General features: G+C 55.4%; 2 protein-coding genes across 6 annotated transcripts in view; both read left to right on the forward strand.

Annotated features, from left to right (window-relative positions):
- The first annotated feature begins 8,062 nt into the window (after positions 1-8,062).
- Aspg (asparaginase) lies at positions 8,063-29,240 on the forward strand. Of its 3 annotated transcripts, none has more exons than XM_050154739.1 (15): positions 8,066-8,345; positions 13,704-13,812; positions 14,563-14,674; positions 15,881-16,006; positions 17,442-17,525; positions 18,274-18,400; positions 21,792-21,904; positions 22,659-22,841; positions 22,953-23,066; positions 23,570-23,692; positions 24,812-24,907; positions 25,153-25,316; positions 26,660-26,746; positions 28,235-28,334; positions 28,576-29,240. In XM_050154739.1, exons 1-15 carry the CDS (start codon positions 8,264-8,266, stop codon positions 28,657-28,659), a joined length of 1,704 nt encoding a protein of 567 aa, XP_050010696.1. In that variant the 5' UTR covers positions 8,066-8,263; the 3' UTR covers positions 28,660-29,240. The 3 variants fall into 3 exon arrangements, with proteins under 3 accessions (XP_050010699.1, XP_050010696.1, XP_050010697.1); XM_050154740.1 differs by lacking the exon at positions 8,066-8,345 and adding an exon at positions 8,794-8,864; XM_050154742.1 differs by lacking the exon at positions 28,235-28,334 and having other exon boundaries at positions 8,063-8,345.
- A 17,186-nt stretch (positions 29,241-46,426) lies between these two features.
- The window catches only part of Kif26a (kinesin family member 26A), a 34,730-nt gene continuing 12,212 nt past the window's right edge, over positions 46,427-68,944 (forward strand). For 2 of the 3 annotated variants that reach the window (XM_050154776.1, XM_050154777.1), the window contains exons 1-4: positions 46,427-46,612; positions 46,924-47,166; positions 57,582-58,007; positions 63,685-63,875. In XM_050154776.1, coding sequence (XP_050010733.1) covers positions 46,571-46,612; positions 46,924-47,166; positions 57,582-58,007; positions 63,685-63,875 — 902 coding nt within the window. In that variant the 5' untranslated portion in view covers positions 46,427-46,570. Of the gene's footprint in view, positions 46,613-46,923; positions 47,167-52,621; positions 52,767-53,580; positions 53,735-57,581; positions 58,008-63,684; positions 63,876-68,944 lie in introns of those variants that run through there. The other variant, XM_050154779.1, reaches the window with a different exon arrangement.

Raw genomic sequence — 68,944 nt, forward strand, 5'->3', positions numbered from 1 at the left:
ACTTGAGGGCATTTTGGCCTTTTCTGATCTCATCTACTCATTTTTTTTTAAAATTGTGTGAGAAACTATACAACATAAAAGTTGCCACGGTAACTATTGTGGATGTGTGTGTGTGTTTGTGGTTTATACAGGTACATGTATGTGTGTGAAGGTGCACATGCTGTATGTAGGGACATGTGTGTGTGTGAAGGTGCACATGCCTGTGTATGTGTAGGTACATGTATGTGTGTGAAGGTGCACATGCCTGTGTGTGTGTGTTTGCAGGTACATGTGTGTTTGTGTGATTGTGGAAGTCAATGAACAATCGCAGGTGTCATTCCCCAGGTGCTACCCTTCTGGTTTCTTGAGACAAGGCTTCTCACTTCTGAACTTGCCTAGTTGGCTAGGCTGACGAGCCAGCAAACTCCAGGGACAGAAGCACACACTCACCACCCTTGGCTCTTATTTTGCACTGGTTGGGGACTGAACCGAGATTCTTGTGTTTACAAGTACTTTGTTGGCCAAGCTCTGCCCCCGGCCTGTATTCTGTCATTATTAAATATATACCTCAGTAGTGTTCAGCAAGTGTGCACATCCACGGGACTGCTGCGCGTGTTCTTGAGGACGTGAGTTCACTTGTCTGCATGTGTGTGTGGAGGCCGGAGATTGGCATCACCTGTCTTCCTCTGCTACATTCGTATTAGTTTTTGGGACACCGAGCCTGAAGCTCACGATTGGCTGGGCCTGCTAGCCAGTGTGGCCCTAGAATCCGCCTTTGTCCAGGTGACAGGCTCCTGATCCGCCCGGCTTTTCCTAGGTGCTGCCTCCTGTCCTCACACTGTGTGTCAGGTCAGGCATTTCCCCACTGAGCCATCTCTCTAGCCCCAGAACTTTCCCGTCTTTTGTATCTGAAATTCTGAGTCCATTTAACAACCTCTTCACCTCCCTCCTCCCAGCCTGGCAGCCTACATTCCACTTCCTGTCTCTATGGTCGTCAGCCTGTTTTGTGCAGTGTAGCAGGATTCCTGAGGCTGAATTATTTATTTATTTATTTATTCATTTTTAAGATTTATTTCTTATGTATACAACATTCTGCCTCCATGTATGCCCACACCCCAGAGGAGGGTGTTATATATTATTACATGGTGGTTTCTGGGAATTGAACTCAGGACCTCAGGAAGAGGAGCCAGTGTTCTTAACCACTGAGCCATCTTTCCAGCCCAGGTTGAATAATTTATAAAGAAGAAAGCTTACTTTCCTGAGACTGGAAGGTTCAAGGCCTGGTATTGTGTGAGGACCATGTCCCTCCATCCAAGATGGTGCCTTGCATACAGTGTCTTTGTGTGGCAAAGGAGCAAAGGAACCAGACTCCCCAGCAACGTTCTTGGGTGATGGCGCCAGTCTGTGTGTGAGTGTGGAGCCCTCCTTACACCTCTCAAAGGCCACGTGTGCCTGCACTGTTCACAGCAGATTCATTCTCCAGCGTTTCTGGGTGTCTCAAGGAATGGGCTCCTGTGTGTCTCCGTGACAGGTTTATTTCTCCTGACTCGGTCCTAGGAGTCCATTCATGTGCCACATGACAGGATCTCCTCCTTTCCTGTGGCCAGGCCACGGGAGCATGTGTCTGTGGTTGGCTATGTGGCCTCTTGCTCCAGCCCTTGCAATGGTGCTATATGGCTGTGTCCAGTTGTGCACCCACCCAGGCAGCCTCCCACAGAGCCCTCTGCTTTGCAGTTCCACTGATGATGCAGGGCGTCCCAAATTCCCACATCAGGCTTCCTTTCCTTTCCTTTTTTTTTTTGTTGTTGTTTGTTTGTTTGGTTTTTTGAGACAGGGTTTCACTGTAGATTTTAGAGCCTTGTAGATTTTAGAACTAGCTCTTGTAGACCAGGCTGGCCTTGAACTCACAGAGATCCATCTGCTTCAGCCTCTGCTGGGATTAAAGGCGTGCACCACCACCACCACCCGGCATCTTTTTTCTTTTCCCTCCCTTCCTTCCTTCCTTCCTTCCTTCCTTCCTTCCTTCCTTCCTTCCTTCCTTCCTTCCTTCCTTCCTTCCTTCCCTCCCTCCCTCCCTCCCTCCCTCCCTCCCTCCCCTCTCTCTCTCTCTCTCTCTCTCTCTCTCTCTCTCTCTCTCTCTCTCTCTTTCTTTTTTTTTAATGTTCTTGTTTCATTGTTTTATAGTACCTATCCTGGGGTGGGGTGGGGCGTGGTGGGGCGGGGCAGGCCGGAGGCGTTATTTCTTTGAGGTGGTTCATGCAGACATCAGTTCTTTTCTTCCATCTTTTCATGGGTTCTGGGGCTGGAACTCATATCCTGTTTGTATTAGCAGCTCAGGAATGATTTTAACGGTGCCGAGCCTTTCTCCATGAGCTTGCTGACATTTGTGTGGACTTTTGGAGACCTCTCTTTTTAAGTCGGGTTATCTGAGATTTAGATTCCGTGTGCCAGGATGGTCACACCTTAGCAGCCAGAGCCCCCATAGAACCTCCTTGCACTTGGTAAGCCACTTTTCTCCTCTGGTGACCTTTTAGCTGATGTTTTGGTATCAGGCCCAGGTTGGACATCGCCTCCAAGTCATGCTGATGGTCTTCTGTGCTCTCCCGAGAGCCTCTTCAGTTTAAATCTTGGACTTAGATCTTCAGTGTACTTTGAATTAGGTTTTGTATATGGCTAATTCATTTTTTTAAAAAGCTTTATCATACATATGTGTGTGTGCCCGAGTGTTTGCATGTGCACCATATGTATCCAGTGCTCACGGAGGCCAGAAGCGGGCACCAGATTCCTTAGAGCTGGAACTGGAGATGGTAGTGAGATACCTGAGTGGGTGCTGGGAACTGAACCCGGGGCCTCCGTGGGAGCAGCAAGTGCTCTTAGCCACCAAGCCATTTCTGCAGCCCCAGCCCCACACCCCTTCTTTCCTTCTGCCTGATTATATTTTAATGTGTTTGTGTATGTGTGTGTGTTTTCTTTTTCCCTTTTTAAAATTTGAGGTAGTTCCCTCCCTGGCCTAGATCTCATCATGTAGGCTGAGTGGTGTTTTAGCAAGTAGAAGCCTGGTGTTTTGATGGTTTGTTTTGTTGAGTTTGAATTTTTGTAGCTGGTGCCTAGAGTCGACTCACTAAGACAACAGGCCACAAACAAGCCCTTCTTTGTTTCCTTCTGGAAACTGTGTAACTTCAGTGCTTTCTCTTGGGTTTGTAAGCCCTTGTACTAGCATCTCTGTGGGAGCTGAGACCGGGGTTGTTTTTCCATGAGAATGTCTTTTATGGACTTCTGCTGGGAACTTCCTGCCTTGCCTCGACACCCCTGGGCCCCCAGAACTGTTGGGTTCTGCTGCTGCTGGGCTGTGGGACTAGGCCACAGTTGCTGTTTTCTCTGGACTGTTCATTGTTGAAGAGACAGCGACTCACAGAAGGCCACACTGACCTTCGGATGGAACCCACTCCTGACCCACCAGGATCAGTGGTTGTATATTGCCATACTTGATGTCTCAGGGTAGCCATGTCACAAGGGGCAGGCTCCAGCAAGTCAGTGGCCTCCTCCTGGTGAGTGGACCTTCCTCTACAGAGCTGTGCCTTCCTCATACTTCCAAAGGACCGGCTGAGGTCTGTGCTGCAGAGCTGGAAACCGACCTTCTTTCACCACGGCCCCTCCCCCACCCTCAGTGGATGCTCAGGTCTCTCTGGGCCCTAAGACCCTCCCTGCACCTAGTTCTCTCAGCACCCCCTTCCCTGTGCCTCAAGTGGCTCCCTCTTCTTTTGTACCACTCTCCTGTCAGCCACGTGTCCCTGCCTGTGTTCATGGCTCCACACGGTCTGTGTGCCTCTGACCCCTCACCTGCCCGGTAGGCACCGAGCATCTTCTTCAGCACCATCTCAAGGTCCATGGAGCAACATTCCTATGAGACTCGCGGAATACTTGACTCCTGGTAGTCAACACAGAGGCTGTCAGAATGGAAGGCAAGAGAGACAGCCGCAGCTTGGAGGGCCGTACATGTGACAGTGAGGTCTGTTCCGAGGCCTTCTCTCCACCGACAGCCGTGGAAGGCCACTGGCATGGTATGTGGTTATATACCTGTGGAGTCTTCCTTCATCTGTGTGGTACAGTTCACCACAGAGTGGGGCAGTGGCAGGGGCCTGCAGCACCCTCTGGATGAGACATTTCACAAGTTAGACAACAGCAGGGACCTGGCTGTGAGCCTGTAGCAGCTTTTGGTGGGCTCTGCTTGTGTCCCCGTATTTAGTCAGTCAGGACCCAACTCCATCCACCCGGCACCACCCAGCGCCCTACAAGTTTGAGTTTTGGTGTGCAGGGTGCATTAGAATTCCCGGAGGAGAAAGCAGCCCCTGAAGTACTTTCTGGACACACTGGAGAGAGGACCCTGGTGCTGAAGGCTGGAGCTCGCTTGCAGGCTTGACCAGTGTCTAAAGATGGAGTGTGCTCGTTCCTGCTGTGACCTCTGAGACATCACGCTTCCCTGTGGACAGAAATCATTCCTGTGGCAGCTTCCAGTCTCCAGACACAGAGACCACACATCACGTCAGAGGCCTGCCCCTGAAGTATGGGAGAGCTGGAACGCTTCTCAGCCCTGTGGGTTTGCTCTAAGAGAGCTGGCCCTTCGTTGGCACCAGTAGCCCTCTGAAAACTTTGGGTAGCACTTCCCAGAGCTACAGATCTGTTCTGCAATGGATATCTCCTGCTTGGCATCCCGAGGCCTCAGAGAACTTTGAGCTGCCATACTTCCAAGGGTTGAACCAGCTCTCAGCCAGCATCCTGCAGCTCAAACCTGTTTCATTTAATCCAGTGTAGCAATTTGTCCTACGCCATTTACAGTTTATTCCCACGGATTAAAAGCTTCTTCCATTTGTGGTTTTTTGTTTGTTTGTTTTTTCGCGACAGAGTTACTCAGTAGCTCTGGAGCCAGTCCTGGAACTCGCTCTGTAGGTCAGGCTGGCTTTGAACTCACAGAACTCTGCCTGCTTCTGCCTCTCAAGTGCTGGGATTAAAGGCATGCACCACCTCCGCCTCCCGGTACCTCCCATTTGTAATCTCTGTCTGCACACTGCATTCTTGGAGAAGGGTGAGACAAGAGCCCAGTTGGGGACAGGTTTTCTGCAGCTGCTTCACTGCTGGAAGGCCAGCAGCAATGTTCCTGGGACCTGGCTCACCCCTCCCAGTGGGCCTGGCTCTCCTGGGAAAGCAGGGTGGCAGCTTTTCCCTATGAGCCATTGTGTGCTAGCCCCTGGCTGACATAGTGGCTCTTCATCTTGGTTTGTGTCAACAGCCTCCGGAGGGTGTGCCACGGGGTAGGTTGTTGGGCTCCACCAGGAATTTCCACAAGCTCCCGGTATTTATGGCTGCTGGGTCAGGGCTGCAGTTTGAGGACTGTGCTCCAGAGAAATGAGTGTAAAACCAAGTGGGCAGGGACAGAGGGAGTGGGTGGGGCAGGCTGATGGCTTAGTCTCACTGCAGTGCAAGTATTCATTTGAGAGATGCCTGGATCCTGAGGATACTAACCTTGGGAATAAATGGCTCTATTTGTGGGTCCACAGGGATGGGTTTGGAAGAAGGGGCTTTATTATAGACCTCTAGGGTGGGATGTAGGGGTACAGCTCCATGACAGAGTGCTTATTCACTGTGTACATAGTGTGCCCCATACCGGTGCCACAGAAAACAAAAATCCCACACGTGCACTTGCTCTACCTCCAGTGCCCTGTGCCTCTCCCCTTTTGGGCCACGAGGATTTGAGCAGCTTTGTAGGCACAATGCCCCCTGTTGTGTTGTCCGGCCTATTTCAGTGGCTGACCATGGGCTGAAACCCTGGAAATCATGAGCCTAGACAAACATGTCCTCCTTTAAGGTGACTTCCTTGGGTGTTTTTACAGTGCCAGAGAATTAACTAACATGGGGCCATTAACTGCCTGAGTTTTCTCAACTTCGCAGCAAGCTTGTCTAGAGACTGCCTGGCTCAGAAGCTGGGAGCTGCAGCGTTAGTTAGCACCTGTGTTAATGACTTAGCTCTTGTCCCCAGAACTGTTGGGAGGTTGGGGAATAGTTCATTGCAAGGGTCAAGTGGGAGGGGTTTAATTGTTATGGGCGTGTCCTTGAGGGGGACATTGGGTCCTCAACCCCTGGAGTGTCTCTTATAGGCTGTCCTGAGGTGAGCAGACTCCTCTGTCAGGCGTCACACCATGATGTTCTGCCTGACACAGGCTGAAAGAAGGGCTCCCTAGCCAACCACAGACCAAAGCTTACGACACAGCCAGTCAAAACAACCCTTTCCTTCTGTGTTCCTCTTTCATTAAATTTTAATTCTTTTTTTTTTTTTTTTTTTGAGTCAGGGTCTCTCTGTATAGCAGTGACTCTCCTAGAACTCACTCTGTAGATCAGGCTGGCCTCGAACTCACAGATCTGCCTGCCTCTGCCTCCACATGGCCCCCAGTGCTGAGATTAAAGGCGTGCATATGCAACACCATGGCCGGTCTGGTTTTGTTGACAGGGTTGATCTTGAAGTTTGGTCTTCTTTCCTCAGCTTCCCGAGTGCTGGAGTCCCACCACACTGGAAGTTGATTTCCTTTATCTATTGCTCCAGAATGGACAACTGGCTAGCCGGAGACCCAGGGCTGATTCCTTCCTCACACGTTCCTGACACACACACTGCTCATGTCCCTCTCAGCTACAAAGGCTACTTGCAGTGACTTCATGAGAGCCCCCCACCCTCTCCTCACCCCTGCATCTGCCTCTCCAAACAGCAGCAGAGGTCAATCACACCAAGGATCTAGATTGTTCCCTAGTATCCCTCCTTAGCCAGTGACCCCACTTTGAGTCTTTCTGCCTCACTGGTATGGCCATTATGTGGACTTACCATGTGTCTTAGTTGGGGTTTCTTTTTCTTTTTTCTTTTTTTTTTCTCTCTTTTGTTTTTTTTTCAAGGCAGGGTTTCTTTGTAGCTTTGGAGCCTGTTCTGGAACTAGCTCTTGTAGACCAGGCTGACCTTGAAATCACAGATATCCCCTGCCTCTGCCCCCGAGTGTTGGGATAAAAGGCACAGCTTAGTTAAGGTTTATATTACTGTGATAAACATCATGGCCAAAAGTACCTAGGGAGAGAACGGTTTATTCTCTCCCTAGTCTGTCACCAAAGGAAGTCAGTGCAGGAAGGCCAGACAGGAACCTAGAGGCAGGAACTGAAGCAGGAGCCGTAGAGGGAAGCATTACCATCTTCCTTGTGTCTGTCCTCTTGTTTACAGCTGCCACTGTCCCCACCACAGCATTTTATCTGTTGCTATCCTGCCACTGGAGGGCAAACTCAAGAAGGATAAGAGCTATGTCCCCAGAACAGGAACTTAAAGACATCTGACCAAGTCAGAGAATGCCTCAACAGGAAACAGACAGAAGAGTAATGTCTGTAACAGTGAGTCACCCTGGCTCCTACGTGAGCTGGGACATCAGCAGAGATGGCCAGTGTGTTAACAGGGTGGGGCACATACTGGGTGACAAGTCAGTCTGTTGGGTCTCCAGGGGTGCCAAATTCATAAAAATACCAAAGGGCACAGGAAGAGGTCACGTCCCCCAAAGAGATTCCATGAGGATTCAAACCTGCTGCCACTGGGATCTTGAACTCTTCTAGGCAGCAGAATATATCCCATCATTTCACCTTGAGATAGCCTCACCTCCGCCTAAGGCAGTCTAGAGGACCGTCTCAGTTTCCTCTGACTGGCTGGGTGTGCACCGAGTCCCGCAGCGTGCGGTGGGTGGGCTGTCTCTGCATCACGGTTTCAATCAACTCTAGGGAGCCTGTAGCTGTAGTTCCGTCTCCTGGTACCTTTAGTGAGTGCCAGTCTCCGGTGAAATCGGCTAATTCAGCCTAGCCCTACTCAGAGGGTCTAGACCGCAATGCTGGGATCCCAGAGTTGTAGGGGCTGCCGGGGCAGGAAAATAGATAGCACTGATTGGGCATTCTGGAAGTCCTCGGCCTCTGCACTAGGTGAGGCAAACCCAGAAAGCCCGCCCCATTCATGACGCCCCACCCCCTATGGCTCCAGCCCCATCCCCATCCCCAGCAGACATCCTTCCTGCAGCACACTCTACAAGTGTCCCGCTCTCTACTTTGAAGGCGACTCCTCCTCCGCCCCGAGGTCCAGCCCCTACCTCGGATCTTCGGCCCGCACCAACCAGAAGAGCCCCAGGCCTCCAGCAAGCCCCACCCTGAAGGCCCCACCGCTTCCCAGTATTGCTTTGCCTTTGGCTCAGTTCCCACTGAGGAGTCCGCTGTCCTAGCAATGGCTCGCGCTACCGGACCTGAGCGGCGGCTGCTGGCCATCTACACTGGCGGCACCATCGGCATGAGGAGCGAGGGTGGGGGTGAGTCAGCGTACCCACGCCCCAGGCAGAGTGGCCTCAGGGCCTGGCCACTGGGCGGTCCAGGGCTCTCTCTTGCTGGGGGCGGGAACGCTTCCTCTGGTGGCTGGGAGTCTTGAAACCAGGTCCCTGGAAGGGGTGAGGGGCATGGTAACACTTAACGACCTGAAATGTCCCGAAGCCAAGGGACACAAGGACAGAGGAGGGAACTGGGAAAACTGCTCTATTCTGTGCCCAAGGCGTTGGGAAAGATGCTGGAACATTCCACACCTTCGAACCCTTAAAAGAAAGTCCTTGGGGTGTGCTTGCTTCCTTGGGGGGGGGGGAACACCAGCAGAGTAGCTTGCCTGCTCTCTCCCCTCAGAGAATCCTTAGTTTTCCCAAGGTAAGGGACAAGCTCGCCTGCCCTCTAGGAGCTTGGGCACTAGGGTCAAGGTCATCCAGACTGTTGGAAGGCCGTCCTCTGACAACATCCTGCTGCCTCTGGTTGGGACACCCCAGAGTGAATGCCCCCACTAGCAGGTAGGACCATGGCCAGTTTGCTTGGCCTTCACCTGAGTGATGGATAAAGCAATGACACCCATTAAGAAGCTGAAGCCTAGAGGGTCAGTTACTGCCCCTGGGTTTTGGGGTACAGTGGATGCGTTTGGGTTGTGTTGGGGCAGCTCTGAGCCAAATCCTTTGAGAACAGAGGCTCCTGGAAGGAGTGGCTGCTGGATCTAGGAGAAAGTGGGGCCAGACCAGGAGCAACAGTGCGAGGGAATGGGGAGGAGCCCAGGAGATGGCTCTGCGGCCAGGCCTGCTCCACCTCTTGTCGCTTCCCCTCTAGGCCTGACATGTGGGCACTTTCTGTCTTGTTGTGCTCAATCGGAATGTCCTACACTAAGGAACACATGAACTCTGACACAGTCCCACCTGTGGTGACACTGTGCCCCATACCCCCCTGGGCGTTCCCGTGGGCTCATCGTGTGTTAGGTTTCACTAAGAGGCAGCGAGGGCATGGTGGTCAGGAAAGCCAAAGATTCTGATGGCCCAAACCCTGGTGCAGTGGGGTGTGGGTTTTCAGATGGGGAAAGATCTTCTAGACCCTCAGAAGGCTGCTCCAGGCTCTGGAGTCTGCGAGGCCTTGGAAGAGGTAGTGACTGGCAGGCATCTACTCTGTGCTAGAAGCTCTTTCCTCGGAGTGGCGGACACTCCATCCAAGGAGCTCAGAGTGACCAGCAGTCTTCCCTGCAGAGGTGCAGGCAGCTCCCAGGTCAGCATCTTCTGGCTCTGAGGGCTCCCAGACCAGCTGCTTCCAGGCCTTCATGGGACCCCACATCCTGCAGCCGCTCACCCTTTCCCTCTTCAGAACAACTTTAGGGAGCCCTGGGCTCAGTCCGCAAGGACATGGGAGAACTAGAGAAGAGGTCTGGCCTTTGATGACAGGGACACAGGATCTGCACACGTGAATGAGTAGCCAGTGCTGGGACTTGGAGCCTTGGGGTCTGCCTCAGGTGTGGCCGAAGTCACCCCTTCTTCAGATACAAAGGGGTGAAGTGGCACCTTGATTTTCTCTGAAGGGAAAAGGTCTCCAGGAATCGGCGGAACCCAAGGCGTTGCAGGTTGAGGATAAACCTATGCCTGAAACCTGGGGCTCAGGCAGGTCCCAGCCCTTTGCGTGCCCTGCTGTTGAGGTTGCTGAACTGTGGGCTGCAGGCCCTGGATGGCCCCACTGCTATGAATGATTAACCAGCTTGGCCCTGCTTCTGTGGGCTCTGGCCCCTGGTGAGTGGGAGTGGTGCCTTTCGCTGCAGAGGAGCTGTGGAGATTGTCGCTGTTGGGACAGCTCGTGTGTCTGATGGTAAACAGTGCCTGACACTGTGTGACGAGCCCTGCCAGGGCAGGAGAGGGCAGGAGAGGGCAGAGGTACAACATGGCTCACCTCTTCACCGCCCCTTCCAGATGTCACAAGTCAAAAATCAACATGTGTCCAATGACCACAAGCCTGGACCCAGGCATGTGTGGGTGACACCTGGGCACTGTATTAGCTAGGGTCCCTCTTGCCTGCTGCCCTTGGGAGCCATTCATTGCAGCCACCACGGAGGGACAGCTAAGCTTCTGCACAGAATAGCCAAGATTGGGGGCTGGAGAGATGGCTCAGTGGTTAAGAGCATTGCCTGCTCTTCCAAAGGTTCTGAGTTCAATTCCCGGCAACCACATGGTGGCTCATAACCATCTGTAATGAGGTCTGGTGCCCTCTTCTGGTCTGCAGACATGCACATAGATAGAATATTGTATACATAATAAATAAATAAATATTTAAAAAAAATAGCCAAGGTTGCCTCCTGCCTAGTGGTCTCAGCTGGCCCCAACCATAGATGCCCAATACGGCAGCTGCACAGGCCACGAGGTTCCAGGAAGGGTGGGGTCAGCATCCCAGAGTTGTATGCTTTGGGGGTGCACTCTGTGGGAAAATAATGCAGCTTACAAAATAAGAGTTGGGGTGAAAGAAATCACAGCAAATTCTAATTTAAAACACTGTTGTAGAATCCAGAAAAATGGTCTCATTGGCAGCTCCTGGCCTTCTTGTCTGTTCCTTCACACTTTGCCCCCTCTTAGCACCTTGACACATGGTAACAAGTTTATGTTTCCTTTCCAGAAAGAAAAACATAGGAGAGTTTAGCTTTCTTTTGGCTGGTTTTGATGCTTCCCAGATGCCACCCTTCAAGGTGGGGCTCTCAGTCCGTAAGCCCTCAATCCAGTCCATTCTGACCTCACTAGTGTGCCATGTGTCCCCAGGAGCCATTGCCCATGGTCAGAGACAACGTGTCCATCATCCCCTAGCCTAAGCACCCATCTCACTTTCCCTGTAGGTGACTTTCAGGTTTCTATGGCTACTCCAGTGCCATCTGCTGTCAGGGGAGCTCACGTGGAGAGTGGAGGTCCAGGTGTCTTGAGGCTGCCAACCAACTAGCGTGGAACGCCTCAGGGACCGTCCCTCTTTCTGGAGACAAAGTTTAAAGTCTCAAGGCCTTGACAGAGAACTCTTCCTGCTCCTCCTCCTTCTGGTGGCTGCCAGGGTCTGTCATTCCTCCTGTCTGTAATGCGACAGCCCCTCTATTCTGTTTGCTGCGTTGTCAGGGGACAGTCATTTTATGTGTTCATACATGAACACATGAATACTCCCAGGGTATTAGACACAGTCATACCTCCAGAAACCTTGTCACAAAAGACAAATGTGGTCCTGAGTGGCTTGGGTGGCCCCTGCCTGTGGAGGCAGACTGATGTCCTGGTCACTCTGGGGGGTCTGGGGGTTCATGGGGCTGACTGGACGTTCAGGGTTTATCAGTTTTCTGAGCTCTGTCCGTGAAACATTTCCATAACTGGCAGCTACAGCAGCAGACAACAGCAACAGCAAACTGCACCCATGAAGTTTTACGAACTCCATACCAGGCTCGGGGGGTTGGGGGAGGCTGGGAGACAGGGGGTGCCTATTGAACCTGGGGGTATCAGTGGTGGGGGACAGCTGTGTCAGCTCCGAAGTCTGCAGGGCTCCTGACCTGCACCTGGGAGAAATGGGAGCCCATCTGATTTGTGTTTAACTTGTGACCATGTTCTCAAGAACCAGGTCCAGCCGGCATCAGTGAAAGGCTGGCAGCAGTAGCTGGAGCTGCAGGCTAGCTGGGTACAGGAGACAGGGTGATGCTGCTGTGGGAGGAGGGGCCGGCAGGGGCCTGGGGCTGCCTGGAGTACCCTTATACTTACTAAGAAATAGGACGTAGCCCAGAGTATACTTGGGGAAGATGGAGCCCTGGCCAGGTGGTTGGCTGGATACCTACCATGCCTGCTGACAGGAGGCCGACACAGGCATCAAACCTGCTTGGAGTCTGGCACTCCTGAGGCCTGCAGGTCCACAAGCAGGGCCGAGCCCTCACCTTGGTGCTCCTCGGCTCCAGCCACATGTTCTGGGGTGAGTTTACTGGCAGTTTGATTCAGGCGTGGTGTGGTGTGGGGAAGGAAGCCTGCTAGGTCTACTCCCTGCTGACCCTGACCAGAGATAGGAGATCCTCCCCAGAGCCCTCAGAAGTGTATGTCCTCACAACAGCACGTGTAAGTACGCGGCCTCGTGACAAAGGCATCTGCAGATGTGATCAAAGAAGAAGCCAAGGGAGTCTGGCTTCGAAGATGGGGAATAGGGTAATAGCTGGGATTGAGCCCAGTGGACAAGGGTCCCTATGCCTGCAGCATGTGAAATTGATTCCGTAGTCAGGGCTTCGCTGCAGAAGCTCTGGCGGCAGGTGTAGCGTGCCCATCCGATGGTGGGAAATGACGGCCAGGCTGTCGAAGGACCAGGGTCTCGGCGATAGCGATGCAGCCGTAGGAAAAGGTCTGGGCAGCAGAGACTGAGGCTGTCTGTCACCCAGTGACACCCAGGACTGCCACCCCACTGCCTCCTCCTGAGGTCCCGTGTGCTTCTCTGGGGACCTTTTTGTCTTCACTGCTGTGCATAAGGATCAGCGCGAGGGGCCTCTCACACGGGCCTTGAGAGAGGACTGCCTGAGGAGTTACCCAATCTGCCCAAGGTCACAGAGCCAGCCGAGGGCAGAGCAACAGCTGGGACTTCGCTCTTGTCTCCTGGGACTTGTTTTCTGCCAGGCAGTAGTGCCCTTTAGGGTGTCCTATGAGCAGGGTTCACAGTGTTCCCTTAGATCCAGGTTTTGGGGATTTCTAATGCTGCAGGCTGGGTTGGGGCACTTGTGTGCTTGGCTCTCTGTTTATGGGACAGGGCAGGAGCCTGAGCTGGACCTTGGAGGAGCTGTACACAGTCCATACCCTCTGGGAAGCCTTGAGCTCGTCAGGGGGCTTATGGGAAGGGCATTATGGCCTAGGAACCAGAGATGACTTCCCAGAGGGGTTGCCTCAAGCTGGGTCTTGAAGTACCTACTGGATGAGAAATGGGGCAGGCGGGGGCAGTGTCAGCTGGTGGGGGTAGAATTGTGAGTGTCCAAGGCAGTCACTGAGTCCAGTCCCGGAGAGGGCCTGGCCCTATGGACTCCCCTTGGTGCAGTGTACAGACATATTTGGTCCAAGCAGAGGCAGAGCGGGGCGGAGTGGTGCTTAGCACTTCTGCGACTGCCTGTGTTTGAGACTAGAACTCAATCAGGAGTCAGCTCCAAAGGACAATGCCAAAGCTTCCGGAAGAAACTGCTACCTAAGTTCCCAGAGGCCTTGGCAGCTGAGGCCCAGCTCAGCCGAGGCCCGGCCCCTGCCCCAGTCCAGGACCTGACACCCAGGAGGAAGGGACGGGGGTCTGTCTGACTGCGGGAGTTGGTACAGCCCTGGCCTGGAGCCCACACTCTGCTTGGACTCTGTCTGCAGTGCTGGTTCCTGGGAGAGGCCTGGCTGCTGTCCTGAGGGCACTTCACATGTTCCATGATGAGGAGTATGCCCAGGCCCACCACCTGCCCGAGGACACGCTGGTGCTGCCGTGAGTGTGCATTCTTTCGGGCCCGAGGCAGGGAGGGTGTGCAGCTCCCCTGGGGTTGAGAGGGTAGGCAGGGCCTGGAGCCAGAGGGTACAGCCTCTGTTGTCCTGGGACTTCCATGTGAGCCATCTGCATGAGACATCCCGGACACTTCTTGAGTGAGGTGGCATGTGCACTGTGGTGTCTGCGGCTCGGCTCACTGCCTTCCACCTCTCCTCCCCACTAAGCTGAGCCTGCAGGGCCAGGAGTAGAGGAAGCCCTAGCAAGCATGGTGAGGATACCCCCATCTAGGTACCAAACCTATCAAGAGAGCCGGGGCTGACCCAGGGCCCTTTCCCTTTTCAGCATGGCTGTCTTGTGTACCCTCACTGCCCTCAGCTACCTTATGCCCTTCATGGCTGAGTGAGGTAGACTTCTGCTCTCCAGGAGCTGGTCTGAACTGGTGTAGGGGATGACCCTGCTCAAGGCCAGCCTGCCGGCCTCAGTCTTTGTCCCTGAGCACTCCAGGTGGAAGGGAGGCTGGTCTTGAACACATGATGTGAGACTTGCCTATGAGGTGGAGCCCATCCACACTAATCACAAAACCCCTTCCACGGGGTGGGGGATGGGGTTGCCAGGCACAGCCCCAACCATATCCCAGCACCCCACAGCCTACTCCATAACCCCATCCAGAATGCCATAACCTTGCCCATATCCTAGCTGGAGAGAGCAGTGAGGTGGGGCAGCATGGGAGACGGGTTCTGCCTCCTGCAGCCCGGCCAGTCCTGACCAGAGGATCCTCTACACGGTGCTGGAGTGCCAGCCACTCTTCGACTCCAGTGACATGACCATCACTGAGTGGGTTCAGATTGCCCAGACCATAGAGGTAGAGGGTGGGAGTGTGGGCGGGGCTATGAGGCGTGGGCGGGGCCGGAAGGCTGGATTGGACTGGAAGGTGGGACCTAGCAAGTGGGCAGGGGGAGGTTACGGTGCAGGAGGGCTGGAATATGGGAGGAACAGGGATATAGGAAGGGTGGGTGTGGGAGGGGCTGAATGTGGGCGGGACTGGAGGGCAGGGCAGGTTCCCTGCAGAAGCACTGTGGGCTTGTGGTCGAGTCTGTCTGTCCACCTGAGATCTGGTGATGACCTACAGGGCAGTGCAGCCTCAGGAAAGTGCTGGGTCCTGGGCCACACACTGGGCACAGTCTGAGGCCCCTTCTGTCACACGAGTAGAGGCTGGTTCTTCATACTATTGGCCTGTTCCAGTTAGTAGTGTGGTAGGCCATGTGGGGGCTGACTGGCTTTGTGGGTGGGCCTGACTCACCCCCACGATTTCAACCTTGGAGCTGCCTCTCTGCTTTACCCTGGAGCCACCCCTGCCTTCCTTAGCTTGCCTCTTCTCCCAGGCTCCTGCCCCTACTGCCAGCTCCGAGTAGCCCATTTCAGGAGCCAGGCCATTAGTGGGCACTCCCAGACTAGGTTGTGGTGGCTCAGGGCCATCTTCCTCACTTGTGACTGACAGGGTCTCCAGGCTAGGTCCAGGTGGTGTTCATCTGTCGTGAAGCTGGACAGCCTGGTGCGCTTCATAGTGGGTCGCTAGGCCGCTGTACCTCATATGGCCAGCAGAGGGCACTCCGCTCCACGAGACTCCCTAGTTCCTCTTTTTGTCTTTCAATGCGTCAGGAGGCTCTGGCAGGAGCCTCTTAGCCCTCAGAACTGTTGTCTTGGCAGCCATAGCTTTGGCTAGCATACCACCAGGAAGTGATGGTCAGAGGTGTCCAGCATGGCCAGTTTGCTCCTGGGAGGCACCAGCTGGAAGTCTGTGGAGCTGTTCCCAGCAGTATCCAGAGTCCCTGGGACCCACATCCCCTCATTCTTTAGAGCGAGTTACAGGGGACTCCAGGCAGAGATTGGCCTTCCAGACAGAGACTGTAGGGGGAGATGAAGTGGTGCCACGCCAAGCCCTCTGCCAGCATCCAGGCCTTTCCTCTTTCTCATGGCCTGTGAGGAGGTAGCTGCCTGCAGCCATGTTCCCCGGAGAAGGCCAGTGGTCGAGAGACCTGGTCCGCCCTGAGCTCATCCCTTCCAACAGAGACACTACACACAGTACCAGGGCTTTGTGGTCATCCACGGCACGGACACCATGGCCTTTGCCGCCTCGGTGCTGTCCTTCATGCTGGAGAACCTGCAGAAGCCTGTGATCCTCACCGGGGCCCAGGTAATATGTCCCACGGGTCTCAGTTCTCGGCGGCACAGAGCGGGCCTTGTCCAGCCCTGGGCTGCTGCCGGAGCACCTGTTTCCGGCACCGTGTCTGCTGTGTGATACCAGTTAGGGTGTCTCTAGACACTTGAGGCATTGGCCCTGCCTGGCCATTTCACTCTCGCTAGCTCCTACCAGTCCCTGAGACTAGGGACCCACGGGCTCCTGGAGGTCTTGTCCATTGAGGCCTCAAGAGTACCCAGAGCTGAGCCCCTTACAGCTCTGCCATGTGGGGTTTCCTTTCTTTCCTCTTCTCCCTATTGGCTCCATGTCTGCTACCCACTGCTACCACCTGAGACTTAGCATGGTAGGCGCACATAGAGCAGTACAGGGGGAGACTCCCTCACCCCCACCCTGTTCCTCTTCTCTCTGATGCTGTCCCTAGCAACCCTCACATATGACATTCCTTCTCTTGTCCTAACCTGCTGTGCCCTTCCCCAAACCAAGGTCAATGGAATGCTATGGAAAACAACTCTATGAGTGAAGGCTGTCTTGGGGTTTCTGATACTTATGGGTGACCATTAGAGCAATGCTACCCAAGTCCTTCAGAATCCCTCATGGGGCAGGGCCAAGACCTCTGGACAGGATGCCAGCACCTGGGTCCTTTTGAACACAACCTGGGGGAGGTTCCACCAGGCAGGAGTGGGCCCAACTGGCCCCCATGGGAGACCTCTTTCCAGAGTGCCAGGTGCTGTTGGGAGTGGTGGCTCCGTCTCTCCCTTTTCCCAGAGAAGCACCTAGTATAGTAGCTCTACTTGGAGAAGACCCATGACAGGGCATCCCTAGCCTTTGTTATTCCCAGGGGAAGTGGGGCCCAGTGTGCTTAGATCTCCCCAGCTCGTGCGCCATAGGAGGGTGCACAGTGCACCTCCAGGGGCTGCACTGACAACTGCCTGACCATTCTCTGGCCAGAGTCTCTCTGTATGTCCCACTTCAGTCCTGCCCACTGTGTCCTCTTGGGCACTACTGAGCCACTCCCAGCATGGTGTGTGGCACACTTAGGCAGTGGAGGGACAAGTCTGACTACCCCGCGTGCCTCAGGAAGGACACTGTCCTGCAGCCCACCCAGCTGCTACCCTGGGCCCCCTGCCTGGCTCCCAGCTCTTGGGGTAGTGAGGAAGCTGGGCTTTGCAGCCGTGTGGAATGGGGGCCAGAACTGGACCTGGGTGCCTCCTGGTCGCTTCCTCTCTGTGGCAGCCAAATGGAGCTGCTTAGAGAAGGTTGACACTGTCAGAAGAAATGCCAGTGGTTCCCAGCCCTGGGAGTTGGCTAACTGCCTCAGACCCCTGTCTCAGCTTCTCTCCCTGCCTGAGCCTGAGAGGTTTCCTGGAGTGGGGGAGCCGGGTATGTCCTGGCTCCCCAGGCCTCAGCCACCTCTCTGACATCTCCTCAGGTACCCATCCATGCCCTGTGGAACGATGGCCGTGAAAACCTGCTAGGGGCCCTGCTCATGGCTGGCCAGTACATCATTCCTGAGGTATCTGGCCTGGCTACAGGAGCGGCCTGGGTGGAGGGTGGGACAGTGAATGCCAGAGAGCTTATGGTTATGGCCCACATGGGGACCCACAGGCCAGAGATTGGAACGGTCTTGAAAACATGTGTCCCTCACCTGGAATTGACAGAGCCAAGGAAGGGAAGCTGTCCCCCACCGACATTCTTGTCACCAGCCAGGCTTTATGTTGTAGATATTCTATACTTGTGTTATATACATATACATGAGTCCATGGAAATGGACTGTGCCCACCTTAGGCTATGGAGTCTGTTGTGTCTCTCCTCATGGGCCCCCTGTCTCACCTGGCAGAAGAGGAAGAAAAACAGGTGGGTCTCTTACAGGCCAGGAGCCGCTTTGTCTGTAGCAGTCCCGGAGACTGGTGGTGTTAGGGTTAGCCATTAGGAAAGAGCAGCAGGCAGGTCAAAGGTCACCCCAACCTCCTTCACCCTAGAGGAGTCTCTGGAGTCACTGGCTGCCCTTACATGTGGTCTGAGCTCAGTAGCACCAGCGGAGAAGTGCTGGCTGGAGAGCCAGGGCTTCCCGCAGCCGTCCGTACACTCAGTGCCCAGGCTCCCAGTGTCCCAGAGGACTGGGGCCTTCACTGGGTAGGTGCTGGCTAGCAGGACCCTGCCTGCTGGTTACCTTCCAGGTTTGGTGTGTTGACAGTGGTGGCGTTGGGGAGAGCTGGAGGATGTCGGGGGCCAGCTCTGAGTTGTTGTCTTTCCCTCCACAGGTCTGCCTATTCTTCCAGAATCAGCTCTATCGGGGCAATCGGACAACCAAGGTGGATGCACGGAGGTTTGCGGCCTTCTGCTCCCCCAACCTGCCCCCTCTGGCCACTGTGGGTGCAGATATCACAAGTAAGGGGATCTGAAAGCAGGGCCTGCTGGCTGGGAGCGAGAAGGGGGACCCTGGGGTCTGTGTAGAGGTGAGAAGCCTCTGTGAGGAACATGGGCTCAGAGCGGGGGGTCTGGCTCTTGTGGGTACTGTCACACCACATGACAGGGTGTCCCTCTCTGTGACAGCCTGTGGTTCTGCTGCACATACACCGGTCCTTCTGAAAACTTAGCTTTGGTGTCCCAGAGGGTCTTGGTCCTGGGGCTTCCATAAGGGCATAACAGCTCCTTACCCTAAGTGTGGGCAGCCTCTGATGCCAGTCGAGTCTTGACTCTAGTGGCCCCAGATTTTCCACCTTAGATATAAATCTGAAGGGCCTCTGTCTCTCTGAAATCGGGGCAGCTGCCTCCTGGTCCTTCAGGCCTGTCCTGTCCAGGTGTAGAGGAGTCTTGAACTGCCCACGGGTGCCTGGTTCTCGAGCACCCGGACCTGCTTAGTAACTGAGGTTCTGGTCCCTGACCTGTCTGTGTAGTTCTAACCCAAGACCCTTCTCTGGGAGGTGCTGGCAGGGCTATCTTCCACCTGGGAGTCCTGCACCTAGTGGGACTGGGCTCCATGTGCATGATCAGGTCGGCTTGCTAGTCTAGAGTCAGAGCAGCTCTTCTGACAGGACAATTGGCAGTCTCCCAGCTCTCTAGGAGGGCGGCGGCAGCTCTCACCCACACTGTGCTTCTGCTTGGGCACTGCAGGTCCTGTGGGTGGGACACCGCGTTGCTGGGACCTGCAGGTGTCTGTTCTTGGTATTCTTCCTGTGTATCAGAAGCTGAGGTTCAGGAGGAGTAGACCCTCCAGAAAGGGTAGGACTACTTCCTCAAAGCCTCCTCTCTTCCCTGCCTGACAGAACTCCAGGGTCTCAGCTCACCCTGGCTTCCCCCTGCATGCTCTTTCCTGCCACCCGCCTAGAATCTTCTAGGTAGTGAAAAACCCCAAGCCTGCACCCCAGCGACTCTGGAGTGGCAGAGGTCCATTTGCTATCTGGGGCTGGACCTGCTAAAGCTCCATTGGAAGGGCCTACATTAGATGGTACCTGTGGTAGTCTATTATCCCATGTTGGCACCAGTGGCCCAGGGAGGGGAGCAGTGACTGTGGGCACTGCCCTGCAGCTCAGCTCTCCAAGCCTGAGTCACTCCTTACCCGGGCTCAGGGTTGGAGCGTCTCCTGTGGGCAGAGAGGCCCTCACCCTGAATCTAAAAGCCTCTGCCATGCTGGGACACCTGGTCTGCAAGCCCAGCCCACCGGTAGCTTCCCTATCCCAGAGGTGAGGCTCACCGTCAGTACCAGCCCAATATCCTGATGTACCATCCTGCGTGTGTGGGTGTGTGGGAACCTGCACCTCCCCTTCTTGCTATTGTCAGGCTGCCCAGCCGGTTCTGACACCTCATGTTGAGAAATCTGGGGTTCTGCTCAGGGTGTGGCTGTGGGGCCCTGGGGAGGGGTACTGGGGCTCCTGGCAGCCACCCCAGGACAGAGTCCTGATGATCTGTGTGATGCAGGCCTCCCACAGGCTGCCGCCGACACTTCATATATCTTCGGGGACATGAGGGGAGCTGGGGACCATTCCTGATGACAGACAAGACAGACTCCAGCTGCCCAGTTTGCTCTGCAAACAGGGACACGACACACTGGGGACAGCCAGGTCTTGTTGGCCCTGCCTATTCCTGTGTGTCTGTGCCACCCCGGTTGTCCTTACTACCCCCAGTTACTTCTTCCAGATCTACCTCTGCTGGGAAGCCCTCCCATCCCACCAGAGCAGAGGCGCTGAGGGAGGGTTCACTCATGCTGGAAAGGTGCCCTTGATCTTGCTGCCCACTAGCTAGGAGTCTTTTGCCATGCCTTTGACACACAGACATGTGGAACTCAGTGCCCTTCTCTGTACATGGGAGCCCCCTGCCTCCCAGAAGCCGCTGGGCCACCTCAGACACTAAGCTAAGGGCAGACTTGACTCCCAGGTTCGGTCTCTCGCCTGGAACGTAGCAGGGGCTATTAAAGCACTGACATGGCAGCCAGGGTGAGTCACTGCTGCCTTCCCCTTTGTGTTCCAGAGTCCCCGTGGGGAGGACTTAAAGATCCTAAGGAGAGGCTTCCTGGCTCCTAAGGAGGGTGGCTGTCCATGGGGCAGTCCTTTGTCTCCGTGCAGCCCTTCTCTGCAGCCATAACTCTTCTGGTGGCAACTAACCCCCACCCCCAAACCTTATCTGCCTGCCCAGCTGAGGTGCACAGCCCTAAATTAAAGGACATCTCAGGCTGCCATTGTGTGAGCTGATAGATGCCGTAGCTGGTAGGGTGGGCAGCTTGCTGCTTGAGGACCCTGCTCCCTCTCCTGCCCCTCCTTCCCTCATCCCTCACCCCTCAGTGTGTGTTCAGAATATTGTCCAGTTGATTATCACATGTAACCGCTCTGGCAGACACAGCAGCCAGGCCTCCTGAGTCGATGACCCCTGCACCCTGCATCGGGTCAGGAGGACAGAGCACGGGCAGTCGTGGAGGAGGTGCCTGACTTCTGTGCATAGCTCCTCAACGGAGACCATTCCTCTCTCCAGAACTCAATTTTCCTGGGCTGAACTGGAGGACCCCGGGTGCCATTTAGTACAGGGAAGTCACCAACATCCCATCTCTGTTGGGCTGGAGGCATCCGAGTGGCCAGATTCATGAGGTGCAGGGGATAGCTTGCCATGCCTATTCCTGCCCACAGCTAGGGCCTGGGCGTTGACCTTACAGTGACCTTTGACCCTAGGACAAGGTACTCGTCTGGAAGGTCACCAGTATGACTGTTCAAGGGATGCTGACCCCATGTTCCTGCTGCTCTCTTCCCTCCCCAGCCTGGGTGTGGGAGGGATGATGGGCACTGCTAGGCCCCCAGAGTTTGGGGGTAAATTTGAAGGTGTTTGTCGAGAAGATCAATTAATTTACTTGGTAGGCAGTGGGCATAGGAGGTCCCCAGTATCCAGCAAGAAGGCCACAGCTAGGCTGTTTGTCAGAGGATGCGGCCTGGCCTTCCTCTGGGACCAGCAGACTGCGGCTCCGGCCTTAGCACATGCTGGTCCCTTTGCTGGGAGTTCTGCGCTACACATACGCTCTTCTTCAGCATAGGCTGGCTTATCTGCCCTTCTCCCTCGCTCGTCAGCCATGATCCCCAGCCCTCAGCCCCATCACCCTGGTCACCACCTTATTACCACTGCTTGGCTAGTGATCTTTCTCCTGACACCTCCTCCCAACCCATGGGCTTGCCGTGGAGCCTGGCATCGGCCTGAGGGAGACCAGGATAGGCAGAGAGGGTGGGCATGGAAGGCTGGAGGCAGGCTGGGCTGCAGCCGCCTGTGACCTGCAGCTTTGACTCTTGTTCTCTGTCCTCAGTCAACCGTGAGCTGGTACGGAAGGCCAGCCAGAAGGACCGTCTTGTGGTGCACAGCAATATGGAGCGTGATGTGGGCCTGCTGCGCCTTTACCCTGGGATTCCTGCCTCACTGGTAAGGAAGCCTGAAGGCCTGCTGCCTCCCAGGGCCCCCCAGGGCTATAGGCTCCCTCCTTCTGTCTCACTCAGGCCTTTCTCAGACCATGGTCTACAAAACCTGCCAGCCTACCCGTTTGCACACCTTTCCTTCTCAGCTGGGCTCAGCTCTTCCTGGGCTGACGTCTAGCCTGCTTGGGCACAAGGCTGAGCACTTAAGCCAAATGTGGGCTTCTTTGTGTGGACACTTGATGCCTGTGGACACTTGATGTGGGCGTGGCCACGGAACCCCACTTTCTACTGCTCCTGTTTTCTTTTCAGACGGGTTCTTAGCCTGTAGCCCAGGCTGGCCTGTGTGTCCTCTTCCCGCCTCAGCCTTGCTGGATCTCTGCCTCTTCTTGTCTTGTTTGTGGCCCTCCCCCGCTTCCTGTCACCATCCTCTCGGTACCAGCTGTTCCTTGGGTGACTGGCACCTCCCTTACCTGTTATTCAGGATGCTGGGCTGACACAAAACTGTCCTCTGTTCTTTGCATGGAATTGTCCAGCCTGGGGGAGTCTGGGCAGGGCCCTGTCTAAGGGCCTCCGAGTGTCAGGAGCCCAGCTCCTCCTGGCTAGCACTAGATGGATGGGGAACACCAAGGCTCAGCTCTCCCCACAGTCAGACAGAGCCAGGCTGCCCTGAGAGGGAAGTCAGACATTTGGGAAGCCAGGACTGGCCCTGCTTGCTGTTCTTGCCGGCTAGAGCTCCCCCAACCTGTGTCCTGCCTACACAGGTGCGGACCTTCCTGCAGCCCCCACTGAAAGGGGTGGTCATGGAGACCTTCGGCTCTGGGAATGGGCCCACCAAGCCAGACCTGCTGCAGGAGCTGCGGGTGGCATCTGAACAAGGCCTGATCATTGTCAACTGTACCCATTGCCTTCAGGGGGCTGTGACTTCGGACTATGCGTCTGGCATGGTAGGGGGAGACAAGGGGCCTGGGGAAAGGTAGTGAGACAGCTTGTGCCTGGATTCTGCTGCCCTTAGCAAGGGGAGGTCCCTGACCCAACCTTCCTCTGCCCTCTCACAGGCCATGGCAGGAGCTGGCATTGTTTCAGGCTTTGACATGACGTCAGAGGCTGCCCTGGCCAAACTGTCCTATGTGCTAGGCCAGCCGGGGCTGAGCCTGGATGACCGGAAGAAGGTGTGTACACCTTGGACTATTCCAGGGACTAGAGCACCTCTGTGCACATGCATGCCTGCTGACTCCTGAGGGCGCTGGGGTGGGACGGAGTACTTGTGTCTGTTTTGGAAGCAGAAGGGGAATTCCCTGTGGGATGATAGGGCCAATGCTGACCTGGGTCACCCAGTCCACACTCTTACCCTTCTCTGGGGAGCCTTGGGTTATGAGTTCCAGTTCAGCACCCCTACACTGCTCCTCACACCTTGTCCTGCTTCCTCCTTCCCAGGTGGACTCAGACTCACAGGCCTCCAGGCCCATAGGCCCTGGTTGAGGCCTTAGCAAACCCTGAGCTTATAGAGAAGGGGACAGTGTTAGCCTTCTTTGGGGGGATTAGTGGGGTCACCCTAAGCCCTTATATGGGTAGAGCACTGAGGTGGCCTGCCTGGGGATCCAGGTCCTCTCAGCTAGTCAGAACTCCCTGGAGCTGTGCTGGCTCAGCCTACCAGCCTTGTGTCCTGTTCCAGCTGCTGGTCAAGAACCTTCGTGGGGAGATGACATTGCCTGAGATAGATGAGCACCAGTCCTTGCTGCAAGATGGCGTGCTGGGCCGCCGGATAGCATGGCTTCTCAGTCTGAATGGCAGCCAGGTACTGGCTGCAGTGTGGGGGAGTGGCGGGGCCTGAACACCCTCACAGGATGGCAGGACCCACCATCTACTGCCACTGTCCTGGCACAGGAGGAGGACCAGGAAGGAGGTGCGGGGTGGATGGTGCGGATTTGGAGGGATCATAGGGCAGAGCTGGGGAAGGGGCCTGTCTGCCCTGTGGAGGTAAGAGCGCCTGCCGCCATAGCCAGGGCCTGTCAGTCCTGGCTTGGAGCTCAGACTGGGGTGAGCCTAAGCAAGGTGAGGTGCTGTCTGTCCTGGATGTTGAATAGTAAGAGCTGATTGGGGTCTCTTTAAGACTTTGAGCTGGGGGTTCTAGGCCCCACACCTGCACCTTGGAATGTGGTCTAATTTCCCAGCTTCCCTCTGCCCTCAGTACTTGAGAGTCTAGACCCCGGAGGGCGTGGGGAAGCTGAAGACCCAAGAGCCCAGGAGGTGGCCCCTCCTAAGCAGCCTTATGAGCCAGCTGGTTAATTGCTCCATGCTGGCTGTGGGCGGTGACCTATCATTAGGGTGGCTGTGTGAGGTTCCTAAACCCTGGAGGGCCCAGCTGGCCAGAAGCTATCACAAGGCTGTGATTAAGCCAGCCATGGACGCTGGACAAAGTGGCACTTTGAAGGCCTTCTGGGACCTTGGAGAGCCTCTGGGCAACTGGGTGCTCCAAGAATATTATATCTGTGTGCTTAGACCCTTTTGGTGGATGTACGGGGGCGGGGCTGCACCATTTCCCATGCTCCCTTAAGGATGACTTGACTATCATCCTGTCAGCAGCGGAGGCAGAAAATGAAACAGATTTTGGGGGTCAGTGGTAGTTCTGAGACAGAAGATAAAGGGAACCTGGTGGTAGCCTGGTGACCTGGTCTTTTTTTTTTTCCCAGTGCATGGGGACAGGTGGGTTTGTGGGTGGGCATGAGGCTCCTGCCAGAACCCTCTGGTGGGGGCAGTTCTGGCACTTTCCTCACGTAGTGAGACCACCTGCCCCAGTATGTAGGAAGTGGAGTCCACATAGTCAGGGAACTGTGGGTGCTGTCTGTTGTTACCCTGTAAAGGCTCAGGGTCTCAAAGCACTGCTGTGTCCCATTTGCCATTGCCTTCCCGTTAGGAGGCTGATGCCGTGCAGGATGTCCTGACGTCCAGCCTGGCCCTGGCTGCAGCTCATGCTGGTGACCTAGACACTCTGCAGGCCTTGGTGGAGCTGGTGAGTCTCCTGCTGAGGGACAACACTAACAGGTGGGACATGGTTTACACGGGTAGAACACGCTCCCCAGGGCCTCACCAACCCTCCAAAGCCACACCAGGCTGTGGGCTTACATACTAACTCCGAGGGCCTTGCTGGAAGTGGCTGGGAGCTATAAACCGCCCTTTTATCCTTCCAAGTCTCTGTGGCCCACCTGAGCTTGCCCGGCCCTTCTGTGAGGTTGTGTCACCCTTGTGTCACCCTAGGGCAGAGACCTCAACCTGAAGGACTCTAGTGGTCAGACCCCACTGCATGTGGCTGCACGGAGGGGCCATGCTGCCGTGGTCACCATGCTGCTGCAGAAGGGTGTGGATGTGAATGCCCACAATGAAGATGGCCATAGCCCACTGCTGCTGGCCGTGAGGGGCAGGTACTAAGGGCCTGGATGCTGCAGGTGGTATGTGGGCCGGGCAGTGGGGGAGAGGATTCTTGCTTGGAGTGAGCAAAGGTCAGATGGAACACGAGCAGGGCCAGTGAGGGAGGCCTGCTTCTGTGGGGCAATGGGGAAGGGCTTCAGGGAGGAAATGGCCTCAGAAGATGCTGGCCGCGTCTTGGAAAGGAGAATATTACTGACAATGTATGAGGAGCTCCTGTGACCCACACTCAGCCATGTGCACCGAGATCTGGCAGAGAAAACTAGCAGAGGAGCTATGCCAGGCACAGATGTTCTGTGGGGGGGTCCCCGACTGGCCCTCACCCCATGTGGAGGGGTGATCCTACATGTTTGGGAATTCTGCCAACTCACCCATCCTCTTCAGTTAATTCTGCCTGATAGTCTCAGGTAGGGCAAGCCCTGCCCTGGAAATGCTAAGAGTGGGTGTTTGCAGATTACCCAACAACCTGTGAGGGAAAGGATGGGCCCTGTGGGTGCCCTTATGCCTGCCAGTTTCCCCGGTCTCATTCAGGAAGGATAAGCTACACTGTGTGACCCAATCGGGGTCCCTGTCCTAGAGCTGAGAGCAGTATCGGGTGAGGAGGGCGTGTGTGCAGTGTCGGGGGCTTCCTCCCGTGATCTCTCCTGCGGTACACGTGGAGATAGCTTGTCGTGTGGTGTGGCAGTGGGATGGACCTGCCTGGCAGAGTCATCTCCACCAGATCCGCTTCTGGGTTCTCACAGCAACACACAGCCTGCAGACCCTGGGATGCTCAGGGAGGGGGTCTGTGCCCTACTGAATCCCCTGCCCCAGCAGGCAGCACCCCCTCCAGGTTTGACTCAGCCTGATTGACTCAGGAAATGGCTCAGGGCCCAACTAGACCCCACTGTTCATGTCTGTCTGCCATAACTCATTCGCCAAGGGCGCAGTTGGGGCACAACTGACTTAGTTTCCCCGGATCCTATCCTGGACCTAATCAGAGAGGTCACTTCAGGTGTGTAACACAGTGGGGGCTAACTGGCTGAGGGTAGGAGATTGTCTTCTGGGGTGCTGTTCCCAGCTGCACAGGGAGACCACCTGTTCAGCCAGCCGACTAGCGCCTTGTGACTTGGGACAGCCTCTGGCCCCAGACATGCTGTGAAGGAGCCTTAGATGAATGGAGGCCATGGACCTTGAGATGGAACCCTGTTGTGGGCAAAAAAAAAAACCAAGGAACAGTGCTTGTCTGGAACTAGGCTGTGGGTGTCTGGGTGGGAATTTCCTGCCCCTGCCCTCCATCAGGCTGAATGAGGCCGGCAGGGTCTAGGCCACAATGATAATCAACACTTTTTCATGGCAGGCATCAGGGCGTCATTGGGCTGCTGCGGACCGCTGGGGCTTGCCTATCTCCCCAGGAGCTGGAGGATGTTGGGACAGAACTGTGCAGGTGATGGCCTGAGCATCTCTATTGATGGGTGATGGTCTCAGGGTCCAGGAAGGCAGTGGGTTTGCTGGGAGGGTCAGATCAGCCAGGTGGGACTGAAGAGGGGAGAACCTGCACCCAGGTGGCTTGGCTTACAGAAGTACTCCCCCTCAAACCCAGTTACAGGAGTACCCAGAAGAACGGTCAGCAAGGGTGTGCATGTGTTGTGGGCTTGGTTGGCATAAGGGAAAGAGAAGAGCGGGTCTGGGCTGTGGCAATGGGTGATAGCTGGGATTGGGTGCTATCAGTGGTGTGTCCGTCCTGTCCAGGGTACGGTGACTGTCGTGAGACTTCAGACTGATTTGTTGGGACATCTTAGTCTCCCAGCCCCAATCTCAGGTCCCTACGCTGGTCTTCAGTATCCCAGGAGAAAAGTACTTTTACTGAACCACTCCCCAAAAGATGAAGGAGTAAGGAATAAATTGCTCACAGAGGCAATGGGATGAGGGCCCAAGAGGATGGAAGCTGGCCTTGGATGGCTTTGAAGGGTCTCCTGGGGCAGGGTGGTTTAGGACTGCACCCAGGCAGACCTATTGGCTCCAGTGAAAGATAGGGAAACTGAGGCAGCGTGTGGACAGCTGGGTCTGGAACCAGCCATTCCGAAGGACTTCTGCTTTCCTGGGGCTGGGCTAACCTGAGCTGCTGGCTGGGCTGAGTTGTGGAAAACCAGTCTAGGTGAATGGGGAGGGCTGGAGGTGCTTCCCAAACAGGAAGGAGTCTTAGGGCCACTTGGGTCTCTTCTTCCCCAAGCTTACCCTGGATGGGGCCTGGCTCTAGAGTGGAAAGACAGAGCTAGGGAGAGTGAAGACACTGTCCACAGACAAGGCTATTCACCCAGCCTTCCTCTATAGGGGAAGCCATTCCTGTAGCTCTTCCCCAGCCAGGATGCTTGTTCCTGCAGCCTACCGGGGTCCAGGGCCACCTTGGACCCTAGACCTCATGGTTCCCTTCTTTTTTTTTTTTTTTTTTTCCTTTTTTTTTTTTTATTGAGAATAGGAAAAAAAAAAGTTTCCGCCTCCTCCCAGCCTCCCATTTCCCTCCCCCTCCCCGCATCATGGTTCCCTTCTATAGCTACTGGCTGTCGGTATTTCCTTCTGTCTTGAGACAGGCCAGACACGTCACAGGTCTGCTGTGTTGTGAAATATGAAACTGGCGGGGGGTGGGTATGTGCATGCTCACGGATATGTGTGTATGTGTATGTGTGTGTATATGTGTGTGTGTGTGCTCGTGCCCTTGACCTGAGTCACAGTCACGCCTCATATGTGAAACCAGACTCCAGGCCGCCTGCAGCTGGGACTCCTGCCTCAGGGCTGGGTGCTGCTGGATCAGCTGTTTAGGGCAGTCTTTGTAAGAATACCCAGGGCACTGGGAGGGGCACATAAGAAGGTAGGCAGCTGAGGGACCCAGCAAGTTCTGACAGCTTCTCTCTGCCTCCCTGTCCCCCCCTCCCAGGCTGGCATTCAGGGCGGACAGCGAAGGCCTAAGGGCATGGTGGCAGGCAGGGGCTGACGTAGGACAGCTGGACTATGATGGACGTTGTGCCCTGCAAGTAGTGAGAACCTCCCTCTTGTACACTATGCTGGAGTTCTAAAGGTCCTCAGCTCCTGTCCCACATCCTGCATCAGGAGCTGCCCATCCCTTCTAGGGATATATCTTCCTCAGAATCAACCCAACCCATGGGGTGTGTCCTGTCAGTCCCCAGGGTGGGGGTGGGGCATCAGTCCTGGTGGGCGGGACTTTGTGGCTTCTGGGTGCTGCAGTCCAGGCATCCCACAGATCTCTCTCCCCTACAGGCTGAAGCTGCTGGGAATGCAGACGTGGTGGCCCTGCTACAGAGCTTTACAAACAGGATCAGTGCCCAGCCCCAGCTCCACTAAGTCCTGGACTGGGCTGATGTCCCCTCAGTGAGCTCCCATTGCTCTGCAGCTGGATCCTGGCACCTGCTCTCCTAGAGCCTGTTCTGAGACAGACACATTGTCCCGAGTCTTTCGTAGGCTCTGGGAGGAGCACAGTCTGATGGAGATACAAGCCGCTGGGGCTTCATGCAGGCAAGGCTCAGCTCAGACCTTTACCCTACCCAGTCTTGGGCTGGGAGACTGGACGACCTCGGCCCCCCAGCTCACATTCGTTCCCATTGCATTATTTGGCACCTATGGAGTTTTGAGACTGGCTGGGCTAACCCTATCTCCTGAGAACGGCTGGACTCCATACACAGAGCATCTGGGGTGGAGTAGGGGGAGCCCTGCCTCCAGACACCTCCTCAGCAGACCTTGCTTCCTAGAAGTCCTCCTTGGTTTTCAACCGGCCATCCTGCTGCAGCATGGGGTCTTCCTTGCTGCCCAAGGGACCTGGGCACATACCAGCTGCGTCTGCTAAACTGCTTCCCAGCCTGTTGGCATGACACAATCTGGAGGTCTTTGTTGAGCAGAGTGTCAATAAAGTTGTGGGGACAGCTGCTGCTTGGCCTGGATGGGTCTGTGGCTGTGACTGTGCGGGCATGTGGGGAGGAGGCCCCAGGCTGTGGGACAGAGAGCTGTCTCCACAGTAGACGGTAATCCACTTAAGCAACCGTCCTTAGGCTGGCCAGGAATAGTAGGACAGGGTGAAATGGGGAGGGCCTGAGTGAGTCCTGCCCCACTACCATCCCCTCGGGCAGCTTTTGCCCCATCTGAACGTCCTGATTCTTCTCATCTGGAACTAAGTTACTTCTCCCAGGCAGCCAGGGGCTGAAGGGGAATGACAGGAAGCCTTGGCATTCTGGCAGATACCCCAAGCATGGGGCATTTCCAGCTTCCATCTTGTTACTCTCTGTCCTGGGCATCTTGACACAGGCAGGCGCTGCAGGCTTTGGCTAAGGCACAGTGGGACATACTTTAGGGAGTGGGTTCCTGCTCAGTCCTCAGTACACACTTTAAACATCTAGCAAGGACGGCTACCCCAGGCATTAGCCTCAGGTGTGAGACTTTAGCCAGCTCTTCTGCCACATACAGTCCTCACACTCTTCCTTGCCGGAAGCAAGGAGCCGCCCTGAGCCTCAAGTCTCCTACCTTGTGACTGCATGAGGGTGCACATTTGTCCTTTGGGTCCCTAGGCAGGAAAAACCCAGGCCCCCATGAGAATGTACAGACCCCGAGAGCCGACCCTTGGCATTTGGGTGAGCCAGGCTGAGGCTCCCCTACCCACGCCTTAGGCTCTTCAGCCTGGTTCCCAGGCCCCAGCAGACACTGCCCTGGCAGCCTCCCAGCTCCTCACCCAGACAGGTGTGCTCAGACCTTGCACAACCTGGCAACACCACCTGAGCACAGCAGGGCCCAGAAGCCTTTGCCCCACACCTCAGTGAATCCCTGCTGAGTGGGTGGAGAGGGGCCAGAGGGCATGAGCGTCAGAAGTCCTGATATCACCTGTGGGCTGAGACTTCCAGGGTCCAGAGCAAGGTGGTGAGGCTGTCAGACACGCCTGAGGAAGGTGTGGAAGGTGAGCTCAGCCTGCTGTCCATCAGCAGGCCTATCCCGAGGGACTGGCTGAGCCATTGCTTGGAGTGCACCACACTCAGTAGATTGTGCAAGCCCAGGGGCCTCCCTTCCCCCATTCTGCTGGATCCCCAGGGCCTTCCCGCAGGTGTTGAGCTGCCAGCCGGGAGAAGCCTGTTGGTTACACAGGTTCTGCAGAATTGAGGCAACAAGGATTAGGGTGCTTCAGCAATTGGGCAGGAATAGGGACTTCTACTAGGCCTGACAGCCAGACCTGGTTCTCAGGGACCTCTTAAATGATAAAGAAATGCAACCTCACCTCAGACAGACCCTGGGCTGGCTTCACAGACTCTGACTGTCCAGAAACCATGGGAGGAAGGCAGGTATTCCATGACTACAATCTTCTGGGCCACGGATAAGGTGCTTAGAGGGCACAATCCATGCATGACCCAACACTTTGGGGTCCTCACATGGTCCTTCCAGCCCCAAGAAGAGCACGGGGTCATCCTTCCATCTTCCAGATAAGTAAAGGACAAGAGGAACACTGGGGTCCCATGTTGGCAGCTGCAGAGCTGAGGTGACTCTGGCTGCCCTAAAACCAGACTCCTGATTGGCTAAGGTGTGGAACTCTATGGCCCTCCTCACGAGTGGGAGGAGGGCTCGCTGCTGCTGTTTTCCACACTGGTAATTTCCCTCTAGGGAGACTCCTCCAGCGCCAGGGTTATCTCTCCAGCGCATCTCCCTTTCATCACACCCTCTCCTTTCCCCCAGCGTTTTCTCTTCTATAATCAGTCTCCCCGGTTGAGAGCCCTCCAGGGCACCCCAACCCCTCTCACATATACAGGCGATCTCTTGCAAGGTTCCCTTCTAGTCGTGAGAGAGCCACAGGGGTCTGTCGTTGTCACCTGCCTCCACAAAGTCCCCTCTGAGGCACAGTGCCCACCTTTGCCGAGGGAAGGGAGCCCACTCAGGCTAGGTTGCTGGTGAAGGTTTTGTTTGTTTGTTTTTCCTGTCCTGCTGTTCCAGAGTTTCTCACTGAGCACAGGCGATGACCAGTCTGTGTGCCTGGTGAGGTTGGACTCTTGTATGCCTCTTAGTTGTTCCCCTTAGTCCTCTATGCCACTGCTCCTCTCTCAGGCTGTTTACCCAATTGCAAAATGAAGCACAAAAACCTTCACTATTCAGCCTACACCGCATCACTGAAAAGTCTAGGAACCCCCTCACAGCCTCCTGACTGGGCCTAGTCTGTGGCATCCGGTTCGGAGGGCACTGGCGTTCCCTGGGCTGTTTGGGCTGGACTTGAATAAATTATGACAACCTCCTGCTGGTCCGAAGGAATCAGACCATTACCTCCAATCGCTCTCCATTACCTATAACACTGTCCTTACAGCGCGCTGCACTGGTATGGGACCCTTGTGGGCTCAGACGCTAAGATGGCAGGGCGCCTGCAGGTGAGGAGCACACGGGGCCCTTTGGGCTGGGGACAAGGTCCCTGCTGGCTGGCGGAAGGACGCAGACTAGGCTCGCGCCGCCCCAGGTCTGGGAAGCAGAAACTCACCGCAGCCCCCCCACCCAGTTTCACTTTCTCTTTGTTCCCTTCTTCCCCTCCCACGGAGTTCTCTTTGAAGCGAGTCCGCGGTGCGGGCGTGTCCGATCCCGCCCCCGCGAGGTTCGATGCGTGCCCTGCCGGCTTGGCCCCTTGACGAGCTTTGCAAACCCGGCGCTCGGAGTTCCAGCGGGTGCGGCCCTTGCACCGACCCCGGCCAGGTGCGCCAAGCTGGGCGCCGGGCGCGGCCGGTGAGTCAGGGCCACCCCCGCGCGGGCACGCGGAGCCGGTCCTGGGGCCTCGGGCCGACCCGCCGTGCGACCCGCGGGCCTGGAAAAACCGGTCTGGCCAGCGCGGCTGGCGCGTTCCGGCGCCGAGCGGGGCGGCCGTGCGGCATAAAAGGCGCAGCCACGGCGGCCGCCGCCGCACGGAGTGCAGCCGGGCCACGCGGGCCAGGTCGTGGGAGGGCGCGGACCTGTGGCCTCGGAGCTCCGGGCCACGCGTAGCTTCTCTCTGCACGCGCGCCGGGTCCAGTGGTTCTTAACAGTTCAACAGTTCTGTAGCGCAATTGTGAAATGTTTAGGACCACTAGACCCGGCACGCAACGGCGGCGGCGACGACAGCAACGGGGCAGCCCACGACGGCCAAGGTCTGCTTGGGGGACGGAGGGGGTAGCACCCGGCCGCTGAGACCGCTGCAGTCTCGCGGGCTGGCTGGGGTGCGGAGCGAGACCCCGAACCCGCGCCCATGGTAGCCTGGTCTTTCGCCCACGCTGCTGACACGTGCCGAGTCGAGAGGCGCCAGCGTCTCCTTCCTTCTCTGCAGACTCACCAGCGGGAATCTTGGGAAGTTCTTGGTCCAGGGCTTCCTAGGAGCGGCGACTGGGCCAAGGCTGCCAAGCCCTCAGCAAGCTTGTAGTTGAGCAGCGTTTCTACTGCGGGAACCTTGCCTTCTCCAGGGTGGGGCAGAGATCTCGTGAGCGCAGCAGGAATGGACGACCTCCAGGGCCAGACGTGGGCTGGAGAGGAAACTGGAAGAGTGGTGGAGATAGATGTGGAGTCGGGCCCAGGGACCTTTGGGGGGTCTCAGGCTCCTCTCTTAGGTGGGGGTGAACTTATAGGCGAGGTCTGAGTGAAATCTTAAGTGGCCCTGAGCAGTGTGCTTGACATTTTCACCTCAGGTGGTCAGGCCTGTCAGATGGGCCTGTGTGGGAAAGAACGGGCTACCTGGAGACCCCTGAGCAGCAGCACCCGGATGAAGGAAGGCCCCCTCCTGTAGTCGGGAGTCTGTGTGTGTGTGTGTGGGGGGGGCTTGTTTGTCCTGGCCGCACAGCTAGCTGTGATAAGGGAGCAGGCAGCCTAAGGTGGATTTGAGGCTGGTTAGAGCACTTCTTGTTGGATGAGTCCCTGTGCCCCAACTGCACATTGGAGGGGTACCCTTTCCTTGCAGGTAATGTAGGCACACACCAGGCAAGTAACTGGAGGGCTGTACAGGAGACAGACCGAGGAGGGAGGGAGTGGGGTCGTGTGCCGCCCCCGCACTCCCCAGCAATCACCTTGGGTCAGCATCTTGTCTGTTGCCCAGCTTGGGCTGCTTGAGAGCTAGTATATGGAGCGACCCAGGGTGCCTCTAGGAACCAGAGGGCCTCCTGGCACTCTGCTGCCTCTGCTCTGTAAGGGTTTCTTTCTATGCCATGTTCTCCCATGTGCACCACCCTTGGCCACTCAGGCAGGGGTTGACATGTTGAGTGTCCCTGGTGTGTAGTTCTGAATCATTGAACTTGGTTTAAATATGTATATTGCAGGTTGTTTTAAAAAATAAACATATACCAAAGTATCCCTGTGTCCAGAGGCTTTTCATCCAAGCCTGTTTCTGAGGTCTTTCCTGGCATCCTGACCACTCTTTCCTTCTAACTCCAGAGGAAAACAGAGTAGGACTACTTGTGGGGGAGGGACCCCTCCTGCCCCAGGCCCTGACTCTGCTTTCTGCCAGCTGTCATGAGCTAAGCTGCTGGGCCCCACACGATCCCAGGAGTTGCACTGCCCAGAGCCCTAGTGGGAGTGGGATTGGTTTCAGGGACCAGACCATAGCAGTCTGCTCTTCCTGCCCCTTTACTGAGATCTCGGTTGGCTTCTGTCCATTCCAGGCTTGAGACCTTAAGCTAATCTTGGAGACCTGGGTCTGGAGAAGGGTGAGCTGAGGGGCTGGAAAGAAAGGCGTCTCATCCCCTCTCTTACTGCCTGCCCTAGATGCAGAATTGGGTAGGGCTGGTTATGGGTGTGGATGTGTCCACCCAGCTCTGCCTCCTACAAGCAGTGCGTTCATGCCCTGGAATTCCCACATCCTCTTACAACGAGGAGTGGGAAGGCTGGATGGACCACTGAAGACAATGCAACTCATCCTCCCCTAAGAAGACACTCCAGCTTTGTGGACAAGCTCTGGGCTCACTGGAGAGGTACCTTGCAGCCAGGGCTTTGGAAGATCCCCAGAAAGCCTCAGGTGGCATTTTGCGGGGCTACTAGGAGGGCAAGTAGCTCCTACTCTGCAGAGCCCATATGTGTATTTCTGGCTCTCCTGTCTGGGCTTCCCAAGAGTTCCCAGGATTCATTGCCTTTGGTGATGGAGTTCCTAGTCCGGCCCCTCACAAGTTGCCCCCCCCCCATGTGGATGTGGCTGGAGGTGTGAACACAGGCTCCTTCCTGTACTGTGAACAGAAGTGTGAACACAAGCAGCTGCACTGTCCTTACCTACTGCCTTCTCTGCCCCTGAACGAACTAGGAGAACACTGGGCTACATCCTGGGACCTAGCACAGCCTCCCCTGCAGAGCTGCTAAGTCTTAAAGGTTTGCCTGGTACCTCCTGGCACCGAAGGTCACATGATCTGGGAATTTTCTCTGTCCTGAGCACACTGGGAAGATTGTTGGGTCTACCCTGGACTGGCTCATAGAACACACCACCCTAGATCCTCAGACCACCTCCCTTACCACCTGGCTTTCCCACGGGAGACACACGCCTGTATTTATAAAGTTGGTGCTATTCTGGTCTCCATTAAAGCTGCTAAGCCAGGTTGCTAGCTGGGTTCCCAGGCTTGGGGGACTGACTCACCTGAAGGGTAACGAAGAGCAGAGGTCCAGGCTCCTGAACCAGGATGGCCGGTTCCCAGGTGATTGTAGTGAATGCCCCAGGCTGAGAACTAGAGCGACAGGCCTCAGCAGGGAGAGAGGATAGCAAGAGGGGGCAGGCCCCTGCACTGTTGGGTTTTGGAGATGTCCCCAGACACAGATTCCCTTAGCATCCAAGTCAGAGCTTCCTAAACAGGTAACCTGAAGGAGGCCTGGGGTGGATGAGCACCTGCACAGGGATCCTTGGAAGTCTGATTTGTAGTTCACAGTGGAGAGCGATCAGAAAGAAAAGGAGGGCTAAGCTGGGAACAGTTCTGTCCATTGAGGAGGGAAGGCCTGGGCTGTGGAATTGGGGTTCTGCAAACTATAGGCAGAGGCAAACGATGTGGAATGCACTCTTGTAAACAGGCTCAGTGGGGTGGCAGAAAAGCACATCTCTATTTAGAAATCACCAGAATGACTCGGGAAATGCACCAACTCACTCAACCAACTGAGATACAGATGCTCAACGTATGACTGGGCTCTGTCCCAGTAAACCCATTGCAAACTAAAAATATTGTAAGTTGAAAAATGCATCTAATACTCTAATTAATCCACCACAACACTGCAAAGTCTTAGGTTGGACCACTATAAGTTGGGGGCTATCTCCAGCCATTGGTACCTAGTCCTGGGTGATAGAATATGTCTCACAAAGTAAAATATAGCTGGGCAGAGTGGCACATGGGTTTAACTCCTGCACTCAGGAGGCTGAAGCAGGCAGATCTCATCAAGTTTGAGGACAGTCTGGTGTACCAGTGTCTTCCAGGACAGCCAGAGCTATAGTGAGACCCTCTCAAAGAAGCCAAAATAAGTAAATAATAGGTAAGCCTCAGGACTAGAGAGAAGGCTCAGTGCAAAAGAGCACTTGGTGCTTCCAGCGGATCTGGATCCAGCTCCCATCACCCACATGGTGACTTGCAACTGTAACTCCAGCTCCGGGAAATCCAGTGCTGGGCTTTGGAGATGTCCCAAGCTTGTTTTCTCCAGGGGAGCTCAGGAGACAGCTAGGCCCTCAGCAATCCAAGCCAGAGCTTCCTAAACAGGTGACCTGGAAGAGCCTGGGCTGGGTGAACACCTGCCTGTTCAGGGCACTCCGAAGTCATTCACCCATATAGACACATAAATATCACATGAACAAAGAGTAATAAAGAAAAATAGCCTCTAACCAGACTGATGAAGAGGTGTGTGTGTGTGAGAGAGAGAGAAAGAGAGAGAGAGAGAGAGAGAGAGAGAGAGAGAGAGAGAGAGAGAGAGAGAACACAGATGTGATCATCTTATAAGCTATTGAGCCAGGTGTGGTGTACATAGCTCTAATCCTGGGGGGGGGGTACAGTCAGGGAGGGCCGGGCCAGTATGTATAGAAACATGTGATGTATAATACCCATACACACTAGCAAGACAAAAAAGGAAAATGTGGATAGGTCCTCTATTTAATAAAATTTTAGAAATTTCAGCTAAACGTTTTTTGAAATTCATTGATTTTATGTGAATGACTTTTGCCTGCATGTGCCGTCTGTATACCACCTGCATGCCAGGGCCCACAGGGGCCAGAAGAGGGGGGGTCAGAGCCCCTTGGTCCCCTGAGGTCTCCTTGGAACCTGAGTTCCAGACAGTTGTTAGTGGCTATGTGGGTCCTGGGAACTGAACCCAGGACCTCTGGAGAAGTCAGTACTCTCCATCTCTCCAGAGTTTCCCAACAAAAATTGCAGAGGAGTTGGAGAGGACTGGAGGGAACAAAGGGGTGAATTTGCTTGTGATCTTGACTGTAATTAATGTTTAAAATTATTACATTGTATTTAGTTGTCTATGTTTGTGTGTATATATGCATATATATGTATACACACATACATGTGGGAGTGGGTATTTGGAGATCAGAGCGCAACCTGCAGGATTTGTTTCCTCTCCTCCGTGAAGTTCCTGGGTATTGAACTCACATTGTTAGTCTTGCCAGCAAGCACCTTTACCCACTGAGGCATCCCACCAGCCCCATTTTTTGCTTTACTTTGTTTGCTGACGCAGGGTTTCTCTGTGTAACTCTGACTGTCATGGAACTTGCTCTGTAGACCAGGCTGGCCTCAAACTCACAGAGATCTGCCTACCTCTGCCTCCTGAGTCCTGGGAACACGGGTGTGTAGCGCCACATCCACCTTGCTAATGACGCTCCTTTGTAAGGGAGACTGATAGCCCTGTGTAGACATGCCTCTATTCTTTTATTCTCTTCTCTCCCTCCCCTTCTTTCTGGATCTGGGGGTGGAACAGAAGGCTTGCTCATACCATCCGTGAGCTGTACCTGTACAGCGTCCTCCACGTCTGCATTTCCTGGTGGTGGCTTTTGGGTCACTCTACAGTTTGGCTCCTGCAAAGCACACTGATGTGAGCGTGAGTGTGAGTGTGCTCCACGTGGACAGCTTTCCTGAAGTCTTTTCAAGAGACTCTGCACTGAGCCCTGGCCCCGCGTTCCGCAGACCTGTACTCAGGTATGTGTGGCAGACTTGGTTCAGTCGCCAGGAACCAGACTTTGGTGCTGTGCTCTGACACCATGTAACCTCTGGGAGCTGAGGCCTATAAGTTCTCTTCAGGTAAGAAGCTGGAGTGGGTGCCAGACCTATCTCCTTAGCCCCCATCCTCCAGCATCACTCTCCTGGTGTGCTCCTGAGCCGCCACACACTCTGTCAGTGTTTAAATTGTTTTTCTTGGGAGGCTAAACCGTATTCCTGCTGTTCTATTTTGCCCAGAGTGAAAGGCCTCTTTGGCATCCCAAGAACACGAATGCCTACTATCTTTGGGTTGTTCTCTCCAAAGATATTTTGTTCTCCTGCAGGGCAGGCCAAGTGTACCCAGTGTGCTCTCTCTTGGGGCTACTCTCTAATGGGCTCCTTTGCTGTGCTGGGTTCTCCTGAGACTCTGATGTACCAGCTGGCTTGCGGGCAAGCCATACTCCTCCCTAGTCTTAGGAACCTGGATTCAGAAGTACATCGACACAAACACAGTTTCCTTAGATGTTGGGGCAGTGATGGGGAACCTCCTTCAGCCAATGGCTTTTGAGAGGCTGGACCAGTTGGGCGTGACTTTCGGGTACCAAAAAGCCCACAGAGAGCCCGCTTGGCCTCTTCCCGCGCCACACCTGGATGTTGGACTCTGTTCCTGTTTTCTCGTTGTGATCCGTGAGTTTCCCTTTTAATAAAGAAAAACCTAAGTATACCCTACCGGAGCTAGTGTGGGATTATTTGATTTGCTCCCCCCCTCCCCCGCCATCTGACGTGTTCTGCTTCAGGGCAGCACTCAAGTGTAACACACAGGAAAGCAGCCTCTAGCAGTGGCTGCCTAGTGATGCCTAAGAGGCCGAGCCGGTACAGGCAGAGCTGGTGTCCTCCTAAGAAAGCTCCCAGACAACTTTCACCCTTGCTGTTGCTAGTCTTCCCGTAGCTCTGGAAGATATTCACACCCCCCCCCCCAACACCGAATGCTTGGTGTCATGGGCAGATGCCTCAACACATACACCAGTGCTACACCAGGCCTAGGTCACACTGGCAATGTAGTTGGCAAAGTCTGGCTTATTAAGTCTTTATTCTCTTTACCTCTACAATGTAATCACATAGGGACTTCCTGCTGAGAACCACTTTGGTCTTAAATCCCATGTGGTGATGTCTTGTGTTCATTTTCTTTGTAATTCCACTGAGATGTCTTTATAAGGGACTCAGAAGCACACTTCCTCTTTAAAAGTCAAATTGATGGTGCTGGGGAGGTGGCTCAGATGGAGAAGTGCTTGCTGTGTAAGCATGAACACCTGAGTTCAGGTTCTCAGCACCTGCAGAAATGCGGATGTGATGACTTGCGTGTATAATCCCAGTGCTGGCAAACAGGCAGGAAGATCCGTGGAGCTCATTGGCTAGCCAGTTTAACCAATGGGTGACCTGTAGGTTCAGTGAATTCAGGTCCTCTGGGAGAGCAGCCAGTACCCTTGACCATCTCTCCAGCTCCTCTCCCTTCTTTTCTAATTATTCTCTATTTACTTTTTGGGAAATCTCTTTGGTCTCCTATATATTTTAATTAAATATTTATTTACTTTATGTGTGTGAATGTTTTGTCTGCATGTCTGCATGTGTACTACATACATACCCACAAAGGTAAGAGGACAGTTGTAAGCCATTATGTGGTAAAGGAATTCAACCCAGGTTCTCTGCAACTCTAAAACCACTGAGTGCTTTGAATCTCTCTCTCTCTCTCTCTCTCTCTCTCTCTCTCTCTCTCTCTCTCTCTCTCCCCTAACTTCTGCTTCTGCTATTGTATGTTTATTATCCAGAGGCTTTTTGCTTGCTCTGTGAATCCATCTGCGCTGAAATTCATGGAACTCGGTTCCATGACTTTACCCCGGGCTATCTAGAGGAGCTGCAGGGAATCACAACTCCCAGTGGATACAATTGTCCTTGCTGTGGTCTGTGGTGCTGTCTGGACCTGTCAGGACCACATCTTCACCCATCCAGCCATCAGCTCAGTCTGCAGTCGCTCTCTGGAACACTGATGCCACCACACATTCAGACTCACAGCTGCAGTTACAAGGCTGCCTTCACTCCCAGCCTTAAGAGCTTCCCGAGGGAGTGGCACCCATTAGGGTTCTGGAAACAGGTGGCACAGTGGTGGGGTTTGGGTGACACATCTGTGCTGGGGTTTCCTAAAGGTCTCCAGATTGCACTGTCAGTAAAAGTGCCTGCAGAGCTGAGGGTCCTGGCCGCTACATGTCCCTTTCCACTGCCCATTCGAGGATGAACACTGAGCCCAGATTTGGAGCAGAGAGAGGAAGGGAGAAGGTCAGTCTCGGGGTCACCCAGACTTGTTAGGTGTGTGCATGTCTGCATAGGAGAGAAAATGGATCAAGTGATCATGTTGGTTCACATAAGGACTGTGGCCAAGGGGCGCCACCTGCTGGCCATAAACACAGGGGTGTAGCGCTGGGGGGAGGCTCAACATCTGCCTGAACTTGGGTGTGGGAGACTGGAGAGTTGTCACCTCAAGAAGGGGATGAAAGGGGAGTTAAGCTGCAGGAGAGATGCAGGGTCTTGCAGGCTGGCTGGGGGCTGCAATTTTGGATGGGGTTCCAGGGAAAAATCTCAGAATTTTTACCAGGGTCAGCAGTCCCAGCAGGTATGGCTGGGGGTGGGGCTAGGCTCTCCCTTACAGCAGTGCAGGGGACTGGCACCACATGCATTTCTTCCTTGGGTGTGGTGCTGCAAACATGCCTGGGGTATACTGGTGCAAAGTTGGCACCAAATATCCCTTAATGTTGTCAGCAGTGAAAGGGCTTCTTCTCTACACGAGGCCCTGGGAAGCAGTACAAGACTTCCTGCTATTTTCAGATGACTTTATGATAGGTGACTGACATTCAAAAAGAGAAAATTTTAATTTGTGGTAAATGATAAGGATAAAAGCAGAAGCATAGGGGAGGCTGGGAGGAGCTGTCATGGATGGGAATTTTAGACAAGGAAGCTTTCACCGCCAAGGTGGCAGCACTTCAGGACAACCTGGAGACAAACAGCCCAGTGCTGTCTGAGGAAAGAGCTCCCAACCCCCCAGCTGCAACAGCAGAGCAGGGGCTCTCCTGTCTGGGAGCAGTGAGGAGGTCCATGGGGCTGGATCTGGGCCAGAGTCAGTGTCAGAGAGAGGTGGCCAGGCCCAGCAGTTCCAGGCCTTGGTGGGGACTGTGACAAGTAGAGAAGGCTGTGTGTGACCTGCCTGATTCCTCCGTGCTCTCCAGCTGTGTTAATACAGACAGAAGGGGTGCAATGGATGCAGGATCCCCAGGAGGGTATTGGAGGCAGTGGTTGATGTCTAGCTAGGGCATGGCAGTGAGAAGCACCAGTCTGTGGTTGTGTAGCCTCGGGAAATAGGGGGCACCAGAGACATGGGACCACATATAGATGGGATGTCCAGGAGTTAAGATGAGTTGGGGGTGAGTTACTGGTGAGCAAATTCTAAAGTCAGAGGAAGCTCCCTTCACCCCTTCCTTCCCCAGTCGCATTGGTGGGCGCTGGCCAGGGTGCTGAATCCGTGGGTCTGTCTCAGTCCCAATGAGCTGGGTCTGAGCCCTTGGCGAAAGCATGGAATAATTGAATGGGGACGGAGGGACTGGCCCAGTGACCAGCAGAGGAATGCATACCTCAGCAGTGTCTGACTATTGTGGTCTCTCTGACCTTAGTCCAGTGTCCTCCCAAAGACCCTGGCCACCATAGAGCTGACCACCCTTTACCTCTGTTTCTGTACACTTTGCAGAACACTCTCAGGCTCTTTCCCTTACTGCTACTCTCCTGAGACCAGGCCATGGAGACAAAGGGGGTCATAAGACAGCGAGAGTCATTGCTGAGGGTCCAGACTCCGGCCATCCAGCAAAAGGTTTCATCGCTTAGTCTCAGCTTCCCTTGTGAAATAGGCTCATAAAGACACCTTTTCTAGCATTATGGTCAGGATAAGGGTGTGAAGGTGGTTATGTGGCAGTACATACCCATAGGATGTCACTTCCCTGTTGTAGAATGCTATTGTAAGGTGTTTTACATTTGTTTATGCTCTGGAACACTTGTTTAACTCTGTGAAGCTGTGATTCTTTGCCTGTCTAAAACACCTGATGGTCTAATAAAGAGCTGAGTGGCCAATAGTGAGGCAGGAGAAAGGATAGGCAGGCAGGGCTAGCAGGCAGAGGATATAAATAGAAGGAGAAATCTGGGAAGAAAAGGGGGAATGAGAGAACAAGGAGAGGAGGATGTCTGGGGCCAGCCACCCAGCCAGTCACAGAGTAATAGTGAAAGATATGCAGAAGAAAAGGAAAAGTCCCAGAGGTAAAAGGTAGATGGGATAAGTTAAGAAAAACTGGTTGGCAACAAGTCAAGCTAAGGCTGGGCATTTATAAGTAATAATAAGACTTGATGTGTTTTATTTGGGAGCTGGGTGGCAGTTCCCGCCCCCAAAAGCCCAAAAAGAAAAGAGTAAAAAAAAAACAACAAACAACATTTTGGCATTCCAATATGGGGACAGTCGAACCAATTCACTCTCCCAGCTTTCAGAGCACCTCCTGAAGGTGAGCCCTACTATCCCTGTGGCTGTGGCAGCCTTAGGGCTGAGGAAGTCCACCCCTGAGCTAAGGTCACATCCCTATGAACACGGTTGTCTTCACTGGCTACCCTCCTGAAGTACTGACCCTTCCTCTGCCCAGGAAGAGCAAACTCTCTCTGGTCTTAGGATAGGAAAGCAGGGAGCCCAGTGAGCGACCAAGTATGCAGAGTGAGGGAGGCTATCAAGCACCCCGGAAACAGGGAAAGACTCTCCCCATGCTGAGAATCCATTGGTGCTGAGGGTCGTGAACCTCAGTCCCCTTAATTGCTACCAGTTTGGATCACCCAATCAATCTTTTCCAGATCAAAACAACCCATAAAAGTTGTCTGGGCATGGAGGCACATGCTTTTAACCTCAGCACTTGGGAGGCAGAGACAGGCAGATCTCTGCTGAGTTCAAGGCCAGCCTGGTTTACATAGTGAGCTTCGCAGCAGCCAGGGCTACACTGTGAACCTGTCTTGAAAACAAACAAAACAAAACCCAACCACTCACACAATGGCATCAAATGAAGCAAAAGCCCTTCCATGGCCTCCAAGAGGCAATGTCTCCATTTCTTCTGTCTCTGTGCGGAAGATTCAGCACGGACTGCCCTAGGTGTAGAGCTGAGGCCACACTGTCATTGCTGTGCCATCCTGTACAGCACCTAAGCCATCACACCAAGAGCCACCTGTTCCCACCTGACGTCCATCCACTGCCCTTGGGGATGAGCTGCTTGGACTGGCCATGCTGCATGTCCTGCCTGGACTGTATTTTCTAGTACCCACTCTGGGAGCTGGTCTAGATGCCTGCCTAACTTGACCTATGCCAGCTGGTGCCTTTTCTCTTAAAGGTCTGATGGTGGTGGGGGAGGTACTGGTCTGCGCTATATCAGTGCCTTCCTCTGCAGCCTTCCTGAAATATCTTGTGTGTGGTCTGATTGGAAGCTGGGCTCTGCCAATTAATCCCGTGGAGGCTTCACTCAATTGCAGGAACTTTTTTTTTTCCGTTTAGTTCCCTTGGCCTAGATTTCCCTGGGGACAGCTCTGCTCAGGCCTCGACCTGGTAAATTAAATGTTAAAAAATCCTTACAATGACTTTAATCAATCCACATGGGCTCCTCCCCATGGTTCAGGGACTTGGAGGGGATGGGGTGGGGGAGTTGGGGGAAGCTGCATCCCCTGCCCCCCAACCCCCTGGAAGGGGGAGGAAGCCTGATGTCCTGTTAGAGCTTGGGCCCCCAAATTGGAGCTGACAAGAGGGCCTCCATTCTCTTTCCGGCTTGCCCTGATATCTGCTCCAGACTAGGGTGGCTATTTAAAGGGTGGCTGTTGGGGTAGAAAGGCCCAAAGCTCTTATTTCTTTCCTGTTTAGAAGGCACCAGGCGGCTGTCTTGCTCAAGGTGTTCAGACTAGTGTGTTGGCTTGTCAAGCTGAGACATTGATCTCCTGCTGCCACAGGGGGGAGTCTCGCGAGGCACCCCGGAGCCGGAAGGTCTCCACCTGGAGGAATGGGGATGGAGAGATTCCAAGGTTCTCCTTGATGAAGTGTGGAGGGGGCAGGGGACCTCAGTCGCTTAGCAGGGCTTCTGAAGACATTTCATTCCCGTACCTGGTGTCCTTCCAGGTCCTGTTTCAAGTTCCTGTGCCTCTTGTTTCTTATACCCTCTACCTCTAAAGATCGTCCCTGGGGATCTATGTTATTTAGGCAACCATTCCTCTCCCCATAACTGGCCCCCTGCCCAGACGTCGTGATCCCATCCCTGGCCAAGGCTTCGGAGGGGGTAGAGGTCCTAAGCACCGTCCGAGCCATGGGTGCCTTGGAGCATGGGCAAGGTGGGGAGCACAAGGTCATTTGCCTGGATGTTTTCTGAGGCTCGGACCCCAAGACGCCTAGGACGGAACAGGGTGAAGCTGGAAAGAAGTCCCTTATCTGCAGAGGTTTCCAAGAGCCCAACTTGGTGGCAGTAGGCCTGTCTGGGGCCAGGGCCCACCTGATAAGGTTCTGGAGTCTTGGGACACGGAAGGCGGTTAGGTGCGGACCTGGCGGGCTCTTGGTCACCCGTTCTCCGATACACACCACTCCCCACACGGGTCCGTGTGTCCGGCTCGCCGCCCGGGCTGAGGGGGCGCTGTCGGCGCGGGCGGGCGGGCGGGGCTGGAGCGCGCGAGCGCGCGGCGCGGAGCAAGCGCAGGGCTGGGGGGCGCGGGCCGCCGAGGACTGGGGGCTTGGTGGACTGCCTGCGCCGTGCGGGACTCGGCGACGGCGGGCGCGCGGCCAGGGAGCGCGCGGGCGGGGTGGCTGCGGCGGCAGCGGGAGACGCGCGGGGCCGCTGCCTAGGTCCACTCCTCCATGGCGCTGCCGGGGTCCCCCGAGCCGCCCCGCGGCGCGCCCCGCAAGGTTCCAAGCCTGCTGGAGATGGGGGCGCTCTGCCTGGACTCGGACATCATCCTGGGTTTCACCAGTCACCTCCTGCGGAGGCGAGGCAAGGTGAGGACTGGCGGGGCCCGGCTAGCAGCGGTGACGCTGTCCCGCGACTTTGCTGCGCAGCACGGACAAAACGCGGCAGGTCCCGGGCGGAGTCTGGCATGTCGCATGGAGACTGCACTTTCCTGGGTTGGTGCTGCTTGATTCTTCCTCTCTAGTCCAGGCTGCGCTGGGACCAAAGCCTTGAGCAGCGGTCACCCAGGGAGGAGAGCTTAGCGCAGAGATCCCGGTTCTCACCTTGCAAGGATGGGCAGGAAAAGGCTAGGGAGGAGGTGATCTGAGTTTCTGTTATGATTTCAGTTGCTTGGTGCACCCCAGAGTCTTGCGGGGCTGTGTTTTGTGTCCCCTGGGAACTCGGGTGTAGATAGAGTATGCTTCCCGGAGAGCCGCGCCGGTGCAGGGAAGTGAAGTTGCGGGTGTGGCCCATCACGAGCGCAGGGCCCGGTTTCTCGGGGATGCTTCTGCGTGTGCACGTGAGGGGGGGGCGGGGGGAAATGGGGGGTCGATATAGATGTGCGAACCTCCTGGGTCGCGGTTGTTTGTCTCAGTGCTGTAGAGGGGCGGGGTGACGCTGTTTACTGGGTTTGCAAGGACGGGTTGGGGAGGGTGATGCTTGAAGCTACCCAGAACCCAGGGTGGGCGGACGCCTTTGCAAAGCTGAGAAGAGGAAGTAAGGGCCTGGAGGCTTGGGGGTTGCAGAAAGTAGGGAGCCCGTTCCCAGTTTATTTATGGCTCCCCGTCGTGTTTACAGACTCTTTTAAGTCATAGATGACCTGGAAAACCGGATCATTCATCCCACTTTTGGCCAACAGTGCGTAGGAGTGGAGGGCTAAGTAAGCAGGGTGGGTGTGGGTGGGGAAGGGGAGTTAAACGGAAAGGAGGGTACTTGAAAGACCTTATACGATGTGAGGGTCTAACTGCTCTGGGAGTGTCCGGCCAGGTCTTTCTTCTCTTGAATCATCCTGGCTCGCTGTCCTAGGTCTCAGCCTAAAGCGAAAAGCTCTACGTTCAGAACGCGTGGCATCCTGTGTCTCTGCGCCTTCAAATCCTGTGCGCGCGATGGCCAGCAGGTGGCGCTTGTGTTATGGGGAGCCCCGCAGCAGCTCTCTTATAGCTCCTATCTGGGGGTTTCGGGCTGATCCGGAGCTGGGGACTGAGCCCCCTGCGACCTCAGATGGCGGTGACATTTGGGGTCTGACTGGTCGCTGGGGAAGCGGGGGAGACCTCCGGGTCGGAGACAAACAGGCAATTAATTCCGGAGCTAACTTCCCATCTGCCAGGCCTACTAACAACAGGTCCAGCACACCCCCAGGGCCCGCCGCACCGCTTCCTCCCACTTCCCAGGCGGCGCAGCGAGCAATCCACTTTCAGGCGCGCAAGCAGCAGCCAAGATACTTCCAGACAGCTCCTAGCGGCACACTGCACTTCTTGAAACGTAGATCCTCACCCACTGAGACAGTTGGAGCCAAAGGGTAGCCAGCCACACTGGGTGTGCTGGGGAAGCTGGGATCCCGCTCCTTCCATTACTCCCCAACCCACCCCCCTTCCCTGCTATGCCACCCTGGGCAAAAGCTTCAGTTTTCCCGCTCGCAAAGTGATGAGAAGGTTAGGTGCTTCCCAGGAGGCGCGCAGACCCTACCGTCGCTCAGGAGGGACAGAAGCGCATGCGTGCGCGTAACTAGTGTCTCGGCAGCCCCCACCGTCCTTCCTCCGCCCCCCCCCCCGTCCGTACTCACCTAACAGGTTGGGGTCCTAGCAGTGGGCGGGGCCGCAAGGAGGAGCAGGACCCCCGCCCACCTGGCTCTTCTCGGGGTGGGGGCGGTGCTCTGGTGTCCCGCCCCCTTCCCTCCCTCTACGGGCCTTGGCCCGCCCCCGCCCCCGCCCAGCCTGTCCCGGAGCAAGCCTGCCGCCGCCACAGCGCTCTCTCTTACCAGTCGCTTGCTCAACCAACTTCTGAGCAGGAGGCCGGGCCATGGGGGTGCCCCCGGGGCGGATCACGTAGCCACGGCGCCCCGAGAACCAACGCATCCTTTCCTGCATCTGGGCCATGGTCGGCCGCGGAGCTTCCTTGTGTGCGGTGCAGCCCGCGGTATGCAAGACTGGGCAAGGAACGGGCGGCAGGGCCCAGCGGGCACCGGGTTCAGAGCCCGGGACAACAAGGATGCTCGAGGGATGCGCGGCGCCCTCTAGGGGTGGGGCCTGGAGCTAAGCGCGACGTGGGACCCCTGAGCGTCTTGCTGGGGCTACTTCGCCAGGGACCTCTGGCGTTGCACCCAGGGCTCTAACTTTTGTGAGAGCGTGGCTTTAGGGTCGTGAGGTCTGGAGTCGGCCGCGTGGAGTACTGCAGGAGCGCCTCCCGAAGGCTTGGGTTTACTGTTCCTTCTCCCGCACTCCCCGCAGGTAGCTGAGTGTGGCCTGGCTCGTGAGTCCCAGCCGCTTGAGGTATCACCGCGCAAGAGGTTGCCCGCCGGGCTCGACCAAGACCCATGCAGCAGCCGACCTGCTCCAGAGGGCGCTGGGGCCAGCGCAGAGCAGGGCCACTCGGCTGGTGGAGGCGGTTGGTGCCGCCACTGCCACACGAAGCTCGTGGAGCTCAAACGACAGGCATGGAAGTTGGTCAGTGGCCCCGGGACTCCCCTTCGGGTAAGTGACTCTCCTTCAGGCCATGTCTCAGACAAGGCAGAGCTGGAATATGGTAGAGTTTTGGGCTGGAGCTTGGAGCGTGGCGGGTTCAACATGAGCCCACTTGTCTTACCCAGCTTCCCTGTCTGCAAGAGTGGATGTAGGGTGTAACCCACCCTGCTGCATGTCAGAGGGGGTTGGGTAGATTTCTTTCCTAGCTACAGATGTCCTGTATCTGGAGCCATACTGTTTGGGAGGAGTAGAGAAGGGGGAGACGGACTTCACTCAGAGCAGGGCTTGGCATGGTGTGGCAGTTTGGACACCTGGGCATTGACATGCCTGTATACAGAAGGCATTAAAGGAGAGAGAGTGGGCCTCTTTCTGCAACTGTGGGGCACCCACAGTTGCCTAGGGTCTGTCGTGGGCCTGCGTCCTGCCCTGGATATCTGCTTCTTGGCCTAAGCCTTTCATGTGGGTAGTGACTACTGAGCCTCTGGGTTTCCCAGGCTTCGGCCTGACTGGCAAGTGCTGGTCGATGGGAGAGGAGTCTACTGGGCTTTCCGCCCTGGCCCCTCTTCTTGCCAGGCGTGTAAAGAGCAGGAGCATTGTTCCAGGGAACAATGGTCCCTGGAAGTGTGCAAGGCAAGGGTGTGGGGGTCTCCACAGGAAGCCACTCCTGACCTTCAGCCTCCGTGAAGGAGGCCCTGGGAAGTGCCTGAAATCCCCATCCAGTCCAAATACAGTCCTCCAAGCAGTGCTGTGCTTAGGGTGAGACCCAGAGTGCCCTTTGGGCCAAGGCAGATGTGGTGGATGCCTTCAGGTGTGTCTGTTCTGGGCACCTCCCCCGTCCCTCCTGGCATCTGTAAAGAGCAGGAACATATCCTAGGGTGGGGGCTGGGTCTGTGAGCCTGTATGGGGTGTGACGACCACGGGTGTTGTGTGGCTTTTGTCAGTGGCGGCCAGCCTCTGCCATACTCTCTACCCAGACAGCCTGGTTCTTAGCTCCAGCTTGCAGCCTTGGCTGTGTGCAGCCTAGGCCCCCTGGCCGGCTGGCTGCTTACTGGTGGGTGGGCCTAGTAAAGAAAGCTGCAGCCATGGTAGTGAACTGGTAGAAGCGGAGAGCCATCGATGGAGGGCTGTGGGCTCTTCCTGTAGACCCCGCTGTCCCTCTCCAAGCTCCCGAGTGTGGCCTTTGATGCAGGCAGCTGCTCCACACTCAGCGGAGGCTAACTTGTCCTGACTTGGGCCTGGTGGGCTGGCCAGGGCTCTGCAGGGCTTTGTGTGGCTTTGAGCCCCTCATCTATGACTATGTGTTTCCTCTTGTCGCACAGGGTGCCCTCTATCTATTCTGGGAATGCTATCTAACCTGTGGAGTGCTGTGCCCAGCACAGGAAGGCTCTGTCATCCATTTTTCTCCAGAGATAATTGAAAACCCTGGGGCACAGGTTGGACCCGTGGCCCAGTATTTCAATAGGTGCCATTGTTGTGTTACCAGTGTGTGGCAAGCCCTTCTCAGCAGGGAGCTGCAACCATAGCCCTCTGTTAACCACTGTGTGCACACACATCACATACACAGACCACACACACACTGCACACACATATACACCACACACACAGACCACACACACAGACATGCACTCACATATACCACACATACACACACCCCACACACAGACATGCACACACATATACACCACACACACACACACCACATACACAGACCACATACACACAGACACGTGCACACATACCCATACACCCACACGCACACACGGTCTGTTTTGAGGTGGGAGTTAGCCCACTGAAGGGCGGATGGGGGACCTTTGATCTTCACCTGTGGGTGAGCTCCAGTATCTCTATGTGCCAAGGTCAAGATGATGTTGAGAATTTAGGGTGGAGAGTTAGGATCCTCTGAGGGGTCTACTTCTTAATTTTGGCCACGGGGAAAGGAGCTCTCCCATGAGGACAGTACTTTACAGCTTATAGAGGAGGCTGCCGGAATCTCACATCTATCTCTGTGGTTCTTAGAGCAAGCAGAAGGCCTGCTAGGCTCTCACTGCTGGTTGGAGATTGAGGGCCCAAGGACCCTCAGAGTCCTTGGCTTGGGTCTCTGTCTATTCTCAGTATTAAGGTAACTGTGGGGCCGTGGAGGCAGCCTGGTAGCATTGCTCCCTAGCCATGCTGTCACTAAGAAAGGCTTGTCCCCGTTACCTTCCAGCCCACCTCTCAGGTGCATATAACAGTATGGGGTGAGCTCTGGCTCTGAGGTGGGCTCGACAGTCATCTTCACTGTGGGTCTTTGGGTAATCATGGCCGTTGGGTGCTGCATTTGGAACCCAGATCTTGGAAGCCCAGATGCCCTGCCATCACGCTGCTGTGGTCCCTTTCAGGTACTCCTGCCTGTGCGGCCTGTTTGGGACTCGGAGCACAGTGCCTTCCCCCTGAGAGCCAAAGCCCAGGTCCCCCAGCCCCGTCTTTCTGTGTCTACATCTGCTGCAGTGAAGTGGCCACAAAGTTCCAGCAGATGATCCCTTTCCTTCCTCTCTACCCCAGTCCGGGGTGCTACTCCTCATCTCTACCCCAGTCCGGGGTGCTACTCCTCATCTCTACCCCAGTCCAGGGTGCTACTCCTCATCTCTACTCCAGTCTGGGGTGCCACCCTCATGCAGTAGCTCCGCTGTGTTATGAAGAGGTCTCAGTCACATGGAAATGCTTATTAAACAACTGAGTGGCCAGACTTTTCCTCTCATACCTCATGGGTGGTCACCCTGAGGGTTGCTGGGCTGCGTTCTGTCTGTATGTCCCTGGGTGACGCCTCCCCACGCCCCCAGAGGATGGTCCTTGTACCCGACAAAGGATGTCTTGCTGTTGCTTAGAGAGGGTTGTTCCGAGGTGGTGACGCTTCCTGGGCTAGTGACATTCTTTCAGACTGTCAATACTGGAGCTGAATTAATGATTCCCCAACGGGAAAATGATTGACTCTCATTTAGGTCTTGCAGGCCTCCTGTTCATCCAGCCAGAGTTCCATCCCATTGCCTCCTGAGGCCCTTGTTCCTTTGCTGCGGCCTGTGGCTGCATCACTGGAGCAGTGAGCAAGGCTGCCAAAGGCTGGGTCTCTTGCTGCCTGTTCCTCCCATTCCCATCCAGCCCAGATCGCATTGTCTTGGTTCTGGAGCCTCCACACCCATGGGAACCAGCCCTTGAGGGTCAGGCTCTGGTGCATTCCTGCCCTCCCTGTGGTTTGGCCTCAGTGCTGTGGTATGTGCTCACTCCATCATGACACTGTGTGTGCCTTGGCCCTTTCTCTCTGTATCACCTTCTACTTGGGCTGAGGGGAGGGGGGTCTGCAGGGGCACGCATGCTTTGGCTGCACAGCTCCTAGCTCTGATGGCACTGGAACTTGGGGGGAGGTAAGACCATACTCCCCCACAACAGTTTGTGGCCCTGAGTGGTCTAGGACTGAGGCTGGTTCCTCTGATTCGGAAGCTATTCCTTGGGATAGCTAGCGTTTTCCCCCACTCCTATGGGCTGCCATCTTTGATGTTTGGAGCCAGGCCAGGTAGGTGCCTGGGGCCATTCAGGGTGGGGCCCTGGTGTCAGCACTGGTTCCCAGCTGAGCCCAGGTGTCTGTTAGGGGAGGTGTGAGAGGGGCTGGTGCTCCCTGGGGCTGGCTGGCAGGGGATGAGGTGACTCAGCAGGGAGGTGTCTACTCCAGGGCCTGACTGGAGGTGCTCAGAGATCCAGGCTACTCTAGGGTTCAGCTGGGACCAGGAGGATCCTGGTAACGCCAGCATTCCCCTCCAACCTCTGCAGTTCCTCTCATGTGTCTGTTCATTCAGTGTGGGGCAATGCATAGGTCTATTACAGGGTCCACCCTGCCTGTTTTGCTGGCCTGTGGTTCCATACATGGAGTGAAGGTGGCACTTGGGGAAGGATTTAGGCTTAAGGGTGGGATTCTTTGTCCTCAGAACTTCTGTTGGGGCAGCATTGGAATGGCTGTTGTGCACATCTGGGGTCCAGTAGAAGCTTCATGTCTAAAGAGGTGTGTGTGTGTGTCTTTCATACATAGAGCTAACAAACAAGAGCTGAGTAATCCATGTCCTCACTCCCCTCTCCTGAGCTGAGTAATGCGGGGTCAGAGGGGTTGTGTCGGACTCCCCTGCTCTTTGAGTGGTGGCTCCAGCAAACTGAAAGGCCTTGCAATGGTTTGGAATAGGTAGGGTTTTCCGAAACTTCCCTCTGGTGTCCTGGAAGTACCTTGTAAGCAGAAGTCAGGGGAGCTGGTTCCTGTCTTAAACAGCAGTGAAGGCCTAGCTCTCCTTCACTTCGGCCTGCCAGGAAGCTCACGATAGCTGTTCCGCTCCAGATAACCAACCTCATGGGACTGTCCTCTTAAGGAGAGTGGTCGTTCCTGTGTAGTCACTTTGGACTCTATCTTAGTCACATTGTTTTGTTTTTAGTTTACGTTGTGTAGCTCCTGGAAGCTACCACACGGTCTTTGTGCTAAGGCCTGGAGTAAGTAAGTGGGACCTCAACGTGGAGCATGCCTTGGCATTATTTAAATAATTAAATAATTAAAGTTATTTAATAACTTCACCGTTTATTTGGTTGATGGAATGGGAAACTTGAGCAGTGCAGGGCAAGTGGGCATGACTGGCCAGACCCCGCGGGCTCCTGCTGGCAGCCAGGTGGGTGGTCTGGTCTCTCTGCCCTGCTGCTGAGTTTAGTCTCTCCCTTCCTGCTGGAGTAAGCAGTGGGCAAGGGGAGCCTGCTGCAGGAACCAGAGAACCAGAGGCCTTAGTTTTTCATCTGCTCCTACAAGGCCCAAATTGGAGTCACCATTGTTCCTTGTTGTTTGGGACCCTTGCAGGGTCTCATTGTAGTGCAGATGAATGCACCCTATCCTTCAGGACAGCGAACCTCTTAGATGCGAACCTCTGTGGTCAGGAGGCCGAAGGCTGGTTGTTAGGCATCTGGTGCCCGGTGAGAGGCCCCAGTCTGGTCTCGTTCCTGCCCTGTGGTGGCATCCTGCTGGGAGAGGGCATGGGCGGGCTTCACAGGTCATTGTTAGCAAATTTATAGTCGTGTGTGGCCCAGGGCCAGGCCTGGTGCTGACTGGGTCTGGATTTAGATGGATGCTTCTACAGAATGCTTGCTTTGACCTCTGACTCCGGCCACAGGGTCAGCCCGAGCTGCTTCCTGTTTCCTGGGTGGAGCGTGCCACGCTTGATCTCATGTCAGGGGCTTGGACGGCTGGATAGGCTCCTCTCCATCCTGTTGCTCCAGCTCGTGGCCCCAGCCCAGCTCTGCCTCCCAGAGGCCATGAATTCCTTCCTGTTGGAACCCCAGAGACTGTCCTGAAGCCAACTCTGTTTTTGTTCTTATGTAACCCTAAGGCCTGTCTTTCTCTTGTCTGCCTCTCCTCTTTGTCCCCACGCCTACCTCCACAGGAGGAAGCGTACAGAGAGGTCTGGCTCTTGCTTTTGGATCCCAGACCCAGAAATCTGATAGGCATGAGGCAGAGATGGGGGTCCCTTAAAAGATGGCCAGCCAGGAGATGGGAAGGGGTGAGGCCTGGGAGTGGGGACCCTGGGTTGGAGCTTCAGGCTGTGTGGCCTGAGGTAAGTGCCTCAGTTTCTTTGGCTTTCCTAAGGAGGGCATTTTCTTAGTGGATGTCTGTACCGATAGAGGTGGGTGGAAGGGCTTTGTCAGGTGGTGGCTGTTGGGTTCTGGATGATACCAGGTGCCTAGCCTGCCTATCTTCACTTCTGTAGAGTGCTGGATGGGCAGAGAGGGCGCTGGGCCTGTCTGGCAGGAGGGTTGGCTGGCCTTGATGCTATGATAGGGCATCTCCTATGGGGTCAGGACCCCTCCTTTTCTATAGGTACCCTAAGACCTGCTGGGGAGAAGAGCTGGGTGGGTGGGAAGGCCAGAGCACCCCAGACAGTCTCCTGGTCCCAGAGGCCAGGACCAGCAAGCAGGCTAAAGACTTTTGAGAGTGCAGGCACCTAGGTCACTCTTCCTGTGTAGTCAGGGAGGAGATGGAGCAGGACACAGTTTGCTAAAGGCCACAAGGCTGGTTGAGCTCCTCCTCTGCGTTCTCCTCCCGGCTGTGTTCTTGAGCAAAGTGCCGAGGGTCTGGAGGCTAGCTCTGGGCATGCAAGGCCAGCTCCGGGCATGCGAGGCCTACGGCATTTGCAGAAAAGAATCAGACCTGTAGGGTGGTACAAGGGCAGCCAAAGACCCGGCATCAGACTGTGGGAGGGGTTTGCCCGGGCTCATGCAGAGACTGCCAACACTGGCAGATAGGGCTGGCAACCGTAAGGTGGCAGTTCCTCAGAGTGACATACACAGAGCTGCTCAGGCCCTGGGGCCATGGCTGGGGTTTGGGTTGTCCCTAGAATTCTTTGCTGAGAGCTGGATTTATGCCCACAGAAATATGCCTGTGACCCAATCCAGGACTCTGAAGCAGCCCCTGTTGGAGGGAGGGTAATGGATGGGGGCTCGTCTGTGGGCTTCTGCAGGAGTCTGCCCACGGACTGGAGAGAGGCAGGGGCCTGATTCTGCACGCCCTTCCAGCTGGTTACTGGTGAGTTTTTGCATCTTTATTGCTTACCTGTCTGCAGAGACCCAGCTCTTCCAGCTTCAGGAGGGGATGTACCCTAACCTGGCAGTGTGAACCTGCCTCAGGGGATGCTTGGCTGCCTCATGGTCCAGTGGGGAAACTGAGGCATGGGTTTTGTGCTTTGTCTGGTGGAGGCAGAGCGTATATTTTACGCCCTTTCAGGTGGGGTCCTGATTAGCCGCTGTGTCCCCACAGCTGAGGCGACTGGTGCTCCCCAGGTCTTTAGCATCCCATGGGGGTTCTTCGTAGAGAACAGGGCAGCTATTGAGGGGGAGACTCTCAATGAGTGAGTCTGTCCTGAGTCACCCAGCTGGACTGTTCCTGGCACGGGGCTATGGGTGCGTGCTGGTCAGTGCTGGGTGGGCTGGGCTATAGGTCGATAAGATGGAGAGCCCAGCCAGACCTCTGGTGAGGTCCCTGGGAGGGTGGGGGACCAGGGCAGCCTGGGTGTGCCTGCCAGTTTCCAGGCTGGAAAATTGAGCCCTGAACCACCCTGCCAGGCTGCACGAGACACAGGAATGTCCTCAATAGCAAGCCACTGGGAGTCCCTTCCTGGACCTGTTGTCATCTCCGGAAACAGTTGCTGTACAGGGTCATAGCCCAGAATGCTTTGTTTGGGAAGGAAGGGAGGTTGAGGTAGCAGGTACTGTAGTCATGGGGTCCTCATGTCTGCTCCCTCCCATGTTCTTGTGGTAGTGCAGTGCGGGGAGGGGAGAGCCAGGGTGTCAGGCATAAAGGGACTCTAAGCCTATTTGGCTTCTCACTGGGCCTCTCATGGGTGCTGGGATTCCCTTTGTAGAGATGGATGGTCTCACATGGCGAGCTAAGGCCCCTGTTTCTGTGGCAGGAACTGGAAGCAGGGCCCTCTAGTCTCCCAGTGGCTGGAGAAGGTTCAGTCTGTTTTCCCTGACCCCTGGGTGGAGCTTGGCGGTGCTGAAGCCTGGGCAATGCCTTCCATCCTCACAGGAGAAAATGGAAGGATTACTTAAGGCAACTTACAGACCCTAGAAACAAAATAAAAACGGAAAAGTCATCATTTTTAAAACAGGGAGGTGCCCTAAAACCCGCCGTGTGATGGGTGGGTTGTGCACAGTGCTAAATTGAATCAAATTAAGAAAAATACTTTCCAAACACAAGTAAAATAGCTGTTTAATTAGCCTATAAAGCGGAAATTAAAAGTAATATTTTGCAGTGGAGTAATTACTGTCTGTCTGAAAGCAATGTGTTTCAGAGGTAACAGGACCAGGGGCTGGGGCTTCTGAATTTAATCCTGAACCTGGGCCCAGGGACCCCGGGGGCTTGAGCTCCTGGACACAGTGCGCTGCTCGGGTGGGTGGGAAAGGAAGTCTGGCCTCGGCAGAGAGGGTCCTGACATTTCCTCCTGGGCTCACCCTCTGTGCTGAGCTTCTTAAAGCTAAAGGAAGTTCAAACCAGCAGGGTTTGCTGGTGGCTGCTGAGGGGGCAGGGCAGGGGAATCTGGTGGCCTGCTGCAAGGCCTTTGTCTGGTCTGAGGGCCTTGCAGAGAACAGCAGGCTTGTGTGGGGTGGGGCGGGAGCCCCCTCTCCAGAGCCCTGACTGTACTATAGAAAGCCCATCTCTGCTCAGTCTTCTCTAGTCTCCCAGCTAGTCCCCAAAACAAGGAGGTCTTGGGTCTCTCTGGAGTGGGCTGTGTGGTTCCGAATGACCCAGCTGCACGACACAGTGGTTCTGCTTTTTGTGGACCTCAGTGCTGTGTTGTGACTCCCAGCGACCCCTGCTGCAGTTTAGCGTGTTCAAGCAGCTTGTCCCCCAGCAGTTTGCCACTCTTTTGTGGGATTAGGGCTGGAAAGGTGGCCCTGGCTTTTAGCTGGGCCCAACTCTCAGCCCCCAAGGGCTGGGATGGTGAGGGGACCAAAACGCTGACTTGGCAGCTTGTCCCCCTCCTGGGTCTTGGCCAAGGGTTCTGGCCCACTAGAGGCTTGTGCAGCAAGGCCTGGGGTGCAGGGCAACTGTTGGGAACAAGGTACCTTGTCCCAGATGCCTGGGGCTGGCTGCATGGCTGAGCAATGGGGACCTGAGCAGGATGGCCCATCTCTGGTCACCCCCAGTAACTGGATGGACCTCCTCTGCCCCTGAGCAGCCAGACTTCCCTCCTGCTCTCTGCAAAACTGTGTTGGGGGCTAGGGCACCCTGGGAAAGGGGATCATTTCAGAGGCTGAGACAGGCAGAGGCCTCCAGGCCTGTTCAGAGGGCCCAGAACAAAGGGTAGCTGGGCCTGGATTCTAAGCTGGAGCTGGGCGGCCTCTTTCAAGCTGAGCTAATGGCTGCAACAGGCCACACTTCCTTCCCTCTGCAGCCTCCTGCTGAGTGGAAAATTAATGCTTGAGAGCCAGACTGGAAACAGGCCTGGCCACCCTCGGCCTGGGGCTGGGTTGTTGGCTGGGATCACCCCACCCCTACCCCCACCCTCGGTTCATCTCTGGAGGCCTCTCTTGCTCCTGCAGGCTCCCTGGTGAAATCCGGGGGCATCAGCTAATGGGGACTTGGTCTGCCAGGCACTTCTGGGCCTGGAAACCGTCCAGAATTTATGGACTCGCCCATAAGTCAGGCAGCTGGCATGATGCTGGGCCTGGCAGAGGTCACTCTTTGATCTGCCGTGGGCTCTGGGTGGAAATGGGGTCAAGGAAGAAAGATCTTAGTCATGATAGTCCCCCTGCTTCTCACTCATTGGCTGTCTTGGCCACAGCCTTCAGCACTTTGAACCTCCTAGGCATTGTGGGCACAGGTGACCAGCCCCTGGGCACACTCAAGGAACAAGCATTTCTGGGATAAATGAGACACTTTGGGGGAGTGGCTGTCCTCAGCCCTCTCGTCTGAGAAATTGGTATATCTGGGGAGGCTGTGATGACAGCTGTATTGGAGTCAGGTTTTGCAAGGAAACCCTTGGGGGCCTTGGGTCTATTGTGGCCAACTTAGTGTAAGGAACTGCCTGAAAGTAGGCAGAAGGAGGCCAAGCTGGAGCTGATTGGAGTGGACCGAGAAATGATCCCAGGCTCTGATCACGGTGACATCTGTAGGCAGGCTAATATTTGTTGAAGGGGCTATGATGCTTGGGGCTGGCCCAGGAGACCAAGGGAATTGGCTCAGGACAGTGTTTCGCCTCTAGTGAGGTCACTCTGAGACCAGTCCCTCCCCGTCTCTCTGTGGGAGGAACGCCCCCACAGAGGGTGGCAAGTCTCTTCTGGGAGGTATTGCCTCTTCTGGGTGGGGTTCTTATCCTCCTGACTTACAGCCTGCTTGAGATCCCTGGGCACCCCTAGCTCTGGACAACGATGCTGTCCCCAGCTACCAGAGCAGGGATGAGCACCCTCACTCTGCAGACTGCCGAGTGACCCATCCACAGTAGTACGGTACTTCCTTGTGCTCCTAGGTACTCCCAAGGCCGACTAGAGACTGCAAAGACAGGGATAGGGTTTGAGCCCCTGCTCCAGAGAATCTTGGGAAGGGGGAACCCTGGAAGCTACTTCTCACTAGTCTCCTGCCAGGCCTTGGACCAGTGCCTTTACCCACAAGCTGGTTGTCAGGGAGCTACAAACGCATCTTATTAGCCGTGAACCAGCATGGTTAATGATGGAGAGACGGTGGGTTGGCTGTCGGGGGCACAGGGAACCTCCTATTAACTCTGACAATTACCTTCCCGCTGGGCTCATGCAGATGAAATAGTTTGGGCCATAATAATGTTACGGATGGTGTTGCACTGGCTCCCACATGAGCTCGAGCGATGGGCTCCCTGTGTACCTGGATGCTAACTATTGTTCCTTGCTGTCCCCAGGACCCTTGCCTCTCTACCCTGCTTCTTGACAAGCTCCCAGCGCCTGGCGTTCAGCCAGCGTGCCGCCCTGACACTGAGAGCCGCTGTGACGTATGCACCACGCACCTCCACCAGCTCACTCGGGAAGCCCTGCGCCTGTTACAGACCCCCGCCAACCACGAGGACCCTGATGCTTCCCGAGGAGGCCTTGTGGCTCCCAGCCCTAGGGACCCACCTGGACCAGTGGGCCTTACAGGGAGGCAGCCCCCTGTGGGACCTGACAGGAGGAAGGCAACAGCTTGGCCACCCGGCCCCAGCGTCCAGGTGTCCGTGGCACCAGCAGGCCTTGGTGGAGCACTGAGCACAGTCACCATACAGGCCCAGCAGTGCCTTGAGGGTGTGTGGAGCCTCTCAAGGGTCAACAGCTTCTTGCCGCCGACCTGCCTGGTGAGTGCTCTGGGTATGTGGCTACTGGATCCCAGCTGACTTCCTTTTGGGCTCCTGACCACATCTGGGTGCTGTGTAGCATGGTGTTGGCAGTGCAAACCCAGGAAACTCGGAAATACCTTTGGCTAGCTTGCTTCTCAGATCATCTGTGATGCTGTAGGCTGATGGAGGAACCCAAGGTCTCCCGGGATGCCCCTCATCTGCTCATCTGGGCTTGGGTTTAAAGAGACTGTCTTACCTTTGGGGAGCTGCCATGCAGGCTGTCCTCAGGGCCATAGATCGGGGCCATAGATGGGGTGCCCCATGGACAGATGACAGAGCCTGGAGTACACAGTGAGGCCCACAGTTGCTGGTACTGATGTCGAAGGATGTCCTCCAAGTCTCCCCTTAATCCAGACCTAAAGACCATGCCCAGGAGCGATTGTCTGGGGCATTGCCTGCACAGGTGCTTCTCATCGTCTTTCCTAGAGTGTTCCCAACATCTTTCTACCTGGTTCAAGAAATCCAAGAGTGGAAGTCAAGAGAGCGGTGCCGGTGGCCTTGAGGTGTCCTCGGGTGCTGGAAGATGGGGCTCAGAATTTGGGAATATAAGAGGTTATCTCTGGGCTTTGGGGAGGGAGGGCACCACAAGGGCACAGCTCCTCTACATGAGCCCTGCTCGACTTAGCCCTTCTCCAGGAGCACCATGCTGAGGGCACAGCCACCTGCCCCTTGAGGACTTAGTCTGAGGGCCCCCTCGGTGCCTACCAGGGAGGGCAGTGTACTTTGTACTGTTTGTCTGAGTTCCCCCGGTGACTGTAGTGGGAGGGATCCTCTGGGGAGAGAAGGTAGAAGTAGTTCTACCAGGAATGAGGTACTGGTAGCTTCTGGGGAAGAGGCAGGAGGAGGAGAGGTGAAGGGGGCAGGGGCAGGCTGTTGTGGAGCGTGTGTAAATGGCTACATGGAGAAGCCCCCCTCTCCCCAAGTTGCTCCCTGGAGCCCTGATTGCGGAGGATCTGTGGGTCTTTCTAAGAAGTCATGCTTCCGTGGTAGAGTTCCAGGTATGCATTCCAGGCAAACAACAGCCAACCATGCAGGCCTGGGAAGTTTGCAAAGTCTCTGGTGTGGGGTGTAGGCTCTTACCCTTGGTCTGTGTGTCCAGTGGCATTTCAAAGAGAGGTGTGCAGAGGGACCCCAGAGCCACTGGGCAGTGTTTATACACGCTCCCATGTAAGGAAGATTCCTCCCGTTTTCTGACTCTAGGCATCTCTGAGGTAGGTAAAACTTGGCTAGACTTGCTCTTGGATGTGGTGTGTGCTGAGAATTCTGCCTCAAGCTGGAGCTGGTCCCTGGGGTTTGTTTAGGGGCTGATCTTTTGAGGCCGTCTATCCATCTTACCCTAGTGAAGGGAGGCCAGCTGCTCTGTCTTCCTGAGGCTTTGACCCAACAGCTGGGCTGCCTGAGGAATGGGGAACAGAACCTAGGTGTAGGGTACAGATGCTACTGACTCTTCAGGTGAATTAATTAATTCCTAGAGGAGGTGGCATGGAGCTGGACCTTAAAGGAAGCCTCAGGTGATATGCTCAGACCTAAGACCCTGGTGGGAAGGGGTGTGGGTGACCCCACAGATTGGCTGGCCATTGCCTTATGCTTTGGTGTGGTGATGCGGACTAGGGAGGAAGCTGGGAGGGTCATTGGCCTCTAGTTAAGCAAATCTGACTGTGGCCTGCTTGTCATAAAATGTGGGCATTTAAGGCTCTCACTCTATTTCACGTGCACATTGATTGTGTTTGGGAAGGTGGGAATGGATTTATAATTAGAGAACAGTCTCGGCAATCAATAGGGAGATTATTAGAACCATAAATAGGACTTTAGGCTGCAGATGAGGCAATGTCCCCTGAAGCAGGGCATCAATCGCCATGATCAAGTACCGCCTGGGCGCTCTGGTATTAAATACGTCTGGAGAGATGCATTGTGAATTTGTTACAGATCATCAGCGGTCTGATAGGGTTCCCACCAGTGGGAAAGGCAACCTAGCCCCTGTCATACTGGGCTGAGGAGTGGAGGGCCAGGTCTGGGTTCCATGGGCGCTTTCACCTTGGCTGAGGTCAGCAGTAGAGGCTGGGGAAAGTGGATGGCTCTGGCTGGACAGTTGGTCCTTAGAGGGGATGTTATGATCTGTGTGTGTCTTCATGGACTCCTGAAACCACAGGCAAGGCCTAGAACATTTTAGATGCTGTGGCTGAGAGCTACCCTGGTCCCTCCAATTGGGTGTTACTGTGGTGCAGCTGCCCTCACAGCCCCGAGTTCCAGTGCAGCGAGAAGCTATTGGCTTGCTTTAACCCAAGTCATAGCCACATCTCATTCAGGTTTGGAGCAGCCATGACAGGCTGTCCTCAGGGCACAGCGCAGGGGACATAAGCTTGCCCCATGGATGGGTGACAGAGCCTGGAGTACACAGTGAGGCACTGACATTTATAAGCTGAAGGATGTCCTCCAAACCTCTCCTCCCACAAGGGAGCCCTGTGTGAGCCGGGCTCCCCTTAACCCTTGATCAAAGAGGGTCCCTTTCCTGACCGTTTTCCCTGTGGAGTATCCAGCCATTGCTCTTCAGCTCCTGGGGGACTATTCCTACTAGTCTTTCTAGGCCAGGGGTTCTCAATCTGTGGGTCGTGACCCGTTTGGGGTCGAAGGACCGTTTCACAGGGGTTTCCTAAGACCATCCTGCATATCAGATATTTACATCATGATTCAAAACAGTAGCAAAATTACAGTTATGAAGTAGCAACTTCATAATAAATAATTTTATGGTTGGGGGTCACCACAGCATGAGGAACTGGAAGGGTCACCGTGTTAGGAAGGTTGAGAACCACCGCTCTAAACTGTCGGGTGGAGACACCAGTTCTGTAACAGATGAGGGGCACCAGTGCGTGTGGTTCTCTGGTGCCAGCCATGTGGCATGTTCCACAATCAGAAGCCCTCATGGGGGTCAAGAAACCTGTTGTCCTCTTGAAGCAAAAGCCGCAGGATAGGACTCACCTCCTGACCCCATAGTTAGATAGAGGTGGTTCAGTTGCCATCAGAGGGAGGCCTCAAGGAGCCAGGGTTCCCCACTCAGGGTGGTTGCATAGCACCGTTCTGGGGGTGCCTGCTGCCTGCCACTGCGAGCTGTTCAGGGCACCTACTGCCTGCCATTCATAGAGACCTGGGGTGGCTCTTGGAGGGTGGAAGAGCTCCAGCTGGGCCTGAGCCTCCACGGACTCTTCCTAGTGTTGCTGAAACCCTGTGTAGGACTTATTTTACCCCCCACGTAGTGGGGGTTGGCAGGGTGGCCTCCTCTTCCATGTGAAGCTCCTTCTGTGGCAGGGGTGGGGACAATGGGCCTTGAAAGTGTAGGACTTTGCACCTTGTTGCCAGGCCGTGAGGCTCTGGATGATGAGATCAGAGGAGGGAGCCGCAAAGAGGTCCCACTAAAGATCTAACATTCTCTGTGGGACACTACTCCCTCAAGTTAGCCTGCGCCTCCAGGTTGCTTCTCCAGTACTTCAGCGCCTGGTGGGTATTATGGGGGGAGGGGTTCCTAGAGGGCACTGTCCTTCACTGGCCAGAACCGTGCAGGTGCAGAGGTCGGCCCCAGAGGGCTGCTGCTGTGGGCTAGTCTTTGTTCCTTAAACTAGCCCGGTGTTCTCTAGAGGTCGGCTGACATTGGGTGACCACTTAGTTCTGCAGTGTCTCACCTTTGTGTGGGTACAGGTGGAGTCAGGGCTCTGTTCGCTGTCCCTTGGCCAGTGCTGGCCTCATGCTCTCCTCTCTCCATGCTTTTCCTTTCGTTGCTGCTGTGTGCCTCCATCACACTTTCTGTTTGGCCGTCTGCCCACCTCCTCCCCATGTTGTGGTCCCCTCCTCCTGCCCACACCACCGCTGCTCTGCACTTGCTTTGGGACGGCTTCTTTTGGCATGTCCGGGCTCTGCTTCTGGCAGGAGTTGGCAGTGGCTGTCCCGATGGACAGAGCCGTGTCATGGCAGCTGGTGGGACGGTGGAGCCAAGTCACGTGCGGGACTCCTGAGACAGGTCAGTGTGGGGAGGACCAGCGGTGCAGGTGGGTCAGCCGGTCAAAGGCCCTGGTGCCTTGGGAGATGCCCCAGGGTGGCTGGGCTTATAGGAGTGGGTAAAAGGGCTGTGTGGGGTGTGGGTCAGCCATTCCGGCCCCTGGGCCCCAGCACTGCCATCACAGAGTGCCGAGCTAACTGTAGGTACTGGGGGGCTGTGGGTTGGATACCCCTCCTCCCCCAGCCTGTCCAAGGGTTCCTGGCCCTGGGCTCTGGCTGCTGTGCCCAGTAGATCCTCAGCCAAATCCAGCTCTGCTCCGAAGGGCTCAGACCGCAGCTCTCAGCCTTGCAGCTTAAACATTTTTATGCTTTCCTGTGCCACTCTCCCAGCTAAGCAACTCAGTCTCTGTAGGAAAACACAGTAAGTGTGGCGTGACCTGGAGAAGAAGGGGGCTGGCCAGGCTGGGTTCTGAGGCAGGTTTAGAGTGTAGTCCTATGTACCTCTACACCTATGGTCATGTGACTGACAAGGTGTCCAGCGCAGTGTCTGGAAAGCTATTCCAGGGCTGCCCTTTCCTTCTTGCAGGGGTAGTGGGTGCCGCTGGGGACAGAGAGGATACTGGGCTTGAGCTGGCTGAAGACTTGGCCTGGGCTCTGGACTTTTATAGGCAGAAAGAGTGTTCCTTCTCTAGGGGTGGGAGGGTGTTAGAAGCTGGGTTCTTCAGGAGCTGAGTAGCTGAGGCCTTTCCTGTGAGGAGGGTAACTGCCTCATGTTAGTGCTGCCAGAGTGGCTTTTTCTACAGAGCTACCACACTGGACTCAGGGACTGCATCCTTTGAGAGACCTTAGGAATACTGAGTTCCACCCAAGGTCCCCGGACCAGGCCTGTGCCCTCTGAGCCTGGGGATCCCAGGATCTGCCAGCTGGGGTACAGGCCATTTTGTTTGGATGTTGACCTCCTGACTCAGGCTGAATGGGAGGATATACTGGAGGGTGAGGGGCCTGGAGTTTTCAGGAGGAGACCGCTGCCTGTCCTACTTGGCTAGGGCTTGGGTCGCCTCCACCCCCAGAGCCCAAGGGACAGGTAAACATCACGTGGAAGCTGTCTTGGGAGCGTTTAATTACATCTATGCTCCATGACGAGGCCTCTCCCTTTCTAGAATTTATTTTAGCTAATTAGTTGGAAATGCCAGAGTTGTATTTCAGACAGTGGTGTGTCATCCGTTATCACATGGGGGGCAATTAGCACTCATGCCAAATATTTATTGTGGTGTCTTGTATAATTGTACCTCTGGGTGATCCCAGATGGCCCGGGGATGTAGGGCAAAGGTCTGTCTACCTGACCTCTGTGGTCATTGCAGGCCTTGATGAGGGCTGCAGCGTCTGTCCCTGGTGGGGTCTGCCTTTTCCTCGGTAGCTGAGACAGACCTGTCACGTACCCTGAGCTGGGGAGATGGGTCACTGTAGGTTGTTTTGTGGACGAGGCCTCTCTTGCAGGGTCCCAGGCTCCCTGCTGTGATTTTTTCGAGTCACACAGGCAGGATCTTGTAAGCGTGCGGGTGGGATGAGGGTGAGTGAGAGTTCTCAGCCTGGGGCAGTGTCCCTCTGTCACCTGCTTGTTCCTCACGTGGATTTCTCCTTCTTCCAGGCTGAGGCAGCTGTGGCTGCTGTTGCAGTGGCTGACACAGTCCGAGACTGCCCCCCAGCAGCAGGCCCTGATGGTATGTCTAAGGCGTGGGGCCGAGGGGCAGCATGCACTTCAGCCTTGGTTACTCCAGCCCCAGGCCCCTCAGCAGGGGGTTCCACGGGCCCATCTGCTGCTGCCTCTTTCTTTATAAGGTATGTCCTCTGGGGTCACATGAGCCACAGCACGTTGGGGAATGGAGGCCCTGAGTTCTTGGTCCCTGGTGGCTTGTGGCATATTCTTGGGAGAACTGTGGCTCAGTCAGTCAAAGAGGGGAGACTGAGAACCATTGTACTGAGCAGCTCAGCTGAGGGCCTGGCTGGCCTCCCGGGGACCTTTCAGAGCTCAGGTGCATAGAAGTGACAGGGCTGGGACTTGACTCCTTCCCTCCAGGATGCCTAGCTTGAGGATGTGGGGTAGCATGGCGGTCTGACCAAAGGGAACGGTGTACTTCAATACTTCAATGTGGGAGGTGGGAACAGGGCCCCCTCCCCAGCTTGGGCTCTGGCCCAAGGCAGAGCCTTTGGCTCTGTAGACCGAAGACTGGAGTCCTGCTCTCCTCCAGCAGCCTGAGGAACAGGGATTACAGGATGTAATCGCCATAATGAGAGGTAATGGCAGCCAGCTGGGGGTCACTGTCCCATTAACAGCCCGCACGGGCGCTGATAAGCTTGTCTGTATCATGCTGGGCAGTGTGCAGAGGGCGTCTTATCAGCCCTGGTCCGGGGGGACTGCAGGGCCTGATGGGGGGCGTGATGGGGCATGTGATTACGGCCTTGTCGGTGCTGGATGCTGAGGGCCATTGTGCCGTGCTGCGGTTCCTCCTGTGACTGATGCGGCCTCAGTCGCCACCCCAATTAGGTGCAGAGAACCTGGCTAGGGCCTTCCAGATGGGGACATGTACGAGTCATTTTCAGCCTGCTTGGCAGCCTCCATGTAACAGCAGCAGACAGGATGGTGTCTGGGAGGCTGGGCACAAGGGGCGGATAGCTGTCTCAACTTCAAGGATCTTTGCCTTGAGGATTTGGTGGCGTTTGGGGCAGCGACTCTCCTGGCATGGTACTTGTTAGGAGGTTTAGAAAGGTTCGGATCTCTTGAGAAGCGTTTATGTGGCCGCTGGTCTGGCAGTGGCCAGCACCCTGATTCTGAGGCCCCCCAGGGCCTGAGGAGGGTCTTGACACCCAGAGTGTGGGGTGTCCCTCTCCCACAGACTCATTGGCTACCCTGCCCAGCAGCAGGCAGCAGGTGCTGGCTGCCTTTTGTCTCAACTCCTCTGCCTGAGCAGCACCCTGACCTTGGAAAGTTTCCATAGAAACAAAGAAGCAAGTGGACCTGGGTGGGGGCTGGTATCAGGTTTTCCCAGGCGGGGCTGGGGTGGGGAGCAGTACTGGCTTCCATTACTTCCAGTTTATAAGTCATCCTGAATCTCGGTGGCTTCCTGACCTGTTGAGGGCCAGGTTAAAGGTAGGTGTCCCAGGAGGGCTGAGATTGCTGGTGGGAGTTTTGAAACTGTGTGACCACTGCCTGGCATTGCGGACAAAGGGGAGACACTTGTGGCATTGGAGAGGGGCTTGTCCAGAGTGCGCCAGGAGACAGTGGAACTTTGGCCTTGCCCCACGGCCTTTGGCTCATCTTGAGTAGATGCTGTTCCTACCCTCATCCTCTGAACCTGGATGGGTAGCGTGACCTTGCCCATCCTTGGGAGGTTTGCGTGATGGGAGAGGGGCTAACTAAGCCCAGTCTTTGAAGGTGTCCTTGGATGGAGGCCTGATCAGAGTGCTGCCCTCGAGGGCCGGGGGTGGGGGGCTTCAGGGCCTGAGGAGGGGTCCACCAGGTGCATCTCTGCTGTGCACTCGGTGGGTGGGCTCAACAGTTTAGGTTCTTAAATCTCATAGTCCTGGGGTGAGTCTGGGCTGCCCAGGCTGAACAACCAGCGCAAACCTAATTCAGTCACCTCTGTGAGTCATGTCTACAGTGAAGTACATTGGTCCCAAGGGAACCAGAAAACCCAGGCGTTAGAGTGACTTCCCCTCAGCTGGACCTGGGTGCTTAATCCCTGAGTGGATGTATGTCCCTGGTTAAGAAATTTGAGGCCACATTCTGTGGGGGCTGCCATGACCTTGACACTCATGTTCTGAGCATCCTAATTGCTCTGCATCCCGCAGCCTTCCCTCTCTGTGATGCTCTCATTAGCCCTGATCCTTCTGCCCTTGGTAAAGATGGGTTACCTCTGGTACCCAGAATCTAGGTATCTCAGGAACCTCTGCTGGGACAGGCATCTTTCAGGTGGTTGTGGGGCAGGGATTTCTGTCTGGTACTCAAGAGCTTCCTGGCCTCTGTGGAGCCCCAAGTTTCTTTCTGGACATTTGTTTGGGCCTAACTGGCAGAGGTGTAGAGGCTCCAAGCTGGGTTACCAGGAGGAAGGATTTGACAGCATAGTCTCTTGCTTGCTCCAGCCTCCCTTGTAAGGCCCTCAGGTGACGGTGGCACAGCAGGCCCAGGGGAGCCCTAAGTGGCAGCTCTCTCCAGTCAGGTCTTAAGTCCCTTTAACTGTCTTGTAGGACCTACCAAGGGGCTCACAGTGAGTACTTTAGGTCCCCAAGAGGCCAGTCATGCAGATGGCAGGTCCGCTGTGGTGAAGGAGCCTTGATGTGTGGCCTTGCTATACCCAGCAGCCTCTCAGCTTAGGGGAAGCGTTACGTTGGCAGATGCTGATCGCTCCGAGGGATCAGTCTGCCTTTAGGTGCTCAGTGTCAAGTCCATCTGCCTCTGAAGTACCTTCCTCTTTGGAAGAGGTTCATTTTCTTTATGAAAAGGGGGAACTATTTTTATTTCTGCTCTCACGAATCAGGAACCAGAGAGTTGATGGATGTGGGGTTGCTGTTCAGGCTGCTATTCACAGACTGGGTCACTGGTGCCCTCATTTGTGTGTGCGCCAGGCTTCCCGTGAGCTCAGACTTGGCTTGGCTGATGTCCCTGTAGACATCAGGAGTGGCTCTGTGGGGCTGGTGTCTTCCTTGGGGTATCAGGACAGGCTTTCTGGAGGTGGTGTCCCTGAGGGTAAGAGGGCTGTTTGGAGGCTCCTGCCTTTTTTTAGTTTTCCCAGCGAGGGCAGACTGCTCAGACTAGCCCCTCTTCACTGTATGTCCTGCTACCCCAGGACTGCCACTTTCTCACAGTGTGGCACCCTATATTTTCTTAGCCTTTCTGAGGCTGTGTTTCCTGTGTCCTTGCTGCTCAGAACCAAACTGGGGTCCTCAGGGGCTGGCCTGGCCTCTGGGACTAAAGCCCCTGCAAGCCAAGGCCTTGCAGACTTGGGAGGTTTATGGGAATTTGCCTCATTTTTGTCAGAGAGAAGCTTAGTGAATGCTGGAGGCTCGGCCTGCTCCAGCAGTTGCTGGCTTCCAACCCCTCTGCAAGTCAGGTCAGACCAGGGTGTTGGCCTCATAGAGGAGGTAGCTGGATCGGCTAATGGCAGTGCTGGGGCCCCTGGCTCCCTAGAGCGCTACCCAGGGCAGGCTTGTCTATGGTCCCAGTGGGCCACCCGGCAAAGCCAGACTTGCTCTGCATCTCCATCTTGCTCCAGCTGTCTGTCCTCCACCCCGGGCCTCCTCTAGCAGTCTTAGTCTTCTGCTGGCTTCTACACACCTTGAGGGGGTGCCCCTCCCCCTTAGGCATCTTTAAAAGATGTCCTCTGCCCTGCCTCACCTGTGGAGGGGCCATCCACAGCTGTGAAGAGCTGGTTCAGAGTGGGTGTGCCCTGGTCTCTACTATCTGCTGAACACTGCGGTCACCTTGAGACCGAATACTTGGCAGCCCCTGTGTACTGTCTTCTCCCCAAATCCTAGGAACAGGTGTTCTCTGCACCCTCTTACAGGCAAGAAAGCTACTCTAGGAAGCCTGCTTGTCCTGCCTGCCCAGCTGGATGGCATAGCTCTTCCATTAGTTTCCAGCACTGGGCAGTACCAGGTAAGGGGCTTGTGACTGCCCTGCCTTGATTGTACCCAGAGATAACGGCTTTCTGAGGCAGGAAGGAGGATTTTCCTCATGAGGCTGCTGGGGTGGAATCTCCCAGATAGTGGAGGAGGGAGGCCGAGAAAGCCCCTGAGGGATGCCGGGACAGTATGGCTCTGTCTGCTGTGGCCCTTTCCCAGGCCCTGCCCATGTTCTTTGACCCACGTGGGAGTACAGTTTGGGTTGTAGCTCAGGAATCCTTCTTGCCTTGGCCATTCATTTTTCAGTGTACACAGTCTGGTAGGTGACAGCGTGGGCGTTGCTTGCCCACGTCTGACTGCGTGTTTCTTCTGTGAAGGTGCTGAGAAACTGACAAACACTTCCTTGCAAGGCTCATTTGAGCTTTGCAAACACACAGGCTCAGGCAGATACCAGGCAAATGCTTAAGGCGCTGTGTGAGGTTCGAGTTTGCACCTCAGGGTGCAGGACTCCTGGGCAGGGGTCCTCCACTCCCTACTGTGCCCTGGCTGCTGCACGGGGTACTGTACTACTGCGGCTCTGTTAAGGACTCCGCCATGCATCGTAGATTACTTTTATTTTCTGTGATGACACCGTACTAGGAAGAAGCTGTCCCTGGGGCCTCCTAAAAGACAACTCCTATTAAAGATGAGAGGAGTTACCAGCGCACCAGCAGCGTGGTGGGAGGTGCCGAGGAGGGCCCGAGGCTCTGGGCTCTTGCATGTTGGGTCCTTCTGAGGAGGACAGAATGGACCTGGGAGGCCTACTGGGATGGGGAGAAGGAGCTGGGGCATTTGGGGATGTGGGGAAGGGGTGGACCTGGTTAGATAACTTCTCATCCATGAATCTTTCACCTGGCCCAAACCCGGGTCTTCCTTTGGAAAATGGTGACAGGCAGAGAGAATGGCTCCACCAGGGTCACCGTGCTGTGAATTTACAGTGGTGATGTTCTTGGGTCCCTGTACCAGAGGTGTGGGGCAGGGCCCTGTAGCTCTCATGAGCTCAAATATGGTAGAAGCCCGAGACTTGGCTAGAGGATTTTGCGGGGGAGGGTGTTGCAGGACAGTGGGGACAACTGTTCCAGGGTCTGGGGCTGCAGGGAAACCCGCTCCAGGACAGAGACCCGACCTTTGGGATGTATCCCTGGAATACGGTCAGCTTGAAGAAAGCGGTGGAGGGTTAGGAATGGAGACTACGACACCAGGGCTCACCCAGGGCAGAGTGCAGTCCTGTGTGGACATGGACCATCTGC

This window comes from Alexandromys fortis, unplaced genomic scaffold, assembly GCF_014885135.2.
Source record: "Alexandromys fortis isolate MF-2015 unplaced genomic scaffold, M_Fortis_MF-2015_v1.1 scaffold_91, whole genome shotgun sequence".
Classification (NCBI taxonomy): domain Eukaryota; kingdom Metazoa; phylum Chordata; class Mammalia; order Rodentia; family Cricetidae; genus Alexandromys; species Alexandromys fortis.

Bases quoted from the DNA above. Each gene is read 5' to 3' on its own strand.
- Aspg (XM_050154739.1), top strand. From the start codon at position 8,264: ATGGCTCGCGCTACCGGACCTGAGCGGCGGCTGCTGGCCATCTACACT. The intron at 16,007-17,441 runs GTAATATGTCCC...ACATCTCCTCAG, and splicing joins TGATCCTCACCGGGGCCCAG to GTACCCATCCATGCCCTGTG. The intron at 26,747-28,234 runs GTGATGGCCTGA...CCCCCCTCCCAG, and splicing joins GTTGGGACAGAACTGTGCAG to GCTGGCATTCAGGGCGGACA.